Source organism: Cetorhinus maximus, chromosome 16, assembly GCF_964194155.1.
Source record: "Cetorhinus maximus chromosome 16, sCetMax3.hap1.1, whole genome shotgun sequence".
In the NCBI taxonomy this organism is placed as follows: domain Eukaryota; kingdom Metazoa; phylum Chordata; class Chondrichthyes; order Lamniformes; family Cetorhinidae; genus Cetorhinus; species Cetorhinus maximus.
In genome coordinates this window covers 23,429,322-23,501,410 of record NC_135894.1, presented here as the reverse complement: position 1 = coordinate 23,501,410, position 72,089 = coordinate 23,429,322, and the positions used below count along the sequence as shown (strand labels likewise).

General features: G+C 43.4%; 1 protein-coding gene across 1 annotated transcript; it reads left to right on the top strand.

Annotated features, from left to right (window-relative positions):
* The first annotated feature begins 26,219 nt into the window (after positions 1-26,219).
* Positions 26,220-70,947, top strand: ccdc122 (coiled-coil domain containing 122). The gene is made up of 4 exons (XM_078560604.1): positions 26,220-26,258; positions 27,892-28,290; positions 30,631-30,747; positions 70,798-70,947. Exons 1-4 carry the CDS (start codon positions 26,220-26,222, stop codon positions 70,945-70,947), a joined length of 705 nt encoding a protein of 234 aa, XP_078416730.1.
* Positions 70,948-72,089: the final 1,142 nt, after the last annotated feature.

The following is a 72,089-nucleotide window of genomic DNA, read 5'->3' as shown; positions in this document are numbered from 1 at the left end:
TAGGGACTTCAGGGGGAGATGTAGGATAATGTAAATAGTATTTATTGAGTCAGAGACCTGGGGGGAGAAGTAGTATAAAGTTAAATGTGTAAATATATAGTCTACATCATCAGTGACATAAGATCACATGATAATAGATCATGGAGAGAGATAGTTCTATGTAGAGTCTCATGCTGAGTCTACCTTTTAAATAGTTAGTATAATGTTCAATAAAAGGTAGAGTTTGCTAACAGCAGTGACTCCAGCCTTATCTAGTCCAGGACCATGGCTACCACATCTACAACCTAAGATCTAAGGTTGAGACTTAGCACTTGGGTGCAACTTTGAACAAGAATTCTGGGAGTTATGTGATTGAGGGAGTTAAGGGAAGGAGGTGCTCCTTTGCTTTTTCTAACTTTTGCACCCTGTAGGAATTGGTTCTTACTCTACTACAGGGGAAGAAGCTAGCTTTTTGGTGAGTATCTGGTAACTGGTTAAGGTCTATTCTAAAGGTTTAAAATAGTGTACAAATTGGTGGTAAGGTTAATAGAAAAGTAAAATAATTAACTGAATAAAATATTAAGTAGTTAATTAAAACATATTAAGGATGGCAGGACAGGTGATGTGTCACTGCTGCAGCATGTGGGATCTCCTGGATGCCAGTGTGATCCAGGGCAAACACAACTGCAATAAGCGTTTGTAGCTTGAGGAGCTTTGACTCAGAGTCATTGAGCTGGAGGCCAAGCTGCAGACACTGCAAAGCATCAGTGAGGGGGAAAATTACCTGGACACTTTGTACCTGGAGGTGGTCACAACCCTTAGGATAGGGTCTTCTGAACTGGTCAGTGGTCAGGGACAGGAGGGTGTGACTGTGAGTGAGGCAGGTAAGGGGACCAAGGGGCAGAAGTGCAGGAGCGTCAGCTTTTGCAATTGTTCAACAGGTTTAAGGTTCTTTCAGCTTGATTGGAGGAGAGTGGGGGGCAACAGGGTGGATGAGCTGACTGACCATAGCACCATGGTACAGGAATCCATTCAAGTGGGGGGAGCAAAAAGGAATGTAGTGATAGTAGGGGATAGTATAGTGAGAGGGATTGACTCTGTTCTCTGCAGAAAAGAGCGAGAGTCCAGAAGAGTGTGATGGCTGCCCAGTGCCATGGTTCGGGGCACCTGTTCAGGGCTGGAGAAGAACCTTTGGAGCTTGGTGGTGGGGGGGAAGGATCCAGTCATCGTGGACCATGTAGGCACCAACAACATAGGCAGGACAAGAAAATAGGATCTGCATCATCATTAATAGGATTAGGCACCAAATTAAAGAGCAGAACCCCCAAGGTAATAATCTCTTGATTATTACCTGAGCCATGTGCTAATTGGCATAGGGCAAATAAGATTAGAGAAATGAATGCGTAGCTCAAAGACTGGTGCGGTAGAAGTGGGTTCCAGTCCCTGGGGCACTGGCACCAGTACCGGGGAAGTGGAGGTTGTACCGTTAGGGCGGTCTACACCTGAACTGTGATGGGACCAGAGGGAAGTTGAGAGGATTTTGAACTAAATAGTAGTGGCAAGGGATCAAATTTGGGAAGATGTGGTAAATCAAAGAGTAGAGACAAGGCAAGAGAGAAAGGTACTAATACGAGAAATGATAAACAGACCATGACAGGAAGGGATAGAGAGTATAAATCTAAGTAAATCAACAGATAAGGCTAGAGGTTACAAATAAAACAAAAGGACAAAACTAAAGGCCCTGTATCTAAATGCACGTAGCATTCAAAACAAAACAGATGAACTGACAGCGCTAATAGGAATAAATAAGTCCAATCTGATAGCCATTGCAGAGACATGACTGCAGGATGACATGCATTGGCACCTGAATATTGAAGGGTACATGACATTTAGGAAGGACAGGGAGCTAGGAAAAAGTGGAGGGATGGCTCTGATGCTTAATGATTGTATGAGCACAATAGAGAGGGATGACCTAAGTTCAGGAAACCAGGATATAGAAGCAGTTTGGTTAGAGATGAGAAATGATAAAGGTAAGAAGTCACTTTTGAGAGCAGTGTACAGGCCCCCTAACACTAACCATACAGTAGGACAGAGTAAAAAGGAAGAAGTATTCGGAACTTGTCAGAAAGATTTGGTGATAATCCTGGGGGATTTTAATCTACATATAGATGGGAAAATCAGATGGGCAAAGGTAGCCTAGATGAGGAGTCCATAGAATGCTTTCAGGATAGTTTCTTAGAACAACACATTCTGGAGCCAACCAGAGAGCAGGCTATATTAGACCTGGTATTGTGCAATGAGATAGGATTAATTAAAGACGTCATAGTGAAGGTGCCCCTAGGTAGCAATGATCATAATATGAATGAATTTTACATTCAGTTTGAGGGAGAGAAGAGTGGGTCCAAGACCTAGTATTTTAAACTTAAATAAGAGCAATTATGAGGGCATGACAGCAGAGCTACCTAAAGTAAACTGGCAAATTAGTTAAGAGATAGTTCAATAGAGATACAGTGGCAGACATTTAAAGGAATTTTTCAGAATACACAGAATAGATACATTCCAACGAGAAAGAACAATTCCAATGGGAGAACCTACCATCCATGGTTAACGAAAAAAGTTAAATATAGCATCAAACGTAAAGAAAAAAGCATATACTTGTGCAAGGATGGGTGGCAGGTCAGAAGATTAGACAGAATGTAAAAAAAAACTAGCAAAGAATGAGTAAAACACTAAAAAGGAAAGAAAAATTAGAGTATGAGAGAAGGCTAGCTAGGAATATAAAGACAGATAGTAAAAGTTTCTACACATATTTTTTAAAAAGTTAACAAAATAAGCGTTGGTCCTATAAAAAATGAGTCTGGGAATTAATAATGGAAAATAAGGAGATGACAGATGAATTGAACCGGGAATTTGCATCAGTCTTTACTATAAAGGATACAAGTATCACCCCAGAAATAGCTGTAAATCAGGAAATGGAAGGGAGGGAGGAACTTAAGAAAATTACAATCACCAGGGAAGTGGTACTGAGCAAATTGTTGGAGCTGTGGGCTGACAACACTTTGGGTCGTGATGGACTTCATCCTAGGGCCTGAAAAAGAGTGTCTAGGGAGATAGTTGATGCATTGGTTTTAATTTTCAAAAATTCCCTTCATTCGGGAAGGTTCCATTAGATTGGAAAATAACGAATGGAACTCCTTTATTCAAAAAAGGGATGGTGACGGAAAGCAGGAAACTACAGGCCAGTTAGCTCAACGTCCATTATAGGGAAAATGTTAGAAGCAATTATTAAAGAAGTTATAGCAGGGCACTGAGATAAATTCAAGGTAATCAGGCAGAGTCAACATGGTTTTGCGAGAGGGAAATCACGTTTAACTAATCTCTGTACTTAGCTTTCCAGAAGGCATTTGATAAGGTGCCACATCAAAGGTTATTGCAGAAAATAAAAGTGCATGGTGTAGGGGGTGACATATTGGCATGGATAGAAGATTGCTTAGCTAACAGGGAACAGAGGGTAGGCATAAATGGCTCTTTTTCCGGTTGGCAAGATGTAACAAGTGATGTGCCACACATATCAGTGCTGGGACCTCAACTTTTTTTTTTACAATTTATATAAATGACATTTTATATAAATTGATGGGACCAAAAAGTAGTTGCTAAATTTGCTGATTATACTAAGATAGGTAGGAAAGTAAGTTGTGAAAATAACATAAAAAGGCTACAAGTGGATATAGATAGGTTAAATGAATGGGCAAAGATCTGGAAAATGGAGTATAATGTGGGAAAATATGAAATTGTCCATTTTGGCAGGAAGATTAAACAAGAACAATTTTATCTAAATGGTGAGAGATTGCAGAGCGCTGAGATGCAGAGGGATGTCCTAGTGCATGAATTGCAAAAGGTTAGTATGCAGGTACAGCAAGTAATTAGGAAAGCTAATAGAATGGTATTATTTATTGCAAGTGGAATTGAATACAAAAGTAGAAAGGTTATGCTTCAGTTATACAGGGCATTAGCGAGACGACGTCTGGAGTAGTGTGTACAGTAGTTGGTTGCCTTATTTAAGGAAGGGTGTAAATGTGTTGGAAGCAATTCAGAGAGGTTTCTAGACTGATACCTGGAATGGGAGGGTTGTCTTATGAGGAAAGGTTGGACAGGCAAGGCTTGTATCCACTAGAGTTTATAAGAGTAAGAGGCGACTTGATTGGAGCATATAAGATCCTGAGGGGTTTTGACAGAGTGGATGTGGAAAAAATGTTTCATCTTATAGGAGAGCCTAGAATGAGGGCTCACTGCTTAAAAATAAGGGGTCGCCCATTTAACATAGAGATGAAGAGAATTTTTTTCGCCCACGTGGTAGTGAATTTTTGGAACTCTCTTTCTCAAAAGGCAGTGGAAATAGAGTCTTTGAATATTTTTAAGGCAGATAGATTCTTGATAAGAAAGGGGGTGAAAGGTTATTGGAAGTAGCTGGGAATGTGGAGCGGAAGTTACAATCCAATCAGCTATGATCTTATTGAATGGCAGAGCAGGCTTGAGGGGCCGAGTGGCCTACTCCTGCTCCTAATTCGTATGTTCACACTTATGTTCATAAAACAACAATTTCAGCTAGCACATTCTCAAATACCTACCCAACAGCTTCTACTCATCTCCAAGGACACTTATTTGAAAAAGGCAAGACACTTTCACCTCTCGTCACCATGGCATGTGTAGCCTCAGATGATCATGGGGTCTATAACATTGTCTTGACATCCTCCAATGAAAATAGACTTGTACAGCCAGCTCCACAGAAGGATGGGGAGGCATGGACCAACATCACAGAAAACATTTAGGTCTATAGGCAGCAGGGTCATAAGACATATTAGGGAGATGGGCAGGAGACCCTGTCATCTGGTAAAGGCTGAACCAGACTTAGCTTATACTGTTATAGTTTCTTGTGCTTCATTAAAGTATTGCAATGCCCTTACACATTACCATTAAGCTTTCAGGACAAATGACACTAGCTCTTCAGATGAAACAATCTCTTCGATCTTGCACTGTTTCCACTTATCGGTCCTGCTCACTAACAACTGTCTCAGGTTGAACCATACTGTTTGCAACCTCTACACCCTATTTAAACCGAAACTGAGTTTCTAACTCTTTCAACCACAAGGGGCACCTACTTCCACCTTTCTGCACTAGCCACAGTCCATCTGCTATCGAAACCTTCATCCATGTTGTTGTCATGTTCAGCCTCAACTATTATAATGCCCTCCCAGTCAGGCTCCTATCCTTCACCCTCCATCACCTTCAGTTCATCCAAAGGGTTTTTCCTAGTGGTTCTCCCTTTAGTGCAAGCTAGATGAATCTTCCAGCCTCATTTGAAGAGACAGACTGCCAGAAGTTGGTCCCTCTAGGACCATTGGTTCCCTCTGAAGAGAAATAAGGTCTCCGAAAGAACCATCCAAGAGCACTTATAGGAGAAATAAATTGTAATGTCTTTCAGGTGTTTGCTAAGGCTGCATTTATTTCCCATCCCTAGTTGCCCTGAGAAAATGCTGGTGGGTCTCTTTCTTGAACCACTGCCATCTTTCCAGTGGTGGCACTGAGTAAGGAATTCCAGCTTATTGACCCTGTCCAATAATGGAATTCCAATATATGTCCAAGTCAGAGTGGTACTTGACTTGGAGGGGAAATTTGAGGTGATGTGTTCCTATGTTCCCACGGTATTGCTGCTTTTGTCCTTCTTGGCGGTAAGAACTGGAGGGGAGGAAGATGGTGTTGAAGTAACCTTGATCAGTTCCTTCAGTTCATATTGTAGATAGTAAATACTGCAGTCATAGTGCGCCAATAGAGTAGTCGGATACTGATCAAGCTCTAACCTGAATGGTGTTGAGTTTTGTAACTTAGCTCTCATCCCTTTAATAATGCACATAATTTTATTACTATGGAGAAATCAGCCAATACCAACAAGGAAATATGAGGAGTGACATTAATAACATCTCCAGACTGGAGGCAATTATGCAGATGCATCTGAGAACACATGGTTCAGCTCGCTCTTGGAAATCAAACTGTTCAGTGCTCTACATTTTAACAATTGCAGTGCATAGTAACATATATATTTAGGATTATTTTTGGCTTGTTAGCTTTTCTGACAGTGTGTCAACTTCCGTGAGGATCTAGGTGAGTTTTACTAAATTTGTAGTTTACAATATACAAATCTTCAAGTCTTCAAACAGATTTGTGATCACAAATATTTTACTAATCATGCTTCTTATTCCTAAAAAATAAATGTGCCATTTTCAGACTTCCAGGGTAGACTCTTGATTGCCATTACTGGAGAAGTGTGCACACTATTGTGGGTTTTTTCTATACCTTAAGTGGATAATCATGGATTGTAAGGAAAGGAAGACCTGCATGTCAGTGGCATGATCTTGTCACACCACAAAGCATTGTGCAGCCAATCAAGTATTTTTGAAGTGTAGTCACCGTGATTATGTAGGAAATATGACAACCAGTTGCACAGATCAAGATCCCAAAGAACTGATAATGACAAGATTTTCTGGGCGGGGGGGGGGGTGTTTTGTCATAACAAATACAGAAACAGAAATACGTGGGAAAACTCAGCAAGTCTGGCAGCATCGGCGGAGAAGAGCACTGTTGACGTTTCGAGTCCTCTTGACCCTTCAACAGAACTAAGTAAAATTAGGAAAGGGATGAAATATAAGCTGGTTTAAGGGGCGGGGGGTTTGTTGGGACAAGCAGCTAGTGATGGGAGGAGATAACCAAAAGATGTCACAGACAAGAGAACAAAGAGGTGTTGAAGGTGGTGATATTATCTAAAGGAATGTGCTGATTAAGAGTATAAGACAGGACAGATAAGGTACAGATAGCTCTAGTGGGGGTGGGGGAATACTAAAAGGTAGAAATAAACAATAGTGGAAATACATTTAAAATTAGTGGAAATAGGTGGGAAAAGAAAAAAATCTATATAAATTATTGGAAAAAACAAAGAGGGGGAGAAACGGGAAGGGGGTGGGGTTTTGTCATACTGGCTGAGGAAGAAACATTGGCCAAGACACTGGAGATAACTCCTTTGCTCTTTATAATGTACAACAGCAATCCTCGCCAGCGAGAGTACACACCAGGCACCAGTATTGACCACTAAGGTTGGCATCCATGGATTCCCCAACATCCAGCATTCTACTTGGGTTGGAAAAACAACTTTAAAAAAAACTAAAAGATGCGGATATGGCAGCTGAGAAAAAAAAAGCGGGATCGAATATTCTGATTCTGGTGATAAAATGACGGGTGAACTATGAAAAATTATGCCCGCAAAGCAATAAAAAAAAAACCTCCCCAGCCATGCTTAAACCAAACACTCCACATTCTTGAGGTTTAAGAACAGCTGGTATTGAGGTTCGGGGGGAGTTGGTCTGTGGTACTCACTGGCATCTCCTGCATGGCCACGGCCATGGCCGGCGGTTAACTTTGGGCGGGAAAGGAGCAGCTCGAGCGCCGTCGGTTGACGGTCTCGAGCTTCCCGGGCCCGAGCGGTCATCAAGGTGAAGGAGAGAGAGGGTGAGAAGCTAACATGCAGCCAGATTATCAACCAACAAGCTGCATGGTGAGCAAACAAGACCCCAAGGGTAAGTCGGCGCCTTTTTATTTGTGCGCGCGCAAACCAAAACCAACATCCAGCGAATACACAAGGGGATAAAGATAAAGTTCAAATGGCGGCAGTGAAAGCAAATGAGGCGGAGAGAAAGCGACTTCCTAAAGCAACTTTGCGCAAAACCTCGTCTTCACCTGCCGCTGGGGAAACGACATCAACATCACGCAAGCTTCACTTTCATATGTTAAAGCCGTTTTATAAAATGTTTGATCCCCTCCCCCCTCATTGCTTTCCAAGAGCGTCCAGGAATTGAAGATCAATCTCCAGGATATCGCTGTGTGCAACGCTTAGAGAAATCCTGGAGGGACATTAAAAATATGCTTATATAATTTCCTTTCAATATATCTCTTCACCAGATATAAAAATGTTGAAAATGGGGGGGAGGGCGTGGTTGCTGGGTTTGACTTACAGTCAAGAATTATCCAATTGGATAATGATTCTATTTGCTTTCCAATTGAAGTAGGAAGGCAGTGCATCATGAGGATGGATATGTTGGCTGACTAATGGCTGGAACATGGGGCAAGTCATATGGTGAAACCTGCGGGAATATATTTAATCACAGTCTATGCAGGGTTGAGTTGGACCAAAGTACATGGTCAGTCACATCCTACTCGCCATGAAAATATATGCAGGGCAGGGAGTTGCAGTATTTACCCATGAGTTACCCACTAAACATGCTAAGAAATGTTAGTGCTGGGATACTCATGTGTAAGTGAATTTTGACAAATATTAATTCCTGCTAAACAACCTCTCTAGCCTAAAAAATTAATTTTAGAAGTGTAGAATTGCATTCTTTCAGAATTTAATTGTTGGAGATTTTATAAAAAGTAAGCTTTCTCTTGTAATCTCATCTTTCTTTTCCTTTTTCTCACTTTTTGTAAATGATTTTACCATTAATTAAATATTCTTATTTATACTTCCTGGTTTAGACTGCGGGCTGAATTTTCACTTTGTGGTGGGAAACAGGAGCCAGGACTGTTTCCGGGTTCCGAACCCACCACCAAGGCGTGTGGATGAACAGACACTCGGGATTTTGACTGGGGCATCCCCTTAATTAAATGAGACAGGTTCCATGTCCTATTAAGGGATGGGCAGGCTCTGGAAACTGGACAACCAACTAGAGGCCTTCCAGCGTAAGAGAAGCAACAGGCTGGAATGAATTGTAATTAACTGAGAGGGCACTTCAGTGTGAAGGTGCCCTCTCAACAATGTTGTTAAAAAATTAATTCAAAAATAGAAAAAGCAGCCAGGCCACCACTGTGGGGGAAGGAATCCTGGCAGTTGAAATGCACCCATCATGTCAGGAAACTGGAGGCCAACTGGAAAATCCCTTAACAAAGCTCATAAGAAATCTCAGCCAAAATGGCCACGTTGGGAATGGGGTCGGGAAAGTACGTCTGCCCTTGTTGGTATTTTTGAGCCCTGTCTGCCTCCATTCCCATCCTCAGTGGGGACCAAAAATCATGTCCTGTGTTTCCCAGTGAGGATTCGTCAATCTGATTGGTTGAAGAGATATTACTGTCATACAGATCTCCAATAGAGGGTGATGTGCTGAAAAAGACTTCCAAATATCCAAAGTTGCTGCTTAAAAGCCTGTATGTGGGCAGCTGTAAATGTAAAAAAGAGCGAGTGCCTTTCTTTCCCACTGGCTACAAAATCCAGGTCATGAATAATGGCAATTTTTTTCATTTTTTTCTACTTTTTGTCTCTTTTTCTTAATCTAGTCTTTCTTTCCCTCACTTTATTCCTCTTTCTATACATGATTTTGACCCTAATTCACCCTACTTCTCAGTCCTTCCTCTATTTATTTCTTAATCTTTTAATCTCATTGATTAAGGAGATATACTGTAGCTCACTGAGGTCACAGATGCTCTCATCAAACCGTTATCAGATCATGTTTCCATCTTAACTTTCTGACAAAAAATTTTAAAATCCAACTGGCCTGGTGAAGCCTAACAAACAGGGCACACCAAGAGATGCCCTAATCTAACAAAAGTTTGGCCATTATATTATAGGGTCAATGTATTGCTGAGAATAATTACTCATATTCAGTCAGGCATGGTGGCTTGGATTTCTGTAGAGTCAAAACGACTCTGTGGAGTCATTTAACAATGGTGGGTGGGACCTGATTCTGGGATTCTCGCTCTCATTCCCTGCAACCCCAATTTTCGCTGGCGCAAGATAAGGAGTGTGTGTAGTGATCCCACACCCTGCAATCCCCATCTGGCCAGCTCCATCACGGGGGTATGCATCTCCGTGTCCTCAGCAATTTTCATGGATTTGGCCCAGCTTCTCCGTGACTCATGGTTCATGGCTCTTCAGAGGCGTCGTGAACCGTAGTCTGGATTCGGAAACCTTTTGACAGGTAAGATGAAAAGGTCTTTCTCATTCCCACATCCCCCTTCCATGCTCCATACTCCTTCCATTCCAACTCAGTGCCAACTCATGCCCCTACTGACCCTCATGACCCCTTATAGCCCCATGCCAACTTATGGCCTTCAAAGCCAATCTGCTTTTGAAAAAAACCTGCTGTTCCTATGATCCTACAAAAATATCAATCAGACAGACCATTAAAATGTCAGTAACAGAGGCTCAAATGCTTCACACCAGCTGAATCTAACTGATGTCACATCTTGACAGTACTGCTATGTGTTTTACTGTGGCTAAGCCTTTAGCATGGGTTCTTGTATCATTCATACATACTCTAGCATTGACAAGCACCATTTGTTTAGAAAATCCCACGCCAGTACCAACTAATTCCATGGTTTCAATGCCATTTGTTATCTTTGAAGCACAGACCCTTATGTGGGCATCATTTAATTTCTGCCCTCTTAGTATGGAACTGCCCTTGGATAAAATCAGCCCTCTTTCTCAGGATCCTTTATGGAAGACCACCTCACAGGGTATACCTATTTATGATTAGTTATTCTAAATTTAGTTTGACCAGTGCATTGTAAAGCTTTAGCATAATCTCTGGAGTCTTGCACTGTATGGTTTCAAACTACCTATTAACTTTACTAATAGTTATACCACACTGTCTAGACATTAGAAGTATTTGCTATTGCTTCCAATCTCTGTGCAATGTTTTGAATTCATCAATGTTAAATTTACTTTGCCATCTGTGGGCCACCTGTGTAACTGATCTGAATTTTTGTGCATATCTTTAGCAACATTTACTAATTCTACCTCTACTTGTGTTTTATATTGTTAGCTTTCAGTATGGTTTGCTACTCAAACAAGTATATATAGTTCAGAAACAAAATGGGTTCAGCCAATGTTGTTGAGAAGACCGACTCCACGGGACAGATTTTCAAATGCCGGTCTGGGCGTAAATACAAAATTGTGGCAGGGGTGGGGGTGTGTGAAGGAGGCGTGGAGGGGGGTGGTGTTGATGGTGGGGTGGTCTCAAGATCACAAATTTTCACAGGACTGGCAAACTCTTTCACCTCTAATTAATGGCCTATGAAGCTCCTTTAGGAGCTTGCTAATAGGCCCCTGGAGGTAGGCGAGGATGGGATTTTAAAAGCCCAAATCAGTGAACTGGAATAGGTGTTGCATGTTAATACCTAACTGTTGGGTTCATTGCAGGAACATCAGAAAGTTTATTTCTAATTGTAGAAAACTGAAGTTTGATGGGCCAACTTGCGCTGGGTTGAACACTGTATCTTTTACCTTTACTTTCTGTGCATGGACACTTTCTTCCATGTTCCAGCTCCTGGCCTTCAAAGGAGCTGTCTGTGCTATTCAGCAAGGCAGTGGCAGGCCCCAACATGGCTGCAGTATGCTTTGGCACCAGGCAGGCAGCTCCTGTCTCCCACAGGAACTTAGCGAAATCATTTGGGCTCCAAACTTGCCTCTTGTCTAATTAGGGCATTTACATTTAAAAACAACATTGCAAAAGCATACAGTTGAGGTGTGGGGTTGGAACCTGGAATTCATCCAGGTGTCTGGTTCCCAAACCCACTTTGAAAATCTGGTTCCACATGTTTTCATGTTTGACCTTGCATTTCTCAAGAGTGCTATGTTTTCTCAGACTCATGAGAGTGCTTATCTTGAGGATCAAGATGGCTTGCGAAACCAGTGAACCAAATCTGCTTTGTAAACTTATGTTTTTGATTTTAATAACTTAAAAGTCAATCTCTTGATTTCTAAGCTTAACTTATTAGTTAGATCAGCAGCTGTTTCTTCTACTGACAGAAAAATAGGTTGCAACATTTATGGATGTATATGCATTTTAGATGTAAGTTTTCATCCATTTTACAATGACTTTTGAAGATTAGATATATTGAATATATGATCACCAGTAACTGAAGGCAGGGGGCTCAAATGGCTCAACCAGATATTTAACTTGTGCCTGTTGGTGAGGATGGCACTAGTTCAGACAGTTGCCAGGAATAGGAATGGAATCAGTGGCCAGGGAGCAGAGTTTGTGGCAGAGTCTGAAGACAATGGCTTCAATCTTCCCAATATTTATTTGGAAGAAATTTCTGCTTATCCACAAATGGATGTCGGACAAGCAGTAATACAATCTAGAGATAGTAGAGTGGTCAAAGGAGGTGGTGGTGAGGTTGAGCTGGGTGTCGTCAGTGTACTTTTGGAAACTAATGCTATAGTTTCAGACATGGAGCAGCATGTAGATAAAAAATAGGAGGGGGCCAAGGATAGATCCTTGAGGACAACAGAGTTAATGGGCAGGAAGAGAAGTCATTACAGAAGTCATTGCTTCTCTGGCTACAGTGGAACCAGGGGAGTGCAGTCCCACCCAGCTGGATGACAGTTAAGAGGCATGCAGGAGGATGGTGTGGTTCAACCATATCAAAGACGGCAGACAAGTTGACAGAATGAGGTGGGGTGGTTTACCTTTGTCACAGTCACATAGCATGTCATATATGACTTTGATAATAGCCGTTTTGGTACTGTGGCAGGAGCAGAAACCTGTTTGGGAAAGATGGGCACAGATATGGGAGACGACAACATGTTCATGGACTTTGGTGAGGAAAGCGAAGTTGAAGATGGGCCGTGACTTTACAAGGACACAGGGTCAGGGTTTTTTTTAAAAGAGGGGTGATGACAGTAGACTTGAACAAGAGACAGACAACACCTGAAGAGAGAGAACCAGCAACAATATCAGCTAACATGGGAACCAGGAAGGAAAGTTGGATGGTCAGGTTATTGGGAAAAGGGTTGAGGGAGCAAGAGGTGGATCTCATGGTCAGAATGAACTAGAAGAGGGCATGAGGGGAGATAGAAGAGAAACTAAAGCAAAGTACAAATTCAGGGCAGAGTGAGAGTACCTAAAAGGAACACACTTCGCAACTGCTAACCTTACCCTCATTTAATCTAATTCCATACAGGACAAATTAGCGCACAATGCCCACATAAAGTAGGCCACTAAAGGGAGTATCCCATTTAAACCCATATGCCATCTTCCAGGACAAAGTCATGCAGTTCATGGGCACACAGCACTTGTTGTAGAAGAAGGCAATATTAGCACCATGCAGACAAAGCTTCCCATTCCCTTTCTCTATCTCCCTGTCCAATTATGTAGAATGTAGTGGAGAGTGTCATAATTGACATACTAATTATATTTGGTGATTTTTGCTTTTGAGGTATGACTGGACAAAGCACACAGATTTCTCTTTCGCAGATAGTTCAAGAAGTGGCACAGCAACAACATCAACAGTCAGTAGAAGCAGAAAAAAGCAAGACCATTCTTAGTAACTTGCAGGTAAATTGGTTTATATTGCATTGAGGAAACAAGACTTCACGTTAATTTATGTGTACCATGCGTGTTGTTCCGTAGTCAAGGTTTTGCAAAATCAAGTACTCAAAAACATACTGTAGATGCAAACCTGATATCAATAGCTTGCTTTGCAAAGGTAAAATGAAAATCAGTTATTTATTACTTACAACTGACAGGATCCTAATTAGAAAGCTTGTACAGATGTTTTGGTAAATTAGTGAGGACAAAATGTGATTTCTCCAGTTCAATATCTTGTTGACTTCCGCTGTGAATTCTAACAAGCAAAGACCCACATTCAGTGTGGAGCTATTGGATGTGGGTCCTTTCTTCTTCAATTCTCTGCTTGAAGACAGGTCTGATCCACAGCACCATGATCTCCGCCATGGCTAGGACAAGGCAAATCCACCCCAGCCAGAACGGGGATTGAACTCTATGCTGTTTTCACCAACCTGATGCACACCAGTCATCCAGCCAACTGAGCTAACCAGACCCCCCAAGGAGTCCAACTTGCTGTGGCAACATTTTTTACATGCATGTTGTAACCTGGAGGTATGGATAGTGATAACAGAGGCTCCAATTTCTTTCCATCACATGGCTGACCAGGAACTCTCCTGCTCTTACCATCTGCCATTGGCATATGTTGAAGGATTTACTAGTTGATACTCAGCCTGTTTGGCCATGTTATGAATGCAACTTCATTGGCCATAAAATCCTGGAGTTGGGCTTATACCTAGAGCTTCTGACTCAGAGGCAGGGTCACTACCCAGTGTGCCACAAGCTGTCCTGTAAGGTCCTTTGTATATGCAAATATGCTAACACCTGTCTGATATCCACTCACTGCTGCACTAGGTATTTTATTCTAAAACAATGTAGTCCCCAAGCTGTAAATTACATCAGCCGCACTTATCCAGAGATAGTTTCATTTTTAATAAAACTTGTGAACAGAGTGACTAGGAAAAAAAACAATTTGTCACAGGAGATTTGGAGCATGATAATCTTCAGTGTTGATATCAATCATTAGCTTATTTTCCAATAAAACACTGGCCTTCAGCTGTTTTTGCCTGAAATAAATGGGACACTAATGGCACTATAACCAGCAACTTTGCATTGATGTTAATGAAAATGCATAATGGTTTTTGCTTTTTGGCCATAGTAAGCAACTGCTTGCTTTGAACATGATGGATTTTAAATGGTGGCACTATATGTTAAAGTAAGTCAGAGTACACTGGTTCTCTGTTTGGCCCTTATGTCTTCTATTATTTCCTAACTAACTTACTTTAAATGTTGATATGGTCTTTTCATTTACAATCTTCTGTAGTGCATCCCACAGACCCACAACACTGTGTAAAATGTTTTCTCCTGCCCTCCTCCTAAATCTCTTACACTTAATCTTATGTCAATGATCCCTTATTCTAAATATTCAACAGTAACAGAAATTCTTGTTAAATCAATTCCATACCATCCATTTGTAATTTGAACATTCCTGTTGAATTACTTGTAATATAAGGGTCTGGTACATATAGGGTTAACATGGGACTGAGTACAGTACCGCCCACAAAGTGATGTAAGAGAATACATGACCCCACACCTAGAAGTCAGTCTAGTGTTGGACAGAGACACGTTCACAAGCAAACATGGAGACAGCTCCTAGCTTGAACCCTTTACAGTATATATGTATATAGTTCTTGTAGTTAATAAATACATACAGCTAACCTATTTAAGACCACAAAGACTTTATTAAGACCTATCAAATGGTATCTAATACCCTACAGCATGGTAGCAATGTGATCCAAACCCACACCTCTGTAGAGACTGGATTAAAATTGTTTGATGTTTATTTTAACCTAAGAAGTAACAAAATCATCGAAAGGCTAAATTTAATAAATGGGTCCAGAGCCAGGAGAACCTGTCAGCTCATTCATTAATGGTCTGTACAGGATGGCTGAAGGCTGCGAATACAGGGACCTAAAATCCAAACTTCTCAGGGATAGAATAGTTGCAGGAGTCGCAGGCAACACATTCGAAGTCAGGCTGGAAGCAAAGGAAGATCTAACCCTCGAGAAAGCTCTGCAGGTTGTTAGGCATTCTGAACTCCATGTGCAGCACAGGTCCATTTTAAGAGAACAAAGTAAACCGTGGTACAAAGGAAACCCCACAGTCCAGTTAATTAAACAGCACAGAAACAGGGACACTCCAGGCCAAGGGAAGCAATACTCTCACCGACCAGTAGAGCGACTATGCCAGTGCTGTGGAGCCACGTGCCACCACAGGCGAGATCAATGTTCTGCAATTTCAGCTCAATGCTTTCAATATAACAGAATTGGACACTTTGGCAAACTGTACAAGGCCAAACCCTCTAAACATACAGAAGGCCCAAAGATGTTTTATGAGGTCGAGACTGCACACCAAGAGAACACACGTCATGCTGTCAGACCATGGTTGCTGACCAAACGGCTGATGCTGCCCATGACACTCCGAAATAGTGCAGGAGGCATAAAGCTCCTGGTGAAAGGCACCCTGCAGGCAACATTGAGATACAAGGATAAAAGAATCCAAGAGACCCTGGGCAGAATCATACCAGATTTGCACTAAGTGCGGTAGCAGGCATGAAAACAGTTGTTTTACCCACCGGCTGCAATGGCGGGTTTTCGCGCTGTATTGTCCCATTCCCAGTGCATCCTGCCTCATTAATAATGCATGCATTGGAAACTCTCAGGATCACTAGTGGGGTGGCCTCTGTGTCACCCTCCCTGCCATCACTTCAGGCCTTCATTAACCCAAGCACCATATTTAAAGGGTGCACCTGCACAGAGCTAGCACTCTCTAAGGGATCGAAAGCTGCTGTAAACTCATGGCTGCCAAAGGGAAGAAATATGCTGCCCCCAAATTTAGCATCAGGTGCCTACTGGACACAGTGGAGGCCTACCGTGAAGTCCTCTGCCCCCCGTTCTGGGCGAAGACCAGCTTGCTTCCTGGTCTCCGTCCAGCCTTGCTTGCTGGTCTCTGCCCAGCCTTGATTGGCCAGCAACCCAGCATGGGAGGCAGTGGCAGCGAAGTTCAGCACCAAAACCCTGCAAAAGAGGACAGCCACCCAGTGCCAAAAGAAGATGAATGACCTCCTCCGTTCTGCCAGGGTAAGTCACTCTTCCCATCGCTCTCAACTCACACTCACAAGCCCATCACACATCCACAGGGATCGCACTCACTGCCAGTTCAAGGGACATCACCATTCACTCTCTCACACACATCTTCTGCCTTGCGCATCATGTCCTCATCCCATCCATGGCACCACTCACCACCCACACATGCCAGGCATCTTTCTCATGTGGCCTATCAAGCATCCTGCTTACAATCTCACCATCTGTCTTCATGCAGAACAAGCTGACACACAACAAAAGGGAGAGATCACACACTGGTGGAGGAATGCCTGACATCAAGGTCCTCACAGACTTTGAAACTAGAGTCATCCAGATGGCCTGTGATGACCTGGACCGTTCCTGTGAGGTCAGCGGTGCTCAACCAAGTGAGGATCCAGCAGTGCAACATCCATCAGATAACCATGCTCTGAGTGAGTTCCCCTGTTCTGCAGTCCCCTGCCATGCATTAATTATCTCTCCTTACTTTTGCAGGCACATCTGGGTAGCAGCCGAGAGGTCCACTAGCCAGGTCCTCGACTCAAGCCCCGAAGACACCTTGAAAGAAGAATCTGATGACACCCTAATTTAAGACCTGTCACAGCGCTCAACCACACCCCTCCACCAACATAGTTACACATACTTCAGTGGGACCTAGTTCTAGAGTAGCCTCGGTCAGAATCTGGTGAGCACATTGCACTATCTGATCCATAGCAGGCGGAGGCAAGGGATTCCCAGGTTTCCGGCACTCAGAGGACTGCTGGAGGCTAGAAATCTGCCGAGTCAGAGCCTCTGGATTTGGTCATACCTCAGTTTTCTGGGGCTGCAAAGACAAGCTCAGGAACATCAGGAAGGGATGTCCGCTGCACTCCTCAGATTGCAAGACACAATGGAGGAGTCCGACGCCTTTAGTCTGAGGTGAGAGCACTCAACACTGGTAGGATGGCGGCCGCCAAGGAGACCTTGGTCCAGGACATTGATCCTGCACACTGGGTAGGCTGAACCCAGGTTCAGAATAAACTCCTAAGAATGTCTCCCTGTCTGTGGCTCCTTGTTACGATGAGCAGTGTTCCTGTCACTCAGATGTGAAGTCTTGGTTCCTGCACAAGATAAAGGCAGGTGGCTCAGTCCTGGGCCTCTTCCCTGTGCAGTGTGTAACCTTCAGACCAAAGTCATAGCTCAACTTCACATTCATTGGACACATTAGTGATGCCTGCATCCAATGGTACTTGTCATTGCTGCTAAAATGTCATTGGCAGGCGTCACAGAGTTCCGTCATTCTCTCTGTGTGCTCTCAGCACCTTTGAGGTGGGGCTGGCCCCCCATCCCTTCAGCATCCGTGACCGATGACGGTGTACTCCTGAAGGGGTCAGGTGCTGAAGACTGACAAAGGATCAGGTGCATTTAAAGTTCAAGGCTGAGTCTCCATGAGTTGACCCTGACCACAGAACGCAAGCAAGCTGCCCTCATCCAGAAGGCATCAGACATTCACAGAGGCTATGTGAAGATCTATGAAGTGTCCTCACTGCATGTCATCATCCTCCCTCTGGAATCTAGTGACTGTTAGGGCCTCCGCTGGTTTCTATGACGTGAGCCTGAGCACTGAGGGTATGTGCACTGCCATCAGCCACACAGCAGTCAAACATTCACAGATGCAAGGTAAGGATGTCAGGACTGTCCTCACTGCATCTCATCATAATCCTCCACGAATCTAGCGTCTATTAGGGCCTCACAAACATGCCTGCCTCGTCTGGCTAGTGCGATAGCCTCATTGCCGGCATCCTTGCCTTTGGGGACCTCATCATTGTCATCCCCTTCAACGTCCTCCTCATTGGAGGAGACGTGTAGCACTTCCTTCTCCTACTCAGCTAGGTCCCCTCACCATTGCAGCGCTAGGTTGTGGAGTGCGCAGAAAGCGACGATGATGCACAACACCCTCGGTGGACTGTATTGCAGTGCTCCACAGGACCTGTCGAGGCACCAGAACCTCATATTCAAAATGCCTATTGTTTGGTCCACCAAAGCCTGGGTCACAGCATGAGACCATGTCCTCTGTGGGTAGCCCTTGTCCCCAAGGAGCCAACACTGCAGTCTCTCTGGACCCTAGAAGATGTCAGGGATCTGAGACCTGCTAAGGATGTAAGAGTCAAGGACACTCCCTGCGAATCGTGCACAGACCTGTAGGATGTATTTGAGGTGGTCGCACACAAGCTGAACATTGAGCGAGTAGAAATCCTTGCGATTGACATAATTGACTACCTGTTGCCAGGGAGATCTAAGCACCACGTGAGTGCAGTCGATGGCACCCTGCACCTGTGGAAAACCTGAGATCTGAGCAAATCCCAGCGCTCTTGTTTCCTGGTTTTGCTGCTCCCAGTCGAAATGCACAAAGTTCTGTGCCTTCGCGAAGACGCCGTCCGTGACCTGCTGGATACGTTTGTGTGTGGAGGTATGCGCGATCCCGCACTGGTCACCTGTGGAACCCTGGAAGAAGCCACTGGCGTAAAAATTGAGCGCCGCAGTCACTTTCACAGCCTCTGACAGTGGATGCCCTCCACATCTCCATGCATATATATAGGTGGCATATATGACCAAGCAGTTCCCTAGACATGCGCAGTCTTCAGCAACACTGATCCTCATTCATCTGCAAGAATAACAAGCGCTGTCTGTAGACCCTGGGTCTAGTAAGGCGCCTACGTGTGACAGCTCACTGTGGATCCTCAGCTGCACAGCAGGCCCTGCTGCGCCTTCATCTTGAGGGAGGTGCTCCTCCCTTTGCTGAGCCAGGTGCCCCCGCCGCTCTCTTCTCCTTCTCTGGTCCCTGTAAGCCATACCGCTAAATCACCAGACTCCTTGATCCTGATGTTCTCTTCCTGCAGGATCAAAGAGAGATCCATGGATTAGCATATGTGTCCTAAGAACCTCTCTTGGTTAAGTCTGAAGGCCCCTTCATGCATGCAGGAAAGTGCTGGCCACCACTTGGATGGCCAGTGTGTGGTGCACTCATTGGCTGTCCGAAACCCCGCTCCACTTGACCAATTGATGACAGCTTTGGCCATTGGACTGCAGGCTGTGCTCTCAGCTCAGGCGCAGGCATTCTCTTAACCCACACTACAAGGCTTGAACCATGTGGGGAGACTGGTCCAAACCTTGCTCTTAACTGAAAGATCTCAGACCATTCTAATTTAATCTCCTTTAACCAATCTCGCCCCAGGAGGCTTGGCCCTTCACCTGCTACCACCATCACGGGTAGCTGTGCCAATTGGCTTCCATAATGAACAGTTACTCTTCTGCCTTTTACTTGAATGTCTTCACCCATATAAGTTTTTAGCTTGGCCGCTGTTCGTTCCAAACTTAATTGATGTTCACCATGATTCAAATATCTGAAGATATGTTCCCCAGGTACTGGAGTGGAAGCTCCCTTGCCTACTTCCATTTTAACAGGTTTGCCATTTACTTTCACTGTGACAAATATTGGTTCTGTTTTTCCAACTTCAGATTAAACAATGAGTAAATGTCAGACTTTGTTGTTTCAAGCTCTTCTACATTTTAGATTTCATTGGGCTTCTACTTTTGTTTTCAAGCCTGCTTGAATCTTTCCTTGCACTGCCTCATTATATGTCCATTTCTGTAACAATAATAGCATTCGATTTTTTAAACTGCCAATCGCCAAAAGATTGATTGATTGTTTCCATCTCTATTAAAATTATTCTTCGATTTCGCTGCTAAGTTATTTTTTCTTTATTCTTTGGCTGGCAGGGGCTGTTTCCTGCTTCTTGGCAGAGTCTCGCTTTTTCGCGCCACTTTCGGCTTAGGTTTCCCGCCCAATATGGAGGATGGCACCATTTTGTGCAATTACAGCGCTCTCCATGGCCAGGATATCTCTAGTGCCTTATTGAAATCCAATTCACTTCGGACAATAATCTTTTCTGAATAGTGTCCTCTTTCACACCACACACAAAATGATCTCTGAGCATGTCATTCAGAGTCATACCAAACTCACAATGTTCCGTTAGCTGCTTCAAATTTGCCACGTAGCATGCAATTGTCTCACCCGGGACTCTATTTCGTGAATTAAACCTGAACCTCTGCATCATGACTGAGGGCTTGGGTTGAAAGTGACCCTTCACGAGGTCCACCAATTCGTCGAAATTTTTCGAATCTGAGGCCCCGGGTTGCCATCAAACTTAGAATCAAACCATACGTTTCACTCCCACAAGTATTCAAGGGGATCGCTCGCTTCTTCTCTTCTCCCGTAATCTCATTTGTTTGAAAAAAGAACATGAGGTGTTCTATTTATTGAGAACAATCGTCTATGGCTGGTTCAAAAGATCAATTCTCCCAAATTGTGGCATTTTGAGAGAGTGTAACTTCTTCAATTCTAACGGAACTTGCTACTTACAATCACTGGATGAGGTACAGTGCCGATTTCTTTCTAACTTTATTTCTTCTGTTCAATCCTGTTTTATCCTTGTCACCAGTTTGTTGTAGGGTGGCCGAATTATACTATTAGTGATAGAGTTGATCTGCAGACAATTGGGTGGAAACATTAAGTTTATTTACAATATACTCAGCAGCAACTACACATGTGCTTTCAACTCCAATTCTATCTCTACACTAACTGCTGAGGTTAACCGCGCTACTCTCCAATTGGTTACTACAGATCATATGACCTTTCCTAACAAGTATTATTCATAAATACATTGCACACTAAAGACAATCATAATTACTACATTTATATATTCATTAAGATATTTTTGACATCAAAACCTTGTTGACAATAACAATTATATAGCATTTTAAACATAGAAAAGCATCCCAAGTCCTTCATGTTTGTGAACTGTCACGGACACAGGTGTATTGATTTCTAAGCCAGGACCTCTAATTATATATATTTGCCTAAACAATAAATTCTGATCACTTTGTTGTCCTCTTTCCTCTTCCAAGATAGTTATTCCTTTCATATTTTTATGTGCAATGTGGTTCTTTTTTTAATCATCCTGTGCGCAGCTTTTGCAGGTTCTGGAATTTTCTATCATGTGTGGCTGTTACAAATTCAGGCCTGCTGCACATATATTCTTATGTTTAGTGATGTCAGTCACTCTCATAATTCCCTCTGTTGATTCAAATTTCCCATTATCTGTCTATACTTAGCATAACCCAGCGGATGCTACCTACCCCTTGACATGGATGTCTTTAGGACAATTTACACTCAATATTCCAGATGCTAGAAGGATGGACAAAATGGGGTTTGATAAACTGGTTTAGCCCATGTTGGCACAAGACATTATCTTGGTAAAAGCGTTGAAGCCAGCGGTAGGAACGGCTTCCCGGAGGATTGCTAAACAGCTGACTGTCATTTAAAATGCCTGCAGTGCACATTAAAGAGGCTGCACAGTATTTTGGTGACCAGCGATATAATTCCCCATTTTAACAACAACTAGCTATTTGGGGGTAAACGCAGTGTTGATGTTGAATTTAAATGATACTTTAAAGGAATACTCACCATTTTCTGGGACACTTTGTCAAGATTTCATCAACATTCTATAAATTCTCTGAGGACTTCACTTAAAAAGAGTTAAGGGTTGTGCTACTCCACTTTATTGGACATCTTGGCCCAAATCTTCCGATCATTATCAGAACTGCTGCATCCGACGCTGATCAATCAGAAAACTATGCACTTACCTGGATACGTTTAAAAGTATCAAACTGCTGTTGCAGCATCCAGAAGAAGTCGCTCAGTGCAGGAATCCATGCAGGGACCTGAGAAAAGAATTGGTGCAGAGGACACACCTTTTTAAGGCACTAGTTGCCGTAGGGTAATTTTAAAGGCCCAGTCTTTGAACGTTAATGAATGGGTGAATGGATGAATAAGTGGATGTGTGAATGAGTAGGTGGGTGGGTGGGTAAGGTGGGTAGGTGAATAAGTGGTTGGTGTGGGTAGCTGGTAGGTAGGTAGTTGGGTGAGTGGGTAGGAAGGGTAATTGGGTAAGGTGGTAGGTGGGTAGTCAGGTCGGAGGAGTAGTTATTGATAGTTGGATCAGGTCAGGAGGGTACTCGGGTGCTCTGGGATTGTCGGGTGGTCAGAAGTTAGCTGGGTGGTCAGGGGTAGTCAACTATGGTAATAGTTGGGTTGTTGGGGGTTAGTTGGCTTGGGTTGGCGGGTAGTTGGCTTGGGTCAGGTGAGGGTAGTTGGGTCACGTCAGGGGGGTAGTAGGGTGGTTGGGGGGTAGTCGGGTGGTGAGGAGATAGTTGGGTGGTCAGGCTGTAGTCGGATCGCGGGGGAGGTTGGTTGGGAAGGCAAGGCAGTCGGATCGAGTTGGGGGCATAGTCAGGTGGTCGCGGGGTCCTCGGGCCAGGGATGATCAGGTCGGGGGTAGTCAGGTTGGGCCGGGGGATAGTCAGGCTCTCGGGGGTAATTTGTCAGGGGGATGGTCAAGTCGAGTTGGGCGTGGCCGGGTTGGGGGTAGTTGGGTCAAGTTGGGGTTGGTCAGGTCGGGTCAGGGGAGGTGACTAGGGGGGTCAGTTGTGGTGATACCCTGGTGTTAGACAGCCTTTAATCTGCCTAACATTCCTTGGGTAAATACTCAGGTAAGTACCATGGAACTGTCTGAGGTGTCTGACTCTAGCTCAGAGTTGGAAATATTCATGGAGGGACCTGGGGAACGGGGTAATTGCCCATCAGAACTTTAAACTTCCCGGGCAATTCCCACATAGACCCGCATGTCAGGACTTCCACAGGGCCTCAAAGTGCATCCTCAGGAATCATACGTCCAGAAACCGGAAGATTTGGCCCCTTACACTAGTTATCAGGAGGAAGGGAATGTTCGGTCATGGGCATTTTCCTGGGGGCCCCCTTAGTGTAGAGGAGAACATGAGGCCAGACAAAGCAGCATCAGCTGCTGTATGAGAGAGGGTTAGGAGGAATGTTGGCCTTCATTGCGAGAGGACTTGAGTACAGGAGCAAGGATGGCTTACAGTAGCTGTATAAGGCCTTGGTGAGATCACATCTGGAGTATTGTGTGCAGTTTTGGTCTCCTTACCAAAGAAAGGATATACTTGCCATAGAAGGAGTGCAGCAAAGGTTCACCAGATTGATTCCTGGGATGGCAGGATGAGGAAAGATTGGGTTGACAAGGCCTGTATCCACTGGAGTTTAGAAGAATGAGGGGATCTCATTCAAATGTATAAAATTCTGACAGGGCTGTGGAATTCTCTACCACAGAAGGCTGCAGAGGCCAAGTCACTGAATATATTTAAGAATGAAATATTTAGCTAGATTTCTAGACCCTAAAGGTGTCAAGGGGTATGGGGAGAGAGCGGGAGTATGGCGTTGAGATAGAGGTTCAGCCATGATCATATTAAGTGGCGGAGCAGGCTCAAGTGATCTGAATGACCTCCTCCTGCTCCTATTTTCCATGTTTCTAGGAGGGCATTCTCCCCCACATCTGAGTCCCCATGGGTACAGGACATCCCTTTTTCTCTGACTCTCTGCCACCAGGATCTCCAGTTCCTTGACCGAGAAAGTATGTATCCTCTCTCCCTTAGACCCTGAGCCATCCTGAACTGGCTGCTGTGTGCCAGCCATAGTACTGAATGCAGTCAGTAGAAGTAAATGCAAGGAACCACATATATTACTCAGTGAAAGTTGTATCGAATCAGCACATTAGTGCTAAATTTTGCAGTGGAGCTATATTCAGCAGCTCTTGAAATGGGGTGCGGGGATCACAATAGGTAATTAACTCACCGCGTTGCCTGCAACTGCTCTGTTGATTGGCTGGACGGCCTGAGGAAGTTAGCAGCTAGCATAGCCTGCACTACTAAAACTGCCCTGTATCTGTTAAAGGGAATGTGCATTGTGCCTAGAGAAGGTGCTGACTGTCCAGTAGGAGCTGAATCTCACCTAGGAAAGACAGAAAATTGGCAATAGCATGGGAGAGAGTAGGATCAAAGATTTTTGGAGGCTGCATTGGAGGCCTTGGTGGGCAAGGTAGAAAGAAAGAAAGATGTCTTGTATCCACAGGTGACCAGGTGATCCTCTAGACACATGTTCAGATGGCAGTGGGTGCAGATAGCTGTGAAAGTCAATGTCAGTTTAGCCCCGAGGACAGGATGCAATTCCACAAGAAGCTCAATGACCTCACACTAGTAGTGAAAGACAGTAAAAGCATCCTCAAATGTCATATCCTACCAACTGCACCATTAGCCTCATCCATTACTCAATTCACCACACCCCCATCACTTACCTACCGTCTCATCAATCAGGACTTATTCATATGCCTCATCACACTCTTGCACATTGCTGAAAGCCTCATATGCACACACTCAGCTATTCTTTGACAGAATATCAGTGACACAGATTTCACAATGCTCATTGATACACTTTCTTCTCTCTTGTAGGACAAGGTAGCACATAACCTGAGGCAGCAGTAGTGAACAAGGGGAGAAATCAGTGAGCCATCTAGCTTAACTTAATCAAAATAACTTCTAATTATTGTCTTGCACCATGACCTTCTGGCCCTGCTTGAAAGTTTTCACCAACGGATTTCTGCTTAAATTTTAATTTTGTGTTTCTATCTATTTTATTTCCCTGTTCACAACAAGAAGGGAGGACCTATAACAGGCAACTTCTGCTAAGTCTGTGGGCACTGTATATTAAGTATTTATCAAGATGGGCTAATAAATTTTGTTACTGGAAGTGGAGTCTGAGGAATTGTAGTCAAGGTTTCTGTGGGGGCCATTGGTTCTATACTGAACATTGGCTGATAACGTATCCCCAGAAATAGAGAGAGAGAAATCAAGGACAGGAAGAGTCAGAGCTAAACTGTATGAAGGCAAGAGAAGGATGAAATTGGAAGCAAAGTCAATTAAATTTTCCAGCTCAGGGCAAGAGAAGGAAGCAGCACCAATACAGTCATCAATATGCCAGAGAAAAGGGATGAGGGAGAGGGTCTGAGTAGGACTGGAAGAAAGAATGTTCCACATTTCCCTCAAAACAGGCAGGCATAGCTGGGACCCATGGGTGTATCCATAGCAACACCTTTTATTTAGAGTAAGTGAGTGGAGTTGAAGGAGAGGTTATTCACTGAGAGAGCAAGTTCAACCAGGCAGAAGAGGGTAGTGGTGGATGGCAACTGGTTGGGCGTCCATTCAGGGAAGAAGCAGAGAACTCTCAGACTATCCTGGTGGTGGATGGAAATGTAGAGGGTTTGGACATACATGATGAAAAGGAGACTACTAGGAACAGGAAGCTGGAAATTATTAAAATGACAGAGGGCATCAAAAGAGTCACAGATGTAGATAGAAGAAACTGGAGAAGGGGAGAAAATATAGAGTTGAGATAGAAAAAAAATCAGCTGATTGGGCAGGAACAAGCTGAAACATTGGATTTACCAGTATAGTCCTGTTTGTGGATTTGAGAAGGAGATAGAAGCAGGCTATCCGGGGTTGGGGCACTGTGAGGTTGGAGGCTGTGGAGGATGGAGCTCCAGAGGAGATCAGTGACAGTCCTTTTTTCCCCTTACAGCAAGACTTTTTCCAGTCCACACGAAGGGTCACTAAACTAAAACATTAGCCCAGATTTTTGCCAAGTTATGCTGACTTGGGAGGCATTTAAAGATGGAGGGCAGGACCCAATGCCAGGATTCCCACCCCCATTCCCATTTCCAGAAATTTTTGCAGGTACAAGTTAAGGGTATGGGGAACAGATTCGATGGGTCGAATGACCTACTTCTGCTCCTACGTCTTATGGGTAACCAGCCCATAGGCAGCATTACTGCCTTTGCCAGCTCTAATGAACAAATAGACAGTTCAAACCCCCTTCCCCACTGCCCAACCACCCTCCCCCCCCCCACCCCCCTCAGTTTTGACAAAACCCTGTCCCTTCTGTAAGTAGAAATGGTTCACAGCCTCTTGGAGGAGTAATAAACCATCGGGGACCCCACTCTCGAGGCATCAACTTCAAAAGACACAGCATTCAACATTCCCATTAAAATACATTGGCTCTGTTACCTTCTTAGAAAGCTGTCAATCAAGCACAACCATTTTTGGTATCAGTGTCAGGGGCTTTTATCCACTTCAGACCACATAATCCTGTGTAAGTACAAACACAGGCAGTGAAAAATATCTTCAAAGAAACAGCAGACTATTACAAACAATAGATATGTCAATCAAATACAGTTTTCCCGCCCCTAAAGACATATAAACATTGCTTGCTGAAATCTAAGTGCATTAGCCTTCTTGTAGCTCAGCCAGCCATTCATAATAAGACCATCTGGCAAACGTGTCAATAAAAACAGGCTGAACAGATGGATTGAGAATGTATGGGAGGCATGGAAGGGACATGGGGGCTATGAGAGTCATGGACTGGGCATGGTAGATATGGGGGCCATGGAGGGAATAGGGGGGACATGGGAGATATGGGGGGCATTTGGGATAGGTATGGAGGTGAGGGTATGAGGGCCTGACACTCATCATTGATGTCCCAATATACGGAGGAGGGTGTTCTAGACAGCTGGCCTGAGTCCACCTCTCCAGAACAAAAATATGGTGGGTGGGGCCTCCTTAACGGAGACTAGTTTGCCAGTTGGGAACTTTCCCAATTCCCAATACCTGTCTGCCTCACGAAAATCCAGACTGTTAATTCTATTCCACTGATGATTCCAGGCCTGCTGAGTACTTCCAACATTTTCTCTTATTTCAGATTTCCTGCATCTGCAGTATTTTGCTTTTGTAAGAAAATTTTACTGTTTTTGGCCTTAGGGGAAACAAATTCAATGCTTAGCTTATTAATATTTTAAAGACTTTAATGTCAATGCTCTTTTACTTAAGTTGTGAAAATATAGCTTTGCTTTAAAAACTTCACATTTCATTGCAACATTTAGTTTTCATTGATTATAGTCATCTAGAAGCCAGCCTGGCTTATACCAATTGTAACATAAAAATTACTTTCACTGCGATATGTTTTTTGAGAACAAGGTAATAAATTGATTTATTAAACATATGGGACTGTGCCATGGTGTAATGAAGCATAATTTGTATTGCTGTGTACTGGATCATCTTTTCACCAAGGTCTAACAATTAATTTTCAAGTTCAATCTTTTTTTTTAATTAATGCATGTCACCAGTAATAAAACTTCACTAGATTATGGTTTATCCAACTGGTAGATTATGACTTATCCTGCATTTGAAATATTAGACTGAACAACATTAATGGCATTTGTTCGGATTAGTGTTTTTCAATTATGCCAGAGTTAGATATCTAAATATGTGGCATTACTGCTAAAAATACTGTTATAACCTAAAGTACTGTTTTCTTCGCTGGTAACTGAATGGAAGAAGTGCTCACTGTTCAGTTACAAAATGCATCTAATTTTATTTTACAGGGCCAATTATTTGAATTGCAAAAAGAAAATAAAGTTATTTTACAGGAAATTAGGACAACCGAGAAACAGATTTACCATTTAGAGAATGAATCGGAAAGTCGCCGGCAACATTGTGCAGATCTGGAGGCCCAACTCTGGAGCCTTAATGCAAACAATTTGCAACTAAAGTTTGCTATACAAGAAGAAGAAGAAAAATATTTCAAGTTGCTGGCTGATTATGATAAATATCGTAAAAAAATGTCGGCTCATAAAGAGTTGACTAATCAGTTGGAAAGTAGAAGCCCAATAATGATGCAACTTGAAGAAAAAATACTCATGGTTGAAGAATTAAAAGCAAAGAAAGAAGAATTAGCGACAGATCTTATGAATCCAGAAGGAAATATTATAAAACAAGTACAGGTTTGAAACATTTTCCATAATATTATGTAACACTCTATGCTTTGGGGTTAACCATCTTACCCTGCATTACTTCGACTTTCATTTCTTTATGTTACTTTGATTGTGACCTCCAACTGCTCATATCTTTGAAAGTATGGGCAGAATTTTGCCCTTGGCAGGGGGTGCTCGGCAGGGGCAGTCGGGAAGCCGACCCACTGCCCACCATCGACAGCGCACCACGATTTCACGCTGGCAGGTCAATTAAGGCTAGGCGAGCGGCAGTGCTGAGCGCTGCCTGTGTGGGCGAGCAGGCCTCGCGCGAACTTCACGCATGCCACATGAGCAGGGACATGTTTTCAGTTAAAAAATAAAGTTTTTATTTTATTTCTATTTGCTTTTGGAAACCTCACCCTGCCTATGGATGAGTTTTCCAAAAAAATGCGAAGGCCGCTTGGCCTTTTCACCTGCCTGCCAACCGTCAGGTTGAACGGACAGTGAAAAATTAACGTCAATTCGTAACTTAATGTCCTTAACAGGCCTCTTAATTGCTGGCAGGCGCGCGGCCGACGTCATCACGCATCATTTTAAGCTCGGTCGGGTAGGGCGAGCTAAAAATTCTGGCCTATGTGTTATTTCTTTGAGAACTAGGTAAACTTTCAATTAACTGACTTGGAATTGAACTGAAAATGCTCTCTACTAATTACTTTTGCTACTGGATTTATTTCATCTCCATAAGATTTCACTCTAGTCTTTGAAAGCAACTTAACAACACATCTGATTTCATTTTAAATTTGAAATATAAAGCCAGTTTATTTTACAAAAGATGAACAAGCACATAAGTAACAGTCATATAATGTAGCCATACATTTACGGCAGAAATTGTTCCGCCTAGCTTCAGTGCATAACATGATAAAATGATTGTGGTGGTGATTTTAACACTGCCTACCTGACAGAAACCAAATGGGTAGGCAGTTAAAATCACCCAAGTTACTTATCCGCCTTGCAGACGGGAGCTTACCCGTTCTGTTTAACCTACTTCACTGGGCAGGCAGCAAGAACACCCACCCAAAGTGCACATGTGCTTTTTAATCTGTGCATTTCAATGATGCTATTAGGCCCGATCACATTTTCACAATAAGAACCGAAGGATTAGTAGCATTGCCCGCCAGGCCAACCCAATACATCAGTGAATCATGGCCAGAATGCTCCAAGAGGCCCTAAAATAAACTTTTAGCCCACCTCCCACCCCATCACAATCTTCACAACAACCTGCATTTATATAGCACTAAAACATCCTAAGCTGCTTCACAGGAGCATCATCAAACAAAATGTGATGTGAAGTCACTTAAGGAGATATTAGGGCGGATGACCAAAGGCTTGGTCATAAAAGTTTTATGGAACATTTTAAAGGAGGAAAGGGAGGCAGAGAGGTTTAGAGAGGGAATTCCAGAAATTAGGGCCTTGGCAACTGATGGCTTGGCCATCAATGGTGGAGCAATTCAAATCAGGGTTGATCATGAGGCCAAAGTGGCCCAGAAAAGCAGAGCTAGGCAGCGCAACAGCTATGAATTTCATATCCACAGTGCTAATAATTGAAAATTGAGATTCTTCTGTGTTTGTAAATGAATTAAATTTTCCTTCACTGCAGAAGAAAAACAAATTGTGATGCTTTGTTCAGAGTTTTCTATACACAATGGGCAGAATTTTCTGCCTGTCGGGCAGGCCGGTCGGGAACGGGCCGATCGTCATTTTACATGAACGGGCATGACGCACGGCTGGTAGCGCTGAGCGCTACCTGTGCGGGCAGAGGGGAGGAGGGAGAGGCAGGGCCTGTGCTCTTTCATGCATGAAATCTCCCTCAGGCACGGAGCTGCCTCACATTGAAATATTTAAATGGAGAAAGGTAAACTTATTTAGACATGTCCCCTCATGTGACAGTGTCGCATGAGCTTGGACATGTTTATGAATTGTGACAAAAATATTTATTCATTTAATAAAACCTTCAGGAAACCTCACCTTGCCCGTGGATGAGGTTTCCTGAAAAATGCGAAGGCCGCTTGGGCTTTTCACCTGCCCGCCAACCTTACGGTTGGACGGGCAGTGTTAATAATTACTGTAATTTGTTTCTTAATGGCCTTAACAAGCCTTTGAAAGTTCGGCGGGTGCACAGCCGCTCTGGCACGTGCCCACTGAACAAAAGATCTGAATGATGCGCGGTGACGTCGGGACGCATGACCAACGTCCCCGCAGGTCATTTTACGCGTCGGCGTGCCAGGCCCGCCCCCACATGCCAACATGAAAATTCTCCCCAATGGCTTTTGTCACTGAAAAAAAATTAAATAAGTTTTATTATTTAAACAGGGAGAAATTACCGAATTGAGGGCCAAAATCTCAGAAATAAGAGAAGCAATTAATGAAAAATCAGTTCCATTGATCAAGGAACAAGAGCGTCATGTTCAACTTCGGAAAGAAATAGAGGTATGTTGAGATGCAATTAACCTAAATTTATGGGATTGTTGTTAACCCACAATGGCAGATGGAAGAGTTTCATGGCTGGGGTGAAAAATTTAAAATTGTGAAATGAGACATCCAACCCACTGTGAAAGTGCCAGCCTCCATTTTTACAGCAGACATGTCTGTGTCCCCCTCTTGACAGCCAGGATACATTGTCACAATGGCCACAATGCAACTGGAAGCTTGATTTCAATTAAAACCTGACTCAGCAGCTAAATGGAGACATGAGCAGCTAGATCAAGCAGATGGGTGTTTTTATAGCGGTTGTTGGCTAGGAGGAGCAGAAGTGCTAACCCTGGCCCCTCATGCAAACCTTCTGCTGTTATTGTCCAATTCCCTCACCCACAAAGCTCCAATATTTTCCAATTGCTGAGATCCCCATTGTTCCCCACCTGCGTCCTTCTACTGCTTGCTTACCTGTTGGACAATGGCCAGGCCATTAACCTATCCAGTTACCAGACAGGAAGAAGAACTAAAAATTGATAATCAGGTCCCGCCTGCTGTTAGGTTTAACAGATCTGCCGCAATCCCAGGATTTCAGTATTTTCCCTGCCACTCCCACCCCACCTCCCGGTAATTATCAGGGCTTATGTATCTTAAGGAAGCAAAACAAGATGTAATATTAAACTTTAACAGTGACCATATTAGTTTGTAAACTTCATTAAAACAAGCACTCAAATTTAATATAAATTGAAGTGACAGAATACTTTATGAATTTGGATTCTGAATAATTAACATTGACCCCTAACATATTTTTCACTAAAATTATTAATGTTTAAGACAAAACATCAGCATGAGTACTCTTGAACCTTTCCTATTTACACCCCGATTGTTGGGGTTAACTTCCTACTGATTAGAATCATATAGCACAAAGGAACTGCTGGTGTTTCTTAGAGGCCTATCATCTCAGGCCCAGGGCATCACTGCAGCTGTTCCTTGGGGCAGTGTCCTAGGCCCAACCATTTTCAGCTGCTTCATCAATGACCTTTCCTCCATCATAAGGTCAAAAATAGGGATGTTCACTGATGATTGCAGAGTGCTCAGTACCATTGACAACTTTTCAAATACTGAAACAGTCTGTGCTCACATACAGCAATACCTGGACAACATTCAGGCTTGGGGTGATAAATAACAAGTAACTTTCACGCCACTCAATTGCCAGGGAATAACCATCTTCAAAAACAGGTAATCTAACCATCTCCACTTGAAGTTCATCAGCATTACCATCACTAAATCCTTCACCATCAACATCTTGGGGATCACTATTGATCAGAAACTTAATAGACCAGCCATATAAATATTAGTGCTACAAGAGCAGCGCTGGGAACTCTGCAGTGAGTAACTCTCTTTCTGACTTCCTAAATCCTGTCCACCATTTACAAGGCACAAGTCAGGAGTGTGATGGAAGTATCCAATTTGCCTGGATGAGTGCAGCTCCAACAACATTCAAGAAGCTCAACACCATTCAAGACAAAGTAGCCTGTTTGATTGGCAACCCACTCAACACCTTAAACATTCATTCCCTCCATCACTGGAGTACAGTGGCAGCAGTGTGAACCATCTACAAGATGCACCACAGCAATTCACCAAGGTTCCTTTGACAGCACTTCTAAACCTGCAATCTCTACTATCTAGAAGGAAATGAACAGCAGATACGTGGGAACACCACCGCCTGCAATTTCCTCTCCGTGCCACACACCATCCTGATTTGGAATTATATTGCCATTCCTTCACTGTCATTAGGTCAGAAATCTGTGGGTGTACCTAGACCAAATGAGCTGCAGCAGTTCAAGAAGAAGGCTCACCACCACCTTCTCAAAAACAGTTAGGGAGAGGCAAGAAATGGTGACCTTGGTAGCCACGTTAAAAACAAATTAAGTAGCTACCTTGCAGATAAATTTCTGTAGGGCTTTCATCCTCTCTAATTTTGGTGGAAAAGACACAAGAATCCTAGAAAAACAGCTTTCTGTTGTTTACAATATACGAATCTTTAAAAACTTGTACAACTAATAGAGATATTAAGAGCTATTTAATTAATAAATGATAGAGATTATGAGATAAAAGTTGGTTATGGACAATGTTTGGTCACATAACAGTCATCCATCCTCAACCCAGGAGACCTGAGAGTCACCTGATATTGGGCACCTGAGTTCAATTTAATGATTTGAGTGAGCAGGTGCCTGTTCCATCACCAAGCCAAGTCACCCTACACAAGCATTCCAATTTGGGCCACCTGCCTTTCATGCAGTGGCTCTCAATTAAACCCTAGGCCGGAGATGGAGAAAAAGAATGGAATTGGGCCAATCACAAGCCCTCTCCAGCATTATGTTGCTGGGAGAAGGACTTCTGTTCCTTTTGGATCTGCATCATTAAACTTTAAAAAATGACCTACTCTTTTGGTGACTGCCACAGAAACATAAGGTAGGCAGTCGAGTATTTGTCAGTAATTTTAAGATAATTTATTAAGAAGTAACAGTTTAGATATAATGCATTAGCTAAATAGACAGGATAAGTAAATGACTCGTGACAGTTGAGAGCTACTCACTGATCCCAGAGGAAGAAGAGACAGTTGGCACAGAGTGTGTTGATCTCAGTAACTTGTGATGGCAGCATTCTGCTCTCTAACCGAAGTGTTAAGGAACTCTTTCCCCATCTTCCTCCTTTCTCCTGGTCCATCTTCTATCTGAAGAAGACAGCTATCTGACGAGGACTGCCACCTGATGAAGACTGCCCCACGTCTCCGAGCACGCATTAATATATTTTATTTCTAGGGGCTGGTAGTTTACCCTAAATCAATCACCCATTCAAACCCTTCTGACCAGTGAATACAGGACAGGTACCCAAGATGTCAGGATGGTCACCTCCTTCTGTCCATCACTTCAGCTCGAGGTCACTTCTTAGTTTACCTCATGCTGGGGGTTATTTACTAGCCCTTAACAGATACTTGTATGTGTGTATATGGGTACACAAGGCACCAGAAGACTCTTGCTACCAGTTCTGGAATGTGTTTAGCTTCGTTTTTACGTCAGTCCCTGGCTGCTAAGAATGCTTTTTCTGAAGAGACAGAAACAGAAAGCATACAATCTCTACTAAGGGTTTACAGTACAAAGCCTGCTAATTCTATAATATTCTTAAAGGCACCATTTCTTACACTAGGCCTCATCCAAACCATGAAATCCTCATCAAAGGGGGCACCCAGAGTAGCCCAGTTTCCCAAAGGAGTTCTAAAACTGGCAAATGATCCCTCATTAACATATGGGAGGGGTTTAACATCTGATTTATTACCTCAGGACATGCCTTTTTGACTCTTTCTGGGTTTATCAGCTAACCCATCTTCACTGAATTCATTTCACAAGAGATGCAGTCACAGAGTAATTCTATTTGCAGTAGGCTGGCCTGTAGACAATAGTGAAGCTTATGATAGCATTAAGTTCTTATACAACTGGATTTTCCCAGACCATCACAGGGACATCTGCCAGCTTTGTCAGTATACAGTGCACAGATCTATCAATCAAATAACAATAGGCACACCACAAGATTTACAACTTATTACCCAGACATAAAACAGTCATTGCAAATTGGCCGCCCATTATCAATGTGATCAATAGAAATGAAAATCAGCTTAGTTTCTGTAAGAAACTAAGAGTAACTGATCTGCAACACAAATTTTATGCCCCTGTGACATCTTGAAAATCTCCCCCAGTGTTTGCAAAGAGTAAAGCAAACATCATCTGGACCAGGCACAGAATAAAATGAAAAAAACAGAAAGTGATGAAATGGACAGCAGGCCCATTAGCATTTATGAAAAGAAAATACAGGTTATTGGTTCAGCTATAACCCTTCAGGGCACAGAAGCTTTACTGAGTGGCACGATTTCTAAGAGTGCAGTGTTATGATACAGCAGGTGGTATTTGCCAGGCTGACCAAATTCACAAGGGAAACTTGGCCACGCTATCACAGCGGTTTTGCAATTTGTAGTTATTGCGAAAAGGTTTGTGCACTGAATTCAAAAGTAATGAGTCCACTAACACCTTTAGAGATTCTAAAAATTAAATTAAAACATTTATTAACAAAAGAAAAGAATGAAACACACACAAGATTACAGTTACACAGTTACTTAACAATATAACAATTCCCAAAATTCCTAATTAATCAGACTCCCAACTACACACACCCTTTAAGGCAACAGTCCAAAATAGATTTTAAATTTATAGAGACAATCCAGCAAGGTTACCACAAATACTCAGTCGACAGCAGAATTTCAAAGGCTTTTAACACAACTTTGACTACTGGAACAGCAGACTTCTGCAAAGTGGCTAGGGGCTTTTCCCCAAGTCTGTTTCACACGGTGTACCTTTCAGATCTCACATGGCCACGCCCCATACAGCCTTCCATTCTTCTTTAAATATATTTCTCCTTTGATTTGTAAATCCCATTGTTCCCCCATGTCCTTGGAATTTACTTTTCCCCTAATATAAAAATCTCTTATGTTATCGTTATGGTCAGCACATTTGGGAAAAGGCAACATAATAACCTTGCCCTATTTATTTTGCCAGTCGTAAAAAGCTTATCATGTCTCTTTGAAAATTGAACAACTTTTCCCCTTATTTAAAAATGTAAGTTTCATTCACACCCTATCTGCTGACTTTACCCTAGCTCAGTCATTAGCATTTCAAATGCCTTTTTATATCTAGCTCTTTTGATAATTTCAACCTTGCAATCTACTTGTCTCTAATTTAATTAAATCAGCCGCACACACAACCACACACGCACGCACACACATATAAGCCTACTTTACAATATCCCACAATAATACTATGAAAAATGTGAACAGCAGGTTATGGTAGATAGCACCAAGGTGTGCATCAGAGCTTTTATGTCAACCTCAGAACTTCAATTCAATTAATGTTGTCATGATAATTGATCATTGAAACAACATAATGCAAATGAATGCCAGTTATCCAGGAAATCCATTCAGCCTTTATTTTGTGGCATTGTATACAGATTTCCCAGTCAGACCAAGCAGAATGATGGCATCAGCTACTGGGGAGGGAGTTAGTTTATAAATTGTTGGATTTCTTTCATGTTTGGGACCCTGCAAAGGTTAAATCACATCTAATGAACCTAGTTGTATTTCTTGAGAAGGTAATTAACATAATAAATAAGGAACTACCCACCTTGAAGAAATTCTGTACTTATCTCTGAAAGGATTTGTGTTTGGCACTTTTAATTTGGTCACCTTCATTAATTTCTGCTTCCTTTTTCATGTTTGATCAGGTTTGATCAGTGTGAAGTGATACATTTTGGTAGGAAGAGTGAAGAGAGGCAATACAAAATAAAGGGTACGGTTTGAAAGTGGGTGCACAGCAAAGAGACCTGGGGGTTATGTGCATAAATCATTGAATGTGCAGGGCAGGTTGAGAATCTAGTTAATGAGGCACATGGGATCCCCAGCTTTACAAATAGAGGCATTGGCTCAGATTTTCACCATGATGGACAAGCTATCTGCCGAAAATAGCAGAAATGGCCAAAAATCATAAGCCCTGAACGCAACAGTTCAGATTTTTGTGGGGTCGGGTTGTGTTTCGCGCATGCACGTTTTACAGAGGCATCTGGCTATTTAAGTCATCAGCTGACTGATGGAGGACTCAAGTGGGATTTTGGTAATATTGGAGTGTGAGACCTGAATTGTGCAGATTAGACCTAGTAAAAGCAGGTCTGAATTTTGTGGATTTGTTTTGGCAGCCAGGGTACTCCTTTGGAGAGGTAAGGTACCCCTTTGGATCTGGCCCCGGAACACCTTTAGGGTAGATCAGGTGCTCTTTAGGGTAGGCCAGGTGCCCTTTAAAATTGTTACAAGTAGACATGAATGTGTGTATAAAGTGCATCAACTCATTAACACTAAAGCTCGTTGGAGTTTTCCACAGAACAGTCAAAATCAACTGTCAAAAGTGTCAAGAGGAGCTGCCAAGTGGACCTGGCAAGAATGTCAAGAGGACTTGTTGAGATGACCTGTCAAAAGTGTCAAGAGGACCTGTCAAAATCATGCAGGATATAAGCGGCCATGGAGGTTGGGTGGTGGGCATAAGGTGGCATGGGCAGGGCATGGGGAATGTGTGGAGGGGATGTGAGGGCTGGAGGGAGGTTTCATGTTTTACTCTTTTTTAAAATTTTGGACACAGTGCCAATCCCCAGGGCAGGCCTTCCACCCAGCCCACCTCCTCAGTACTTCCCAGGTCATCAACCCCTCCCCACCTCACCCCCCAACCACCCTTAGAAAAAGGGTCCACGGAGCTGAGAATTCTCCGACTCTGCACAGCAGACTTATGGATGAAAATCCGGGCCAGCGATTACAAAAGGAAGTCATGATGAACCTTTATAAAACACCAGCTTGGCCTCAACTGGAGTATTGTGTCCAATTCTGGGCACCAAACTTTAGGAAGGATGTAAAGGCTTTAGAAAGGGTGCAGGAAAGATTTATAAGATTGGTTCCAGGGATGAGGGACTTCATTTACATAGATAGATTGGAGAAGCTGGAACTATTCCCCTTGGAAAAGAGAAGGTTGAAAGGAGATTTGATGGAGGTGTTCAAAACCATTAGGGGAAGAATTTTCCCCCCGTTTTTGGGGCGGGGGGGTGCAGGAGCGGGTGTGGGCAGGCGCCCCTCCGATTGGCACCCCCGCCGCCATTTTACATGGGCAGGCCAATTAAGGTCCACCCAGCATGACGCCTGCCAGGAAGCGCTATGCGCTCCCTGTGTAGACAGGGGGGATTCCCTCAGCCAAAAGTGCGCTCTTTCGCACGTGTGTGCGAAAGAGTGCACTGATCTCCCTGAGGCTAAGTTCTGCCTCAGGGAGATCGGCTCCAAATTTAAAAACATTAAAGAGACAAAAACAAAATTTCCATGACATGTCCCCTCATGTGGCACTGCCACATGAGTTGGGACATGTCCATCACTTTTAACGAAACCTTTATTAAATATTTAAAAACCCTCATGAAACCTCATCCCGCCCATGGATGAGGTTTCATGCTTTTTCTTAAGCTCGTCAGGGCTCCCGGCCACCCCGCCAACCTTAAGGTTGGATGGGCAAGTCCATTAATTATGTTAAGTACTTTTTAAATGGCCTCAATAGGCCTTTGACAGGTCGGCGGGCGCACAGCTGATTCGGCTGCGCCCCCACCAACCTGAAAATGGAAATGACATCTGGTGACGTCAGGAGTTCTGCCCAACATCATCCCGCATCATTTTACACGTTGGCGAGCGGGCCACGTCCCACCCCCCCAAGCTCGCTGACTGGAAGATCCTGCTCTAGATGTCTGGATGGAGTAGATGGGCTGAAATGTTTCCAATTGGTAGAAGGGTCAAGAACCAGGAGACACCAATTTAAGGTGAATGGTCGAAGAACCAAAGGCAACATAAGGAAAAAATTTTTCACGCAGTGTGTGGTTAGGATCTGGAATGTACTGCCTGAGAGTGCAGCAGAGATAAAGTCAATCATGGCTTTCGAAAGGGAATTAGATAATTATCTGAAGAGAAAAAAAATTGCAGGGGTTAAGGAGAAAGTGCTGGGGAATGGGGCTAACTGAGTTGATCATGCAGAGAGCCAGAAGAGACAATGTAAAATGTAACCTTCTACCCATGACAGGTCACTCTACAGGTCAGATAGGAGAATTGCGGGAAATAATGAGACAACACGAAACCCAAATTAGACACTAATGTCTTTATTAGGTTTGATAGGAATATCAGTTAGAAATGCAATACATCCATTAGTAATACACCCGTTAGCTACAAATATGTTACAAGGAGTTGCACATGATCACATAGCAAGCAATCAACCTCCTATATTCTTCAGCAATTGACCAAATTGCCCAGCTATGACCCCAAATCATTCTTTACAATGATCTTTATATGCTTCTTTCCAAGGTGGGCAGGATGTTTCATTGGTTCATTTCAAAATCCACCTCAAACCACAATTGTCTAATTATATTTTGAATTCTTTATTTAAATAATAGGGTTTATAAGAAATAGGAGCAGGAGTAGGCCATTCGGATCATTGAGCCTGCTATGGCATTCTATAAGATCATGGCTGATCTAATTATGGCCTTAACTCCATTTTCCTGTCTACCCCCTGATAACCCTTTACATCCTTGTAGATCAAAAATCTGTCTAACTCAGCCTTGAATATATTTAATGACCCAGCTCTTCTGCTTTCTGTGGAAGAGAATTCCAAAGACTAACAACCCTCTGAGAGAAGAAATTCCTCCTCATCTTAAATGGGAAACCCCTTATTTATAAACTGCACCCCTTAATTCTAGATTCTCCCATATAAGGGGAAACATCCTCTCAGCATCTAAAACAAAAACAGAATTACCTGGAAAAACTCAGCAGGTCTGGCAGCATCGGCGGAGAAGAAATCAGTTAACGTTTCGAGCCTTCATGGCCCTTCGGCAGAACTGAAGCATAGTTAGAAGAAGGGAGAAATATAAATTGGTTTAAGGTGGGTGGGGGGGGAGAGAGAGAGAGACATTGAGGGTGTGGTGATTGTGGAGATGAGCAGATTAACTGCTCATCTCCACAATCACCACACCCTCAATGTCTCTCTCTCCACCCCCACCACCCCCCCCACCCACCTTAAACCAATTTATATTTCTCCCTTCTTCTAACTATGCTTCAGTTCTGCCGAAGGGCCATGAAGGCTCGAAACGTTAACTGATTTCTTCTCCGCCGATGCTGCCAGACCTGCTGAGTTTTTCCAGGTAATTCTGTTTTTGTTTTGGATTTCCAGCATCCGCAGTAGCTTTTAGCTTTTTGTTTTTATCTCTCAGCATCTAGCCTGTCAAGCTGCCTCAGAATCTGACATGTTTCAACAGGACTATCTCTCATTCTTCTGAACTCCAATGAGTATAGAACCAATCTGCTCAACCTTTCCTCATAAGACAACCCCTTCATCCCAGGAGTCAGCCTAGTGAACTTCCTCTGAACTGTTTCCAGTGCAAGTGTATCCCTCCTGAAGTACAAAGACTAAAACTGTACAGTGTACTCAAGATGTGGTCTCACCAATGGCCTGTACAGTTGTAGCAAGACTTCCTTAACTTTTATACTCCACCCCCTTGCAAAAAAGGGCCAAAATTCCATTTGCCTTCCTAATTACTTGCTGTACCTGCATGCTAACCTTTTGTGATTCATGTACAAGGACATCAAGATCCCTCTGTACTGAAGCATTCTGCAGGCTCTCTCTATTTAAATAATATTCTGCTTTCTATTCCTCCTGCCAAAGTGGGCAATGTCACAATTTCCTACATTACACTCCATTTCCCAAATTTTTGTCTGCTTAAATCCCTTTGTAGACTCTTTGTACCCTCCTTACAACTTGTTTTCCTACCTATCTTCACAGCGTCAGAAAATTTGACTACTGTATAGTCTGTCCCTTCATCTAAGACATTAACGAAAATCATAAATAGTTGAGGCCCCACCACTGATACGCGTAGTACTCCACTCATTGCAGTTTGCAAACATAAAAATTATCCATTTATCCCAACTTTCTGTTTCCTGTTAGTTAGCCAATTCCCCTATTCATTCTAACATTACACTCCCAACACCATGAGCTCTTGTTCAGTAAATTTTTATGTCTTACCTTATTGAATGCCTTTTGGAAATTCAAATACACTATCTCTACTAGTACTCTTTATCGACCCTGCTGGTTACATCCTCATAGACCGCAAATAAAATAGTCAAACAGGATTTCTCTTTCACAAACCATGTTGGGTCTGCCTGAGTGTATTATGATTTTCTAAATGTCCTAAGAGATTAAAGGCGGTCCACTGGGGTTTTGTGCACCTCATAGTCATTGAGAGATTAAAGGCAGTCCTGAAGCTTTGTGGACCTCATAGTCAGGGTGAGAGATTAAAGACAGTCCTGGGGCTTTGTGGGCCATGCTACAAGGCTATGCATGGCACACACATCATAGTCCCTCTCCAGGGAGCTGTGTGCTCAATTGGGATAAGGCACAGCGTGCTGTGCAGGGCATGTTCATTGTCTTACAGTCTGTGACGATGGGGTTGCCTGGCTCGCTACTGAACTGCAGATGGCGTGGTCATGGTTAGGGGAGACATCTGCAGCCTGTAAATGGGGAACAGGTAATACTTGGGAGAGGGGGTAGTATTCGAAGCTCATCTTGGGGGGTGTTCTCCTCTGTATGTGACCATGCAGTGACAAAGCCTCAAGATGGGGAGAGGTGAGGTTCACATGGAGCATGGGGCCATCAGCAGTAATGGGTTCAGTGGGAGGACTGGAATGTCCACCACAATTACAATGGGATCCAGGGTTATTGGGGGAGGCTGGAGAACAACTAGAGGGAGGTCTAAGTGCACATTGTGAAGTTCCAGGAAGATTGGAGGGATCCGAGCACTGACAAGGGGAGGGTTGAAGCTGGTCTGAAAGTAAAAATGCAGCACCACCATCATGAAACCCCAAAGTTATTGCACAGCTTACAGTTGAAACTGGGAAAGAATCTGACTGGGAGGGGTCTTAGGCAGTGTAGGAGGAGCCCATAGCTGAACTAAGGGGCTCTTTCAGGGGCACCCTCAAACTGCTTAGAGTCAACACCTTGAAATAGAATCAGAGATGAGAAAGAAGAGGAAGACTTCCTTGAGAAGGTACAATTGGAACCACTGCCTTTTGGTTCACTTTAACGAGAGCCTATAGGAGTCATTGGCTTCACATTACAGTTGCTTCATTTGAACATTAACAGAGAGTTATGTGAAAGTGGACAATGCAGGCATCCATTAAGGAAACACAGCAGCTGCATGTCTGCCAGATCACCAATAAAAGGCTCTAATGTGCTTTCTCCAAATGGCATGGATAACAGGCAGTCATTGCTGAAGTGCAAGTTGAGCTTAATCAGCATACTAGGTGAGAGATTGCAGGAGTGCCTTTGGTAGAGTGGCATATTTCATGAATACATCCAAACCTCCAACCTCAAGCTTCCCTAGAGTTCAGTGCGCAATCAAGTGCACATATGTGGATTTGAGAGCTCCATGGCAGCAGCGCCTGATATTCATTAACAGGAAAGGGTTCCACTCCCTGAGCGTTCAACTGGTGCGTGATTATCAGAAGCACATCATACACATTTATGCCAGGAACCCTGGGAGTTCCTATGACTCATACATCCTGAGTCACTCACAGGTGCCTCAAATATTCAAAGGGCCTCAGCAATTACAGGGCTGGCTGCTTTGGGATAAAGCGTACCTGCTCAAATGATGGCTCATGACACACATGCATCATCCTCAGAGTGCCTCTGAGTAGAGATACAACAGGGTGCATAGATCATTATGATCCATCATCAAGCAGACCATTGGCATCCTAAAGATGCACTTCCTATGTTTGGACCACTCAGTTGGGATTCTGCAGTACTCTGTACAGAGGGTGTCCCGCATAATCATGGTCTGTTGCGTCCTTCACAACCTGGCGAAAAGAGGGGAACCCTTGACAAAGGGTGAACATCAGGCACTGCTACCATGGAGCTCTCAAAGGCACATGGAGGAGGCTGAGAGCTCCTCGGACAATGAAGGGCAGGAACCTGAAGAGGGAGATGAGTGTCATCTTCCACATGAGAATGCCATTGAAGAAGCATGACACAGAAGACGTGCCCATGCCACAAGATTCCAGGAAGAGTAATGTGCAGGCAACGGAACACGGCCACGTTCCTCCTATCCCTTAGTGCCATGCAAGTGCACTGAAAGGCCTTTACAACCAGTAACATTGAGAGCAAGTTCAGCATTCAGACTTACACTTTCAACCCTCATGATTTGTCAGGCCCTAATCTTTGGAAAGGTCAGCAGTGAACTCTGTATTCATGTGCTCTGGGAAGTGAAAGTCAGCACAACAGTGCAAACGCTGTATCAAAAGTCTTGATGCAGTCATCATCATCTTAATGAGAAACTTTTAGCAGACACTGAGCTGTGTGGTTGGAGAGACCATCATGGCTGCAGATCTTGTGCATTGGCACTACCAATGAAGACAGCCATCTTATTTTGGGAAACAATTATAGCTAACCCTCCAAGGCTATTGAACACACCTAACTCCATGTTGTCTTGTAAGGAGTAGAGGTTACTAACGCATTTTACAAACGCTTCCCGTAAAAGAGTTTGACACATCTCCCTGACATAACACACGGGTCAACTAACTATCATGACTGAGCTACACATCACATGAATAGGAGGCTCACAAAGGGAGGCGAACACTGACCAACTCGCAATAAGAGGGCACATTGATACACATGGACAACTCTTGAGTTTCTTAATTTTTCTAACCATACCACTATATCTTGGTGAATCCCCAATATCCACAGCAGAGTTGGAGACAGCCGCGCTGCCCAGCGGGAAACACTACACAAAACCCGCCCACTGCTGCACTTAGTCTCTGGAAGAGAAGATTGCACCCTCTATCTCTCTTCTTTCTTGAAGGGAGATGCTACATTTGCAGTTTTCCAATCCACTATGACCTTTCCAGAGTCTAGGGAATTTTGCAATATTACAACCAATGTATTCACTGGACAGAATCGTCCCAGATTTGCACTAAGTGCGGCAGCAGACAGGAAAAACAATGTTTTACTCGCTGGCCGCAATGGCGGCTTCTCACGCCGTATCATCACAATCCTGCCACATTAATTATGCATTCCTGGGAAACATGCTGTTTCGATGGCGGGCGGGCTCTGATTCCTCTGCCACGCCATCAGCTCACCGCTTCATCATGCCGGGTGCTTAATTTAAAATACAGCCGTGCACACACCTCTCAGTGCTTCTAGCCCAGGACTGCTGCAAATAAGACATGGCCCCAAAAGGCAAGAAGACTGAAGCCAGATTTAGTGACACGTCCCTCGAGCGCATTTTGGACACAGTGGAGGCCCGCTGTGATGTCCTCTACCCCTCCTCTGGCCGCAGGAGAGACAGTAACATTACCACTCCAGCTTGGTAGATGATGGCAATGGTGATCAGTGCCAATGCTGCACAGAAGAAGTTGGCCATCCAGTGCAGATAGAGGATGAATGATATCATCTGTGACGCCAGGGATCTCATCACTCTAAGCTCACACACTCAAGCCTATCACACATGCCCTGGCATCTCACTGGCTGCCAGCTCATCAACACTAAGTCTTTGGAACGTGGCCATGTTCCGTTGCCTGCACATTACTCTTTCTGGAATCTTGTGGCACGGGCACATCTTCCGTGTCATGCTTCTTCATGTGGAAGATGACCCTCATCTTCCTCTTCAGGTTCCTGCCCTTCGTGCCCTACATCATCTGAGGAGCTCTCAGCCTCCTCCATGTTTCCCTTTGGCAAGGGTTCCTCCCTTTGAAGCGCCAGGTTGTGAAGGATGCAACAGACCACAATTATGCGAGACACCCTCTGTGCAGAGTACTACAGAGCCCCAACTCTGTAGAGCAGTCCAAACATAGGATGCCAATGGTCTGCTTGATGGTGGACCGTGTCGACCTTTGCACTGCGTTGTATCTCTCCTCAGAGTCACTCTGAGGATGATGCATGTGTGTCATGAGCCATCATTTGAGCAGGTACGCCTTATCCCAAAGCAGCCAGCCCTGTAATCGCTGAGGCCCTTTGAATATTTGAGGCACCTGTGAGTGACTCAGGATGTATGAGTCATGGGAACTCCCAGGGACATCACCACTCATTCTTTCACACACACCCTCACATCTCCATCTGGCCTCATCTGCTCTGGAGAGTACCTCCTCAGTCTTCACCATCTTGAAGCCACTTGCACAGATCAACTTGTGGCCCTACACAAATCCTGGATACCCCCCTTTGCCAGTACAGCCCTCACCCTGCACCCTCTTCCCTTGCCGGAGGCCACTGCTCACCCTTCACCAAGCAAGCCCTAGCCCTGCAGCCATACAAAGCCTTACGGCTGATCTGGTAGGTAGAGACTTGCCCATGAGCCCCCCTAAAAGTGATGTGTTGCTGTCTGCGAAGCCTGGTGCTGATGACTGTGAGTTCTGCCCGAAGCAAGGTAGGCAAACAAACCTTGAAGTCCTGAATGAAGTGCAGCCCACCAAGTGCGCACCTTATATATGCAGTTGTGAAACACATCGGCAAGCAATCATGCCAACATAGCCGGATGATCCAGCGTGGGGGGATAGGACCGGCGGGCTAACATGATAATGATATGCAGATGCATTACAATAACTTTCCCAATGGCGGGGAACACGGCCTGCCATCGACAGGCTGAGCGGACGACGTCGTGATACCAATTTTTGGCCTTCTCACCATATTGTGTGCTCACGCCGCTGAACACGCCCAACACTAATGGGCACAGAAAATTCCGCCTACTATCTCTGCAGCCACTTCTTTTAAGACCCTCGGGTGCAGGCCATTAGGTCCCGGGGACTTGTCAGCCTTTAGTCCCATTAGTTTTCCTAATGCTTCAGTAGGCGGAATATCCTGTGCCCACTAGTGTCAGGTGTATTCAACGGTGTGAGCAGACAATATGGTGAGAAGGCCAACAATCAGTTTCACGACGTCATCCGCACTGGTACTTTTTCTCTATTGATCATCGTTGTCTTAAGTTGCTCCCTCCCTTTTGCCTCTTGATTTTCCATTATTCCTGGGATGCTTTCTGTGAAGACAGATACAAAGTACTTGTTCAAAGTCTCTGCCATTTCCTTGTTTCCAATTATTCATCAATCTTACCCTCATGGACCAATGCTCATTTTAGTGACTCTTCCTTTTTATATCCTGCCTTGTTAAGTTCCATGTTTCATAAAACCTTTTCCCAGTAAAACTTGCTTATGGAATCAACTTTTTTTAATTTATTCATAGGATGTAGGCATCACTGACTAGGCCAGCATTTGATGCCCATCCCTTGAGGAGGCGCTGCAACAATCAGTGCTGCCGGGGTGGGGGCAGGAGGAGGGCAACCCCAGAAGTCTGCGCATGCACGTGGGAGCGCACGCTGAAAGCTCCCTGAGGGCACAGAGCTGCCTCAGGAAGCTGAAGAATTGGAGAAACAAAAATAAAGATTTAAAAGATGATATAAGTCCCCAGATGTGACTCAGTCACAAGAAGAGGGACATGTTTGAAATGAAGTTGAAAAATTTTTTCCGCTTTTTTATTTGCGGTTAGAAACCTCATCCTGCCTGTGGATGAGGTTTTGTAAAAAACGCCTGGCCTATTCGCCCGCCCTACAACCGCACAGTTGAGTGGGCAATGAAAACTACAAATTAATTACATTACCTGCTTAAGGGCCTTAATAGGCCTCTTAATTGTCGGTGGGCACACTGCCGACTCTCGCACGCTGACCGAAAGATCGCGAGAGTGAGCGATGATGTCAGGACACTCTGATGTCATCCCGCGTGAGTTTGCACCCGATCGGGTCAGGTGAGCACCCGCCCGACAGAAGTAAAATCCTGCCCCTATTCTCTGTTTCCTGTCTGCTAAGCAATTCTCAATCCATGCCAATATATTACCCCCAATCCCACATGCTTTAATTTAGTATACTAACCTCTTATGTGGGACTTTATCAAAAGCTTTCTGAAAATCCAAATGCACCACTTCCACTAACAAAAATCTATCAAACTCAGTTTTGACTCCCAGCCTCAACAGCTTAAACAGTCTTAAGGACTACCCAACCAAGACAGGTAGATGAAATTAAGATAGAGATTAGCCATAATCTTATTGAATAGCAGAACAGGCTCAAGCGGTTGAATGGCTTACATCCCTGTATGTTTATCTGTTCGTGTCTAAGACGTCCAAATAGTAAAGGCAAGTTTGCTGCAGTAGCTCAGTTGTTGAATCGCTAACTTGGTAGATTGCTGTGCTGGTCGCCACTAAAAGGTTAAGAATCTGTTCTTGATACATCAAGCTTTCCTTCAACAAGGAATCCTGTTCAACTCCTGTTCAGCTGATGATCATCCGCCTCTGCCTTTTCAACTTTCTATTACTGCATTTGCTTCATAATGCCTTCCAGGAGATCTCTCTGTTGCTATCCATAAAAAGAAACATAGATCAAACCACAGTTATTTTGCTGAATCTTCATGGGCATATTGCAAAAGCCTACCTTCAAAGAAGTCCAAGCACCAAAAATGCTACCTTAACGTCCAGAAGTTTGCTTTGTGTCTTTATCTTCACATGAGCCTTCATGTGTCTGTTCTTGATTACTGTGCTAAGGATTATGTAGCAGTTTGTGCACCCAGTCCTCCCTGGAACAATTTCTCCAACCTTTGTTCTCCTTGTTTCAGGTTAGAGTCATAGAGTTATACAGCACAGAAACAGGCCCTTCTGCCCACCGTGTCCATGCCGGCCATCAAGCACCTGCCTATCCTAATCCCATTTTCCAGCACTTGGCCTGTAGCCCTGTATGCTATGGTGTTTCAAGTGCTCATCTGAATACTGCTTAAATGTTGCGAGGGTTCCTACCTCTATCGCCCCCTCAGGCTGTGTGTTCCAGATTCCAACCACCCTCTGGGTGAAAACATTTTTCCTCAAATCCCCTCTAAACCTCCTGCCCCTTACCTTAAATCTGTGGTTATTGACACCTCCACTAAGGGGAAAAGTTTCTTCCTGTCTACCTTATCCATGTCCCTCATAATTTTGTAGACCTCTATCAGGTCCCCCTTCAGCCTTCTCTGCTCTAAGGAAAACAACCCTAGCCAATCCAGTCTCTCTTCATAGCTGAAATTCTGTAACCCAGGCAACATCCTGGTTAATCTCCTCTGCACCATCTCCAGTGCAACCACATCCTTCCTATAGTGTGACGACCAGAGCCGTACACAGTACTCCAGCTTTGGCCTAACTGGCGTTTTATACAGCTCCAAAATAACCTCCCTGCTCTTATATTCTACGCCTCAGCTAATAAAGGCAAGTATCCCATATGCCTTCTTAACCACCTTGTCTACCTGTGCTGCTGCCTTCAAGGATCTATGGACATGTACACCAAGGTCCTTCTGATCCCCTGTACTTCCTAAGGTCCTACCATTCATTGTGTATTCCCTTGCCATGTTAGTCCTCCCATAATGCATCACCTCACACTTTTCAGGATTAAATTCCATTTACCACTGCTCTGCCCATCTGACCAGCCCATCTATATCATCCTGTAATCTAAGGCTTTCCTCCTCACTATTTATGACACCACCAATTTCTGTATCATCTGCGAACTTACAGATCATACCTCCTATATTCATGTCTAAATCATTAATGTACACTACAAGCACCAACCCCTGCGGTACACCACTCGTCACAGGCTTCCAATCGCAAAAACAACCTTCGGCCATCACCCTCTTCATCCTGCCACTAAGCCAATTTTGGATCCAATTTGCCAAATTGCCCTGGATCCCATGGGTTCTTACCTTCTTGACCATTCTCCCATGCGGGATCTTGTCAAAAACCTTACTGAAGTCCATATAGATTATCAACTGAACTACCCTCATCTACACAACTAGTCACCTACTCGAAAAATTCATTCAAATTTGTTAGACATGATCTCCCCCTGACAAAGCCATGCTGACTATCCCTGATTAATCCCTACCTCTCCAAGTGGAGATTAATCCTGTCCCTCAGAATTTTTTTCCAATAGTTTCCCTACCTGTGATGTTAGACTCACTGGCTTGTAATTACCTGGTTTATCCCTACTACCCTTCTTGAATAATGGTACCACATTAGCTGTCCTCCAGTCTTCTGGCACCTCTCCTGTGGCCAGAGAGGATTTGAAAATTAGTATTAGAGCCCCTGCAATCTCCTCCCTTGCCTCACATAGCAGCCTGGGATACATCTCACCTGGGCCTGGGGATTTATCCACTTATAAGCCTGCTAAAACCGTTAATACCTCCTCACTTTCAATGCTAATCAATAACTATCCCCGAAATGCTCCCCCACAAACACTTCTACCACTTCATTCCTTAAGATTAGGTCCAGTACCGCCCCTTCCTTGGTGAGACCACATCTGGAATATTGTGTGTAGTTTTGGTCTCCTTATCTGAGGAAGGATGTACTTACTATAGAGGGAGTGCAGCGAAGGTTTACCCGACTGATTCCTGGGATGGCAGGACTGACATATGAGGAGAGATTGAGTCGATTAGGATTATTTTTGCTGGAATTCAGAAGAATGAGGGGGATTCTCATAGAAACCTATAAAATTCTAACAGGACTAGACAGGGTAGATGCAGGAAGGATGTTCCCAATGTTGGGGGAGTCCAGAACCACAGGTCACAGTCTGAGGATATGGGGTAAACCATTTAGGACTGAAGTGAGGAGAAATTTCTTCACCCAGAGAGTGGTGAGCCTGTGGAATTCGTTACCACAGAAAGTAGTTGAGACCAAAACATTGTATGTTTTCAAGAAGGAGTTAGATATAGCTCTTGGGGCGAAAGGGATCAAAGGGTATGGGGAGAAAGCGGGAGCAGGCTATTGAGCTGGATGATCAGCCATGATCATAATGAATGGCAGAGCAGGCTCGAAGGGGCGAATGGCCTACTCCTGCTCCTAGTTTCTATGTTTCTGTTTCTCTTGTAGGACTTTTTACGTGCTGGCTCAAAAAGCTCTCCTGTACGCACTTTAAGAATCACCCCCTCTAAACCTTTCATACTAAGATTTGCACAATCCTCTTCGGACCGTGCATACCTCCTGAGCATTCATGGCAAAGTATCCTATTTTGTTCATGTGCGCTATTTCATGTTCAATCAGCATATAGGAATCTACGTGGTTGCAGTAACATTTTGTACCTTGGGAAAACAGTGTTTCAGCTGAATGAGAGTCTATAAAAAGCAAGCCTTCCATGAAGGTGAATGAAATTTTGAGCAAGAGGGATGAAACAGCTGAATTGACCAAATTTTGTTCATCATTTAACAGAGATCCTTCGGAAGTTAGCTTTCAAAGGGGACCATGACATACCTGTTCTTTTAATTTTGGTATTTTTTTTATTTATTCATGATGACCACTTCCATTACTTTACTGATGATCGAGAGAAGACTGATAGAGTGGTAATTGGCCGGATTGGATTTGTCCTGCTTTTTGTGTCCAAGACATACTTGGACAATTTTCCACATAGCCGGGTAGATGCCAGTATTGTAGCTGTACTGGAACAGCTTGGTTAGGGGCACGGCAAGTTCTGAAGCACATGTTTTCAATACTAATCCCGGAATATTGTCAGGGCCCATAGCCTTTGTAGTATCCAGTGCCTTCAGCCGTTTCTTGATATCACTGATATGCTGGCCTCCCCGTCATTGAGGATGGGGATATTTGTGGAGCCTCCTCCTCCAGTGAGCTGTTTAATTACCCACCACCATTCACGACTGGATGCGGCAGGACTGCAGAGCTTAAATCTGATCTTTTGGTTGTGGGATCACTCAGCTCTGTCTATCACTTGCTGCTTATCTGTTTGGCATGCAAGTAGTCCTGTGTTGTAGCTTCACCAGGTTGACAACTCATTTTTAGGTATGCCTGGTGCTGCTCCTGGTATGCCCTCATACACTCTTCATTGAACCAGGGTTGATCCCCTGGCTTGATGGTAATGGAAGAGTGGGGGATATGCTGGGCTGTGAGGTTATAGATTGTGTTCAAGTACAATTCTACTGCTGCTGATGGCCCACAGTGCCTCATGGATGCCCAGTCTTGAGTTGCTATATTTGTTCGAAATCTATCCCATTTAACACGGTGGTTGTGCCACACAACACGACGAAGGGTATCCTCAATGTGAAGGCAGGACTTTGTCCGCACAACAGCTATGTGGTGGTCACTCCTACCGATCCTGTCATGGACAATGCATATGCGGCAGGCAGGTTGGTGAGGATGAGGCCATGTATGTTTTTCTCGCTTGTTGGTTCCCTCGCCACCTGCAGCAGACCCAGTCTAGCAGCTATGTCCTTTAGGACTCAGCCAGCTTGGTCAGTAGTGGTGCTACCGAGCTATTCTTGGTGATGTACATTGAAGCCCCCCCCCCCACCCAGAGTACATTCTGCACATTTGCCACCCTCAGTGCTCCCTCCAAGTGGTGTTCAACATGGTGGAACACTGATTCATCAGCTGAGGGATGGCGGTACGTAGTAATCAGCAGGAGGTTTCCTTGCCCATGTTTGACCTGAGTCTGAAGTTGATGTTGAGGACTCCCAGGGCAACTCCCTCCTGACTGTATAACACTGTACCGCCATCTCTGCTGGGTCAGTTCTGTTGGTGGGACAGGACATACCCAAGGATGAGGATATTTGTGGAGCCTCCTCCTCCAAGGTGATGGTGGTATCTGGGACATTATCTGTAAGATATGATTCCGTGAGGATGACCATGTGAGGCTGTTGCTTGACTAGTCTGTGAGACAGCTCTCTCAATTTTGGCACCAGACCCCAGGTGTCAGTAGGGAGGACTTTGCAGGGTCGACAGAGCTGAGTTTGCTGTTGGCGTTTCCGGTGCCTAGGTCGATGCCGAGTGGTCCTTCTGGTTTCATTCCTTTTTTGAGACTTTGTAGTGATTTGATACAACTGAGTAGCTTGCTCGGCCATTTCAGAGGACATTTAAGAGTCAACCACATTGCTATGAGTCTGGAGTCACATGTAGGCCAGACCAGGTAAGGACGGCAGATTTCCTTCCTTAAAGGACATTAGTGAACCAGATGGGTTTTAAAACAATCGACAAGGTTTCATGGTCATCATTAGACTTTTCATTCCAGATTTTTATTGCATTCAAATTCCACCATCCGCTGTGGCGGGCGTCTCTGGATTACTAGTCCAATGACAATACCACTATGCCATCACCTCCCCTTAAGTGATGGATTCAGCAATTGTAATGTAATTGAATGTAGAAGGGCGATGTTATTATGCTGCATATTACTATATGTGGATATGCAAAAATAATGGCTGTTTCATCTGTTTGGTTTGTTAGAATATCACTCATCTTGAAAAGAATTTGCTGGACTAATATGAGGCTACATTAAATCCAAAAATAGAATTGTGACAGTAGTTAGCCTCTCATGTACTTAGCGCTCTGAGGTTTGAATATAGTTGAGCTAAATGTTCCAGGCTAAGGAGACATGTCTATTGCAGGAACTGATTATTGACAGGGAAGATGGTATTTATAAAGCTAGTTGGGAATGTGAGCTGTGAGGAGGAGGATACAAAGTGGCTGCAAAGAAACAAGTGAATGGACGATGAGATGCAGATGGATAAAATGTGAGGTTATTCACTTTTGTGGTAAGAACAGAAAAGCAAAATATTTTTTCAAACTTCTAAATGATGATTTTCAGAGAGACTTGGGTGTACTTGTACAAAGAACACAATGTAACATGCAGGCACAGTAAACAATTAGGAAGGCAAATGGCATGTTGGCCTTTACTATCAGGAAAATGGAGTACAAGAATAGGGAAGTCTTGCTACAATTATACAGGGTTTCGAGGAATCCGTGCCTGGAATACTGTGTGCAATTTTGGTCTCCATACTTAAGGAAGGATATACTTATATTGGAGGTGGTACAGCAAAGGTTCACTAGATTGGTTCCTGGGATGAGGGGTTTGTCCTGAGATTATGCTTATACCGTCTGGAGTTTCGAAGAATGAGAAGAGATCTCGCTGAAGTATACAGTATTCTGCGGGGGCTTGACAGGATAGACACCAACAAGTTGTTTCCTCTGGCTGGGGAGTCTAGAATACAGGGACACAGTCTCAGAATAAGGCGTTGAGCATGAATAATGGAAATAAGGAGAAACTTGATCACTCAAGGAGTTGTGACTTTTTGGAATTCCCTACTCCGGAGGGTTAAGGATTATCCATTGTTGAGTATATTTAAGGCTGAGTTTAACATATCTTTGGTCTCAGGGAATCAAGGGATATGGGGAGCAGGAAGGAAAATATAATGGAGGCAGAAGATGAGTCATAATCATATCAAATGGTGGAGCAGGTTTGAGAGGCTATATGGTCAATGCCCTATTTCTTATGTTCCAAAAACTTGATCATAGAAAATCTCGCAGAGGGAGGTTATTAATCTTGTACTTAGTTTTGGAAAAAGTGCCTTGGATCAGGATTGACAAAAATCAGAGCTCCTATTTAACTCGATATGGAAATCAAGGTTGCAGCGTCTGAAGCTTGTTAAAATTTGACTGCACACCCACCTCAACCCCAACTGAAGAGTGAAGTTGAGATTTTAAGTCCCGTATGTCAATTAAATTTCTCAACATGAGACAAAATCTTGTGGCCTCCCCCGTGGCAAGTTTGGTGGTGGGAGGAGGCATTATCAGGTGAGTCTCCACCCCATTTAAGACTGGGGACGGAAGGACTGTTGGATGGCTTTCCAAACCTGCTGCCAATTGAGGCTCTTAAGTGGGCAATTGATGTCCACTTAAGGGTCTCATCCCATCACAACAGGTATTAACCCAGAAGAGGGTGGGAGATTCGCCATGTGGGGAGCACAAACAAAAGGTACTCAATGCCTGATCAAGGGACCCAGCATTGGGAAGGAGGGAACCCTGAAAGCCTTCCCCCTGCCCTTTCTGCTGACCTCAAGGGACCTCCAACCCGAAAACCCACCCTCCCCATATCACTAACATTTTGCCTTGGATCCAACGACGAAACCAGGGTTCGATCGGTGTTGTACCAGCAGCAGCCACTGCCCCCCAGTGGTACTGCTGTTCAGTAGAGCTGCCACCCTCTGATTCACCAGCAGCTCTTGCTAGACAGGTCTTCCACCCCCAGCGGAAGGCCCACCACCGGCCTATGAAGTGCCTGAGAGGAAAATGATATGGTGGGCCAATAGCTGGAAAGAAGTGATGTGAGACCCTTTTTGACTTTCTAAATTGATGGGTTTGACTGGAGGCCAAAAGACAGGATTAGAAAATTACATCACAGCCATTGGGAACAACATGTGGAAACTTTCTCCTGGAGGGTAAATTAACAAAGGGGAGGTTGTCCATGCCAATTGTGGCTAGAGGAGTGGGGATAGAAACCAGGGGTAGGGGAGGCCTAAGATTTCCTTGGTAGAGCACTCCAAAATGAAATAGTCACCTGGGCCTCTTCTGCTTGTGGCCAACTTTTCCTATCAGCCTGTTGATTTACAATTCATCAAGTTAAATTGGTGCTGGGGTCTGAATGATATTATCAGACAGTAACATTTCAACATTTATGAAATGCCTGGGGTGGAGGGGGCAGCCTCTGCCCTCTCATTCAGGGGTTAAAAAGTTGGTTTCCATTTTAACCTCATGCCTGTAACCGTCCCCACTGGGTAGTCAGGATTAAAATTTATCCTTGGGTTTCAGTTGCATTTCATGTAGGACTCCTACTGTCAGCATATAGTGGAAATTTTAATTCTCTCAACCTGGAATTCAAACGGGGGCCCTCGAGATGAAAAGATTATATGTTAACCTATCCAAATCCCATATTATAGAAAATTAAACTACAGAGCATATGAAATATGATTACAGGTGCTTGACAGTACTGATATTGTTACTGTTATATGATGTAATCTCTGGAGATTACATTATCCAGTTTACAGACTAAAATATCACAGTTCAAAAAGCATAAATGTAACACCTTGGCCACAATTTTTGTATCTGTCACATTCCATAAGCAGTTGCACATGGACTGTAACAGATTAAAAAATTCAGCCAGACAAAAGCAGGTTTCGATTCAGGAAGTGGTGGCTCTTTTATTTCCAAATGAGACAAATAGGAGACTAAATCAGAGTCCCAAAATCAGGTGTGTGGATTGCGATGCATAATTACCCAGTTCCCATTCATAGTGATGCCAGCAGCACAAAAGCTTACGCTGCCTGCTAATTATAGTGATTGTGGGTGCATCTTTTATGTCTTGGGTAAATGAGTTCGTTGGCCAACCAAACTCTAACTGCGTGCCTTCCTTTGTTCTCCTCAATTGCTGCTTGCAATCGATAATGGGGAGAGACTGATAAAAGAATAAACAGTGATGGTTTATTGAGACATGGGGCAGAGCACCAGATCATACGTGCTCACTCAGAAACCTCCAGAACTAGACTTCCAGTTCCCAATTTCCCGTGCTGTGCAGTGATTCGTCAGTGCTGTCGCATGATCAGTATACTTGCATTCTCTTAAAGGGACAGGTTACCTCACTTTACTACAGCAACCCAGTGCTAAACGCATTGCTGAGTGGCGGCGCACCTTAGTAAGAGGCCTAAGTTCATGCAAGGCTAACATCATTTAAAGCTAGCCTGCACTACTTAATGCCAGACTCCACCTCCTAAAGTCAAGGTGCATTCTGGCTGCAGCCAGGGCTAAAACTGCTTCAAGAAGTGCGGAAGACAGAAATGGGGCAACAGACTAGAGAGCAAATACTCTGCAGCCTTGCAGTCAGAAGCAACGCCTTCCCCATATCCAGCACCACCCTTTGTGGACTTCACCAACGTTCAGGAACTCTTCCAAACACCCAGTACTTCCACAAACTCAGCAAGAACCAGTAGGAAGTAAGAAGAAACTAACTGCCAGCTGGATAATGGTGCCTTTAAATAGTCATGATGAGAGGTCCCTCATGTTCCCAAACACATGTTCAGTTGTGCGTATTTAACAGAAGGCGTTAACTAGAGCAGCAAGTTCAGGTCAGGTGTCAAATTGGCATTCAGCACTGAACAGTAGCCCAATCTAATATAAAAGCAAAATACTGCGGATGCTGGAAATCTGAAACAAAAACAAAAATTGCTGGAAAAACTCAGCAGGTCTGACAGCATCTGTGGAGAGAAAGACAGAGTTAACATTTCAAGCCCAGATGACTCTTCTTTAGAATCTGCCTACTTTGGATACTTATAGCACACCTGCGATAATGCCCTCAACAACATGCATTCAGAATGGGATGTACTGGAAATAGGTGGGTGTGGCACGATGCTGCTTTTCTCCTAAACTGTCACCCTCAGCATCAAAACTACTGATGCTATGGAACCATTTTTTTCAGCCATAATTATTTTCAGTTCGGCATTCCTGCATTTGGATCGACTGACTATACAGTCAATTAACTTAAGATTTAGATTGTAATAATTTATTTGAGTAACACACAACCTGGTACACCATGCCTTGAAGAATGGCTGAGAATAATTGAGGTAGGTTAGGTAACACCTTGAATTGTGCTTTCACGAATGGGATGTGGATTTTGTTTTAAAAGTCACTCAGCTTGGCAATTGGTAAATGCTACACATGGCATATTACTGAAGTCAGTCAGCTAATCTTTGTCATTTGACAATAAAAGCACTTTTTCATTTGTTCTTGGATGTGGGTGTCACTTGCAAAGCCAGTACTTGTCACTCAACTTAATTGCCGTTGAAAAGGTAGTAGTGAGTGGCCTTCTTAAGTTAGGGAACAAGTTCCAGGATGTTGACCCAACAACAGCGAAGGGACAACAACATAGTTCCAAGTCAGGATGGTAAGTAACCTGGAGAGTAATTAGGAGATGGTGGTGTTGCTATTCTGCTGCCCGTGTCCTTCTGGATGGTAGAGATCGTGAGTTTGGAAGGTGCTGTAGAAGGAAACTTGATGAGTTGCTGCAGTGCATCTTGTAGGTGTTAGAGGCTGCTGTAAATGAAATCAGTGTCATTGCTAACTTGTATATTTTGTTTTCTCATAAACAACAACTAAAGAGGGGAAAATTAAAGTTAAGATTCCTGCTTCTGATCATTGTCCAGTGACCCCTGTTAAAAGTGTGCTGCATATCTCCAAGTCTAACAGCCACTTAGAATCCAAACCCTAAACACCAAGAATGGCCACATGGACAAAGAATGGCAGTTCAACTGATTAGCGATTGATCCTTCGAATGGCTTGGTCAGCTCTGAGTTTAAAAAATACAGAATCTGTGTTGTAAAAGGAGATTAATGAACTGACAGGGTCTATTCTCTCGTTCTCAGATATGACATATCCAAGCTTTTCATTTGTAGCTAATAAAGCTTCATACGAAAGGTTCTTAATAAAATTCAGGATTTCAGGCAAAATTTAGGTATGAAAAGAAAGCTACTTAAAGTATAGAAAACAGCACATACTGGTTAGAGGTTGGAAGGAGTGGGAGAAGAGTACCGAGTTGGGTGGGGTCTGTATATGTTGACATCTGACTGTTGCTGTCTTTTACATCAATGACGGATTCAGAAACTCAATACAAATTGACCATATTTACAGATGATACAAAACTAAGAAGGGCAGAGGAATCGAAGGAGGCAGCCTACAAATTACAAAATGAGCTAAACAAAATATGAGGGATTAAAGCAATGGCAAATGAAATTTAGACCTGCTAAGTGTGAAGTCAAGGAAAAATAGTGACATGAATAGCTTTGAAATAGCTAAAGATGACATATTCCATGAACAGTGTTGAAATGGCCCAAGAATAAGCTTGAATCCTACTGGACTCAATTTTCAATATGTCCAACCAATAAAGAGTAACAATTAACAGAATGTTGAACTATATTACAAAAACAGTGGAATACAAATCAGAGAAAATTATAACCAAATGGTACAATGCTTTCGTCTGACTACATCTTGAATTGTATATCCAGTCCAGAATCGTATATAGCAGTACAAGCACTGTAAATAGTCCAGAGAAGAACTACAAGTCATTGCCCTAGTCTGAATTTTATCGAAAAACTGGACAGCTTAGGACTACACATAGGGGTAGAAATGGTTAAGCCTTTTACTCAATTTTTGGACATTGAATGGGTGCAAAGCATACCAATTTCTGGATGCAAGATCCTTTACCTAATCCATGCCAGTGTCATGACTGCTGCCATATTGGCCCTCATTGATTTTAGACACTTTGACAGTTATTTTAAGTAAGCCTGAATCAATCTAAATATGCAAAAAAGGACCGTGCATTTGTTTCATCATCCTTCTGCAAAAGTTTTAAGAAATTAGGTGGAGCAAAAGTGCTGTGCAGGTTCTGACTAGTTTTTCCAGTTCTCAGTGGGCTAAACAGCAGTTTTCAAAGGGAAAACCGAAGGCCGTGAAAGAGATTGAAGAGTTCTGCTTCGGACACCATGAAGTCGGCTTCTTAGTCTTGAGTATGTTATCAGCAAGTCTTTATTAACAACTCATAACTCTAGACATATATACAGTAAAGGGTGCAGGTATGGAGCTGACTGCCTCCTAGGTCTGTACACATGTCTGTCCATCTCTAAACTGCCCCTGGCTCTGGGTCACGTGCCTTCTTACATCACTGTATGGGTGGTACTCTACTCAGTCCCACATTAACCCTGTATGTACCAGACCCTACAACTACACCTCCCCCCAAGTCTTTATCCCATGGATATAGAGTAATTTTAGTTTACTTCACGTCTTGCATTGTTATAAGTCATTTGCATATACCTTATTATTACAACCTTAATTCTATTCCAACATTATTTCTATTACAGTATTAACATTCACGACATTCTCACTATCCCATCTCCCCCTTTCAAGTCCTTGAAGTTAGAATTTCAGGCGGTCTGGAGACCTTTTAATCCTTCCACATTTCATTCGCCGTTCTGTCGGGAGAGTGGTAGGCCCTGGTGGTTCTGGTTTTTGTTGGCTTGGAGGTTATGGTTTCATCTGTTTATTCCATTGCTTGATTTTAAACCTGGTCTGGTCTGGCTGGTTTGGTGGTACATTGTTGTTGTTACTCTTGATCATTCCTTGCAGGGTGGACAAAAATGATATTCGTCTGCTGTTTCCTCTTTTACCGTTTGAGCTGTTAGGAAGCTCTCTGAGGCTGAGGAAGGGCGTTCCTGTGGCAAGGAGAAGATTGAACAGCATGCTCACCTCTGTTTTTTGTTGTTGATGGTGCGAGACTCCCTTGTGGTTCTGGCACATTGGCTGGAAGTCGCCATGTGTGCACAGTGGCTGGTGTGTCTACCAACTGTACCATCATCATAGTTGGAGGTAGAGGCTCCTCAGACTGTTGGTCCTTCTCATGTACCACTTCCACTGGAGGTTCTATGGTATCTTGTTTGCGGTAGGTTGATCTGACCACTGAGGACTTTCCTGGACCTGAAATGATGGACAAACCTGCTCCACAAACAGAGAAGAGAGATCACAGGTGAAATCAGAGTCTGAATACTCTTTAGTGTTTGAGGACTCAGGACCGTGCTATGCTGGCTGGCTAACGACAGTGGTAGTCTTGACATCTTCTGCCGTCTGGAGGAGATCAAGGGCTACGCAGGCATCCCTGCTCAGAAGAGAGGCTGATTCTGGACAACATATACCAGCTTAAAGATCTGTTTGTTGCCATACCTCAATGGTTCAAGGATCATGCCAATGACCAGGAGTCAGATTCCCCCTGCTCCATAAAGTGGAGTGTCTGTCGTTTGAATCCTGGCCTGGAATTTTGGAAGAATTATCTCACCCTTGCAGACTGTGAGCTCTGTTTGCTGAAGCTGGACTTGCAAGGGAGAGTCAATGGAGTCTTATGCTGGAGTAAAACTTCTATGTTTTTGCTTCCAGGCTCATCTCTCTCTGCAGCTTTCTCTTTCTGGTGAATTTTCTCTGCATCTGTAGCGTCAGTTGGGAGTTTGTTTCAGTTCAGTTCAGATTGAAGGTGTTCTTTTTCTTAGTTTTTCTGCATTCTTGTGAGGATAAGTATTTTTGATCCGGACATTGCCATCATGAAGAATCCTACTTTGGACACCATGAAGGTATGCTTTTTAGTCTTGAGTATATTTACAGCAAGTCTTTATTAACAACTCATTACTATTTACATATGTACAGTAGAGGGTACAGGTATGAAGCTGGCTCCATCCTAGGTCTTTACACATACCTGTTCATCTCTGACCCTAGCTCTGGGTCATGTGCATTCTTACATTACTGTGTGGGCGGTATGTACTCAGTCCCACATTAACCCTGACTCTACTACTACAGAGGTGACATCATATCTGGAATATTGTGTACAGTTTTGGTCTCCTTACCTATGGAAAGATATACTTGCATTAGAGGGAGTGCAGCAAAAGTTTACTGAACTGACTGTTTCCTGGGATGAAGAGGAGAGATTGAGTAGCTAGGCCCGAAGCCTATATTCCCTTGAATTTACAAGTTCTAGTTGAAACATAGTGTTCTCAAGAGACTTGAGAGGATAGGTTCTGGGAGGATGTTTCTCCAAGCTGGATGGCATAGAACCATGGGGTTTCAGTCTCAGAATAAAGAATTCGCCACTTAGGACTGTGATGAGGAGGAATTTCTACATTGAGGGTTGTGGATCTTTGAAATCTACCCCAGGGGGCTGTAGATGCTCAGTCATTGATTATATTCAACACGGTGATCGATAGATTTTTGGATACTAACAGAACTAACAAATGAGATTGGACGGACAGAGGAGTTGAAGTGGAAGATGAGTTATGATTGTATTGAATTCTGGGGCAGCCAAGAAGGGCCGAATAAGAACATAAGAACCAGGAGCAGGAGTAGGCAATTCAGCTCCTCGAGCCTTCCCCCGCCATTCAATACGATCATGGCTGATCTCATTTCGGCCTCAACTGCAATTTCCCGCCCTCTCCCCATAACCTTTCAACCTGTTACTAATTAAAAATCTGTCTATCTCCTCCTTAAATTTATTCAGCGTCCCGGCATCCACTGCACTCTGAGGTAGTGAATTCCACAGAATTCCATATCCATTTGTAAATTTCTTATTTCTTCATTGCAACTTACTTTCCCACCTATTTTGGTGTCATCTGAAAATTTAGCTATAGTAGCTTCTATCCCTGATTCCAAGTCATTAATATAGATTGTAAATAGTTGGGGCCCAAGGACCGAACCCTGTGGCACCCCATTAGTTACAGCTTGCCATCCAGAAAAAGACCCATTTATCCCGAATCTCTGCTTTCTGTTGGTTAGCCAATCCTCTATCCAAGCTAATATATTACTCCTAACTCCGTGTGATCTTATCCTGTGTATTAATCTTTTGTGCGGCACTTATCAAAGGCCTTCTGGAAGTCCAGATAGACTACATCTACAGGATCCCCATTATCCACTTTGCGTGTCACATCTTCAATGAACTCTAGCAAATTAGTCAAACATAATTTACTCTTCATAAAACCATGCTGACTCTGATGGATTGCATTTTGACTTTCCAAATGCCCCATTACTACTTCCTTAATAATGGATTCCAACAATTTCCCAATGACAGACGTTAAACTAACTGGTCTATAGTTTCCTTTCTGCCTCCCCCCCTTTTTGAATAAGGGCATTGTATTAGCATGTTTCCAATCCACTGGAACCTTTCCAGAATCCAGGGAATTTTGGAATATTATTACCAATGGTCTACTCCAGCTCCTTCTGTGTCCTGATGTTCTTATGAGATGGTAGAGAAAATTATTTTACCTCCCCTTCTGTGGTGCATGAAAGAATAGGAGTGCTCCTCCCAGTTGTACAGAACTACTGTGACCATAAGATATAGTAGCAGAAGTAGGCCATTTGGCCCATCAAGTCTGCTCCACCATTCAATGAGGTCATGGCTGATCTGATAATCCTCAGTTCCACTTTCCTGCCTTTTCTCCATAACCCTTGATTCCCTTACTGATTAAAAATCTGTTTATCCCAGCCTTGAATATACTTAACAACCCAGCCTCTACAGCCCTCTGCGGTAAAGAATGCCACAGATTCACTACCCTCAGAGAGAAGAAATTCCTCCTCATCTCGGTCTTAAATGGGCGACCCCTTACTCTGAGATTATGCCCTTTGGTCCTAAACTCTCCCACAAGGTGAAACAACTTCTCAGCATCTACCCTGTCAAGCCTCCTAAGAATCTTATATGTTTCAATAAGGTCACCTCTCATTCTTCTAAACTCCAATGAGTACAGGCCCAGCCTACTCAGCCTCTCCTCATTAGAAAACCCCTCCATACCCGGAATCAATCTAGTGAGCCTTCTGTGGACTCAATGCCAGTATACCTTTCCTTAGTTAAGGGCACCAAAACTGTTCACAGTATTCTAGGTGTGGTTGAACTAGTGCCTTGTATAGTTTTAGCAAGACTTCCCTATTTTTATACTCCATTTCCTTTGAAATAGAGGCCAACCTTCCATTTGCCTTCCCTTTTACCTGCTGAACTTGTAGGTTAGCTTTTGGGGATTCATGCATGAGGACCCAATTCCCTCTGTGCTGTAGCTTTCTGCAGTCTTTCTCTATTTAAATAATATTCAGCTCCTCTATTCTTCCTGCCAAAGTGCAGAACCTCACATTTTCCCACATTATATCCCATCTGCTAAGTTTTTTCACACTCACTTAACCTGTCTATATCCCTCTGTAGACTCTTTGTGTCATCCTCACCACTTGCCTTCCCACCTATTTTTCGATCATCCATTAGCTTGGCGATACTACATTCACTTCCATCATCTAAGTCATTAATATACATTGTAAATAATTGTGGCCCCAACACTGAACCCTGTGGCACTCCACTGTTACAGATTGCCATCCTGAAAATGCCCCCCTTATCCCAATTCTGTCTTCTATTACAACAAAAACAAAAATAGCTGGAAACACTCAGCAGGTCTGATAGCATCTGCGGAGAGGAATACAGTTAACATTTCGAGTTCGTATGACTCTTCATCATAACTAAAGAAAAATAGAAATTAGGTGAAATATAAGCTGTGTAGGAGGGTGGGACAGGTAGAGCTAGATAGAGGGCCAGTGATAGGTGGAGGCAAAGAAGAGATTGCCAAAGATGTCATAGACATATATATTTTTCTTTTCCCACCTATTTCTATTATTTAAAAATTTATTTCTATCCATTGTTTTATCTCCACCTTTTAGCCCATTTCCCCCTACCCCACCCCCACTAGGGCCATCTGTCACTTGCTCGTCCTGCTTTCTGCCCTTAATGCCACCATTAGTACATTCCTTAGCTAATATCACCACTGTCAACACCCTTTTGTCTATGACATCTTTTTTTTGTTCTTGTTTCAGATTTCCAGCATCCGCAGTAGTTTAGTTTTTGTTTCTGTCTTCTATTAGTTAGCCAATCCTCTATCCTTGCTAATATACTACCCCAACACCATGGGTTCTTATCGTATCTTATTATGTAGCCTTATCAAGCACCCTTTGGAAATCCAAATATATCTACTGGTTCCCCTTTATCTAACCTGCTGTTACCTCCTCAAATAATTCTGATAAATTTATCAGGCATGATTTCCCCTTCACAAAGCCATGCTGACTCTGCTTGATTATATGATGCTTTTCTAAATGCTCTGCTATTACATCCTTTGTAATAGACTCTAACATTTTCCCAGTGACGGATATTAAGCTAACAGGCCTATAGTTACCTCTTTTTTTTGGCTCCCTCCCTTTTTGAATAAGGGTGTTACATTGGTAGTTTTCCAATCTTCTGGGACTTTTCCAGAATCTAAGAATTCTTGGAAGATGACTGCCAGTGCATCCACTATCTCTGTAGCTACTTCCTTTAATATCCTAGGATGCAACCCATCAGGTCCAGGGGACCTATCGGCCTTTAGCCCCATTAGTTTCCCTGGTACTTTTTCTCTAGTGATAGTTATTGTATTTATTTCCTCCCCCTTTTTTGCCTCTTGATTATTTAGTATTGGAATGCTATTAGTGTCTTCTACCGTGAAGACTGATGACATTATTATTTACCCAGCATTGTTCCCTAAGGGGCCTATGTTCACTTTGGCCTCTCTCTTTTTATATATTTAAAGCTCTTACTGTCCATTTTTATGTTACTTGCTAGTTTACCCTCAAAGTTTATTTTCTCCCTCTTCATTACTTTTTTGGTCATCTCTTGTTTTAAAAACTTTCCCAATCCTCTGGCTTACCACTAACCTTTGCCACATTGTATTTCTTTTCTTTCAATTTGATACTATCCTTAACTTCCTTGGTTAACCATGGTTGGTTTATCCCCTTCCTAGAATCCTTCTTCCTCACTGGGATATATCTTTGTTGTGAGTCATGAACTATTTTCTTAAACGTCTGCCATTGTTCATCAACCGTCTTTTCTGCTGAACTCTTTTTCCAGTCCACTCCAACCAACTCTATCCTCGTTCCTTTGTAATTTTCTTATTTAAGTTTAGCAGTTGTTTTGGACCCAAGTTTCACACTCTCAAACTGAATGCTAAATTCTACCATGTTATGGTCACTGTTTCCTGGGGGATCTTTTACTCTGAGATCATTTATTAAACCTGCCTCATTGCACATTACCAAATCCAAAATAGCCTGATCCCTGGTTGGATCCGTAACATATTGTTCCAGGAAACTGACCCAAATACACTTATGAATTCTTGTTCGTGGCTACCTCTGCCAATTTGATATTCCCAATCTACATCTATATTAAAGTCACCCATGATTAATGTACTGCCTTTATTACATGCCCTCATTATCTCCTGATTTATTCTCTGTCCCACAGTAAAGCTATTGTTGGGGCGCCTATAGACTACTCCCATCAGTGTCGTCTTCCCCTTGTTATTTCTTACCTCCACCCATATGGAATCTACATCTTCTGATCCAAGATCATTTCTTGCTATGGTACTTATTCCACCTTGTACTAACAAAGCTACCCCACAACCCTTTTCTTCCTGCCTGTTCTGTCGAAAAGTCACATACTCCTGAATATTTAGTTCCCAGCTTTGATCTCCTTGTAACCATGTCTCTGTAATGGCTATAAGATCATACCCATTAACCTCTATTTTTGCCGTTAATTAATTTATTTTGTTCTGAATACTACATGCATTTAAGTAAAGAACCATTAATTTTGCCTTTTTACCATATTTTCCTCCTTTGATTCTATTTGCTGCTTTTTTAAAATTTTTGTACACCATTCCTGTCACACTTTTGGTATCATTGCCTAAATAGCTGCCCTGCAATGCTGCCATAACCTTTTGCTTTGTAAGCCTATGTATCCCCTCTCCAGAACCCTCCCACCCTCTAGTTAGTTTAAAACCCTCTCTACAGCCCTAGTTATTTGATTCGCCAGGACACTGGTCCCATCACGGTTCAAGTGAAGCCTGACCCGCCGGAACAGCTCCCTTCTACCCCATCACTCGTGCCAGTGCTCCATGAACTGAAACCCATTCCTCCCACACCAGTCTTTGAACCACGCATTTAACTCCTTAATTTTATTTACCCTATGTCAGCTTGCCTGCGGCTCAGGTAGTAATCCCGAGATTATTACTTTGGAGGTTCTGCTTTTTAATTTAGCTCCTAACTGCTCAAATTCTTACAGCTGAACTTCCTTTCTAGTCCTATCAATGTCGCTGGTACCAATGTGGATGGTGACAACTGGATCCCTCCCCTCCCACTCCAAGTTCCTCTCCAGCCCTGAGGAGATGCCCTTAACCCTGGCACTGGGCAGGCAACACAGCCTTCGGGACTCACGTTCACGGTTGCAGAGAACGGTATCTATCTCCCTAATTATACTGTCCCCTACCACTACTACTTTCCTTTTACCTCCCCACAATTGAATGTCTCCCCATACCACGGTGCCGTGGTCAGTTTGCTCATCCTCTCTGCAGTCCCCACTCTCGTCCACACAGCTTGCAAGAACCTCGTAGCTGTTGGATAATTGCAGGGGCCGAGGCTGCTCGAACAATACCTGCTGGGTTCCCATACCTGCTTCACCTGCAATCACACCCTCCTGTCACTGATCACAGACCACATTGGAATTACCTAATCTGAGGGGCGTGACCAGTGGAACATATCAGAAGAGCAAGATCATTCTCTCTGGTGCCTTGGCCAATATTTATCATTCAACCATCAGTTTTTTTTTAAAAACTATACGGTTATTATCTCATTGATTGTGAGATCCTACTGTGTGCAAATTGGCTACCATGTTTCCTACATTATGATAGCAACTACAGTTATAAAATGCTTTGGGACATCCTGAAGTTGTGAAATGCACCATATAAATGTGAGGGGTGAATTTTAACTTCAAAAAATGGGTAGTTGCGGTAAAAAAATCATTAAACTGTCAAGTCCAACCCCAACCCACCCATTTCCAGGTTTAATAGGGATGGGAACTGGGGCAGATAGCAATGTCCCCTCTAAGTTCCACATCCGTGCAGCAACCCAGAAGGTCCGGCACAGAGTGAGCTCAGTTGGACCCCTTACACAGCTGCATAAAAAAATTAAAAGGATCTATGCACTTAAAAAAATAAGCTGCACACAACAATAAAAAGTTAGCAAACAGCCATCTCACTCCCAGGAGGTGATTGGCCAAATAAATATTTAAGAGGCTGGTAGAAATTTAACCCTGGCTGGCCAGGTTTCCCATACAGTACTGCTTATGGGCCAGGAGGAGCAGAGTGCTTTCACCACACCTTTCCCCTCAGCCCACCCAGCTCATTTGCTTCCCTGGGTTCGGACCACCTCCCCCATCCAACGATATCTTAATCAGGGATTGGACTCCCAACTCCCCCCGGGATAAGACTTTCTTCCCCAAAATTCGGACCCACCTTCCAAGCACCTACTAGCAGCTGAAAGACTCCTAAATTGGACCTGCAGCGTGCACAGTCATCCCAGCCCAAGCGGGTGTCAAGTCTGTCATTCGGGCTGACTTCCAGGCAGGTATCCTGTCAAAAAACACATGGGGAAATGCAGTCCAGAACTCTGAAATTGGCTATTTAAAAAGTGTTGTAAAATTAGATTTGGTGGCCATAGCAAAACTTTTTACAAACTACCACTAGATGGCATATGAAGACTGCAAATCTCCTGTTTCTGCGTGTATAAAATGTAATTAACAACAACTTAAATTTTTATCGCACCTTTTAATGTAATGAAGTGTCCCAAGACATTTCACAGGAGCGTTACAAAACAAAATATAACAAACACCAAGCCACATTAGCAGATATTCTGTTAGATGTACAAAGGATTGGTCAAAAAGGTAAGTTTTAAGGAGTGTCTTAAAGGAGGAAAGCAAGGTAGAGGGACAGAGAGCTGTAGGCAGGGAATTTCAAAGCTTAAGATCGCCACTACAACCACCACTAATGGTGCGATTAAAATCAGGGGATGCTCATAAGACCTAAATTAGATGAGCATAATATCTCAGAGGGTTGTGGGGCTGGCAGCAAAAGAGCGAGACTAAGCCATGGAGGGATTTGAAAATAAGGAATGAGAATTCTATTATCGGGGCGTTGCTTGACCAGTTACTGAAATAGGTTGGTGAGCACAGGGGTGATAGATGTACAGTTGCAAGGTAAGACAGAGTTTCGAATGATCTCAAGTTTAAGAAGAATACAATGTGGGAGGTTAGCCAGGCGGGCATTAGAATAGTGAAGTCTGCAGGTGACAATGGCATGAATGAGGGTTCCAGCAGCAGATGAGCTGAGATGGGCAAAGTCGGACAATGTTATGGAGGTGAAGTAGGGGATCTTAGCGATGTCGTTAATACACGGTCAGAAGCTCATCTTGGGATCTGGTTTCATCTCAGACTGTTGCGAGGGAGATGGTTGGAAGCAGGAGCTAGGCAATGGAATTTAGAATGGAGACCAAAAACAATGCCTTCAGTCTTCCCAATATTTAATTAGATATATAGTTGGTCACTTGATCAGTGTCTATGTAATAACTGTAAAACATATGTGAACAATAAGATCATCTGCTGCGCCAGTGGGTGGCAGGGAGAAAGTTAGGAAATTGTGTTGAGATTGAAATTTAATTAAAAAAAAAGCTTCGAACTTCTAACTGCTCCATAGTGCACAGAACTTATAAAATTTAACTTGAGGGACAAAACCAAATATGTGCCATTTGAGATCACACATTCTATCTTGCTGCAGGTAACTTTACCAAATAATTGGCTTTAACAAAAATATTGGTGGTGCGGTTTACTCCTTTAGTTAGAAATACTACACACAGTTTTCCCTCTGCCAACGGAAGGGGTGGGATTTGGTAGCGACTTTAAAATCACAGTGGTCAATTAACCGCCCCACTCCCACTCATTTCTTACTTATCATCCATATTGGAACAGAGTTTTGAACGGAAGCCAAGGGATTTCCTTGAAGCAGGCTGAAGTTTCATTACTGTATTCAAATCCGAATTCTATAACATCATTCGGACTGAAACTCCATTTTAACTTGTTGGAATGCAAGTGCTCCCCAGTATTAGACCCATTCAGCAGCACTGGGTGGAATAGCTTTCAAACAGAAATGAGATGTGCTGTCACCTGAATATACTCAAATCATTCGTATCTATTTGCGAAAACAGTAGCTGGATTTACAGTGGTTGGATTTCCACAGGGGACTTTGCTTTCTTGCACATTATTCAGCTTCTCCACCCTGAAGAAGGTCAGAGCTAAAGTTGAGTGCACTAGTTTGGTTGGAGAAAGAAGAGCTGCAGGAGCAGCAGGCTTGGGAGCTACAAGGAACAGTACTTCGATCTCTCAGTAAACCATGCATGGAAGGGGAGAGGAATTGCCTACAGGCCTTACCCAGCCCACAGTGTATATATACCTTGAGTTTTTTACCTCGAATTATCTGAGGAGCAGTGCATGGAGGGACTATGTTTTTCCATAGAGGCTGTCACATCTAACAGCAAGAGCTGCAATCCATACTGCCAAGTGGTTATGTATTACATATGGCAATTGAAGTGACCACAATTTTAACTTTTTAGCCTCTGAAACCTTTCAGGTTGCAGAAGTTAGTATGTACACATAAAGCAGTTCACCAATGCTTTCTTTGCCAAAGCCACAGAACCCCCTAATGAACTGATGCTTACAGCCATGCCTCATTATGCAAGCTCATTAAGTGAGCCCAGACCAATACAAGCAGTAGCTCAGCAGGGGTTTGATTTTGACAACGAAAGTGAATTGTTGACTTCGCTTGATTGACATATTTAAGTGGTTATAATAAGTTCTTTCTGTGATCTCGTTTGTCAATGTCTCAATGTTTATTTGGACAAGGTTAAGAAGTGTGAAGCGTTTGAAGCCTTCGTCGTTGATACTTTAATGGCCTGTCAATTTAATTAACATGCTTATACAGTTGTATGAACAGCAGGTTTTTTTCAAAAGAAGATTTTGAATGGGTGTTTTTTTTGTCTCTGAGCAGTTCCACACATGCCATTGGTTATGTACAGAGTGCATACTGGGTGAATGGGAATAGAAGGAGCATGAGTTAGCAATGAGTTGACATGGAGAGGATAAGCGGCCATCGGAACTGGGTGGGAGCTAGAACCTCTAACGCAACTGGGATGGAGTCCCAGAAAACTGAGGCAGGCCTTCCGACCAGCCCACCCCTGTGGCTGCAACACTCTGCTTCCATGGTCGGTGGGCTCAACTCCATCCTGCACCCGCACCCGCCCCCCCAGGAGCAAGGTTTGTGTGTATAGGAGCATTTTTTCCTGAGGCAAGTCCAGTGAATCAGGAAATTTCCTAACTCGAGCAATCAACCTCGTAACCAAAATCCGGCCCTATGACTCCTGTCATGTAATCTCAGCTTGCTGCATGGAAGCTCAAACTGTTGTCAACTTGGCTGTGAATGCTAGTGCACAAAGGGGCCTCTGGGGCATCACAACACTCCTACAGTCTGTTTTCCACAGATCTGCTCCCTAAGGACTTTCTGCAGATATGGCCCGCTGCTGCAAACCTTTCTCCCCTTCCTCCTCCTCCCTTTTCTAGCAGCTTGTCCTGCTCTGCATGGATTCTGTTCATTCTCCCAATTATGTTCAATGCCAAGAAGACTACATACTAGGTCACTCAGGTCTGGAAGCAACTGGTTTGCACAGAAGTCTTTAAGTCAGCAAACTACTTCATCACCCGCTAGATTACTCCCTGTAGACTTTTTACTCTTGTAGCGTGTATGGAAAAGTATCCAAAACATCTAAAATTGCAGCAACAGCCAGAAGAAGTAAACCAACAACAAACCTGTATGTAGTTGTTGGTTCCTTTAAATAGCACTGGTGAATGGGGTTGGGGGCAGGGACAGGGAACTATCATGCAATTGAGTGTGTGCCAGTTGTGGGAGGTTGAGAATACAAAAGCTGGAGAGCGGAGTTCCAAACTGACTGCGCTGGTGCCAAATTCAGTGTTGTGTTTTGATTGATGCCATTATCTGCCTATTCTGCAAGCTGCCGGCAGACATTAGCTTTGTGCACACTAACCCTTCTACCAATATGCCATTCGGCACACTTCGTGGCATGCTGCGGATGTCATTTTGGAACTCCAAGGGACTTCATACTGCCCAAAATATGTGAGTTACTGAACCTAATTTTGTCTCCATATTTTGCTCAGTTTAGTCATGGAGTGTTTGGGTTGTAACACATGTAGATGCGGGGCAGGGGACAATGGGGCGATGCACATAACCAGGCTATTTCAGCTACTGTTCTGTCCTAGGCTTACTGTTCTGCTGTGTGCTTCAGGAATTATCATTGGATTTTATTGGATTCTTTCCCTTCTCTGCCTCTCCCTTTAAAAACTTGGTGACCCAAGGCTCCCAGCCCCCACTGAAACAGCTTTTGAACTACCACACCCTAGGGAGAGAGATTGCAGGCCTTGGTACAGGAGAGTTTCCCCACCTCTTCATCTAACCCCACCAATGTTGACACTATCTCCTCCTCATCCCTCTTCCACAGTCTCTCACATTCACAACCCCTGCAACCACCTATAACCCTTCCCTTCACTTGCTTTCCCTTAGTTAGTTTAGGGGAGGCAGTGGTGTAGCGGCATTGTCACTGGACTAGTACTCCAGATACCAAGGGTAATGCTCTGGGGACCCAGGTTTGTATCCCACCATGGCAGATGGTGAATTTTAATTCAATAAAAAATCTGGAATTAAAAGTCTGCTTTTCCCTGTGCCATGTCACCCTTTCCTACTTTGCCCACCTGTTGTCTCTAGTCCCTCCCCTTTTCAGCTCCTTCTGCTCCTTTCTCTCTCTTCCTTCCTTCTTCCCCTTCTCCCTTCCACCATGCTGTTTTCTTCATCTGACTCATCCCCTCTCCCTCATATCTACCTGTTTGTTCGAGCTCTTCCTAAATGCCTCACCTTGATCTAATTATTCCTGCACTATTTAACTTACTCCATATATGTGGACACATTTTGTAAATACATTTCTTGAGAGTTTGAACAGTATATGTTCAACTATTTCATCTTTTTATGGATCTATCTAAAAATACAAATTTTCAAATTAATTTCTTCAGGTGCAGAACAAAAGGTGTGAAGCCATACTTAAGCGTCTATATTGCCAATTGAATAAAGTTCAGTCGAACAAACGCCAGTTGACCTGGGACATACAACAGATGGAAAAAACTGCAGCACATCTAAGAAGATGCCTTGGAATTACAAAGTAAATAACTTCCAACACTGAAGATTTAGAAATCATACTCTATTTAAAATATAAAGCATAAGAGTTAATACTGTTTAACATAGCTGATATCGTGAACAAGGTTGAAATTGCACTGTGCACCATTAGTAACAAAAAAAAGTTCCTTTATCAGTTATTTTAACAAAAGCTTTAGCATTTTTGTTTCCTTCTGGATAAAGGAATTTCACTGTGTATCAATGCGTGTGTTAGTAATATTGCATGGACTAATTTCAGTCCAGAAGTTTTTTGAAATTAATGCATGAATTTGATTATGAAAATTAATTTGTTGGCAGGTTGGTTAGAACTTAAATGTGTTAAATTGAACCAGCTCTTTAAAAATGTTGTAAACATATGCATCTGATGTCAATGTTTTGATGTTTTTATGTGTGCATATTAGATTATCTGAATCTTCAGCTGAGTTAATTAATGCCACTTACATTCTATTTAGCTGAGGGACATTTTTATTTTTACTTCTGTCTTAAAATATTTCAGTTTTGCTGGGCTTCAAATAAAAGATTTAAAAGCACATAGTTTGCAATTTTATTGAATATTAATCAAACTTCTCTGGCATCAGGGCAGTCTGTCATTTCTTTTTTCCACTGCTTCTCTACAACTACCTTTTATTTTGCTTCTCTGTGTCCACGTCTGCATCTTCACCTTTCTCTTTTGCCTTTTAGGTGTAAGGTATTGGATTATGTTGTGTGATGTGACAGGGAAAGGAGTTGCATTTCGGGTGAGCATTGCAGGGGAAATGTTGTCTTCAATGGCTCCCTGTTTATTCCTTCCTCCAATCATTTGTGCTTCTTTCACTTCCTTGCCCCCATTGTTTCCCCTACCCATTCATCATCCCACTACCTATTCTCATTCCTTCCATCTCCTCACTCCAATCACTATCCATACCTCTTCCCATTTGAATTACATATTCAACCCTTAAATCCTTACCTCCCCTGGCTCCATTGTCACAGACCCTTGCCCTTAGGCCTCCATTGCTCCCTGCCATTAAAAGTGGCGCTGAGAAACAAGAGACCTCTTCGCCCTCAATGAGATTCATTCCTCCCCTTCTCCTATCCTCCCTCCTGGCCGGTTCCCTCTAAGGGATTTTATTTGCTTTCAAAATTCAACTAAGGA

Coding starts and splice junctions, on each gene's coding strand:
- ccdc122 (XM_078560604.1), top strand. CDS start 26,220: ATGGGTCGAATGACCTACTTCTGCTCCTACGTCTTATGG. Junction 26,259..27,891: donor TCTGCTCCTACGTCTTATGG/GTAACCAGCCCA, acceptor TTTATTTTACAG/GGCCAATTATTTGAATTGCA. Junction 30,748..70,797: donor AACTTCGGAAAGAAATAGAG/GTATGTTGAGAT, acceptor TAATTTCTTCAG/GTGCAGAACAAAAGGTGTGA.